The 72,089-nt window shown below is 42.2% G+C and overlaps 3 protein-coding genes and 1 pseudogene across 12 annotated transcripts in view; all 4 read left to right on the top strand.

Moving 5' to 3' along the window:
- si:cabz01007807.1 (uncharacterized) overlaps window positions 1-487 on the top strand; it is a 10,477-nt gene extending 9,990 nt beyond the window's left edge. The window contains exon 37 of the mRNA XM_024137405.2: window positions 1-487. This exon is cut by the window's left edge and continues 932 nt beyond it. The gene's annotated coding sequence lies outside the window, so the exon portion shown is untranslated.
- An 8,613-nt stretch (window positions 488-9,100) lies between these two features.
- On the top strand, window positions 9,101-28,822 carry apold1b (apolipoprotein L domain containing 1b). Of its 10 annotated transcripts, none has more exons than XR_011475508.1 (25): window positions 9,101-9,394; window positions 9,667-9,730; window positions 10,197-10,259; window positions 11,683-11,739; window positions 19,851-19,928; window positions 20,068-20,127; window positions 20,216-20,278; window positions 20,412-20,486; window positions 20,670-20,744; window positions 20,843-20,905; window positions 21,008-21,073; window positions 21,221-21,286; window positions 23,348-23,419; window positions 23,531-23,602; window positions 23,693-23,770; window positions 23,885-23,950; window positions 24,270-24,398; window positions 24,504-24,587; window positions 25,062-25,109; window positions 25,255-25,362; window positions 25,715-25,754; window positions 25,852-25,903; window positions 26,150-26,564; window positions 26,884-27,410; window positions 27,938-28,083. XR_011475508.1 is itself a non-coding variant. In XM_024137406.2 (25 exons), exons 2-25 carry the CDS (start codon window positions 9,668-9,670, stop codon window positions 28,205-28,207), a joined length of 2,361 nt encoding a protein of 786 aa, XP_023993174.1. In that variant the 5' UTR covers window positions 9,101-9,394; window position 9,667; the 3' UTR covers window positions 28,208-28,822. The 10 variants fall into 10 exon arrangements, 9 of the variants coding, with proteins under 9 accessions (XP_023993174.1, XP_023993175.1, XP_023993176.1 ...); XM_024137406.2 differs by having other exon boundaries at window positions 27,213-27,410; window positions 27,938-28,822; XM_024137407.2 differs by having other exon boundaries at window positions 23,534-23,602; window positions 27,213-27,410; window positions 27,938-28,822.
- Window positions 28,823-53,283: 24,461 nt separating this feature from the next.
- Window positions 53,284-58,970, top strand: LOC112070011 (putative ferric-chelate reductase 1). Its single transcript, XM_024137415.1, has 6 exons — window positions 53,284-53,529; window positions 53,954-54,145; window positions 55,330-55,428; window positions 55,778-55,922; window positions 56,163-56,468; window positions 56,813-58,970. Exons 1-6 carry the CDS (start codon window positions 53,290-53,292, stop codon window positions 56,854-56,856), a joined length of 1,026 nt encoding a protein of 341 aa, XP_023993183.1. The 5' UTR covers window positions 53,284-53,289; the 3' UTR covers window positions 56,857-58,970.
- Window positions 58,971-70,184: 11,214 nt separating this feature from the next.
- Window positions 70,185-72,089, top strand: part of LOC112070012 (uncharacterized) — a 5,621-nt pseudogene continuing 3,716 nt past the window's right edge.

Consider the following 72,089-nt stretch of genomic DNA (forward strand, 5'->3'; position numbering starts at 1 on the left):
ATGAAGTTACAAACTCTGATTGCATTCCGCAATTTGGACAACTATGCAGCATATTAAGCTTCTACTTACAAAGAACTTGTATGTATGACTTTACTGGATTGTGAAGTAGTAGGCCTAAGATCTTGGATACGTGTTTATAACTAGCTTAGGCTACACCTTCTACACATTCAGCGCTGTTTTTTAGGCACAGAGAAAATCACCTGACAACTCATGACACTGGATTTAGCGTTTCGCCACTTGTGTGTACACTGATTGGTTGCTTTGTAAAGCATCCTTTCAAGTGACTTCCTTTGTTGTTATTGTTCATGTGATATATAATGTAGCCATGGATCTAATCTAGCTATTCTTTTAAAACAGAGTATATATTTCAACGTTTAATAAATAGGTTATTTATCCTGTAACCAAATGAAATGTGCAATGTTGATAACTAATAGCGTAATGAGGCAGCTATTGGAATTGTGTTAATAAAGATAATTATGCATTTGAACTGGTTGTAAACTTTTCACTTTGAACATTTCAACCTTGATTGTTACTGATGTAAATGTCAGTATTTTATCCTCGTGTCTTTTTCATCAAKTTGGAAATGCCCAACTCAGAGTGTAACTAATGAGAGGGCTCGGTTAATCTCGCCCAGGCGTCCTATCTCCAACCTTTGTTTCAATTTAATCTACTCACGTTAGCATATGCCATTTTAGTGATGGCTGCCATTTTTCTGACTGGGATAATTCCACCTGCGCATAAGCGCTCAGTGCGCACTACACAAACTGCAGTATCGAGCGAACATGCTCCCGGAACTGTGTCTGAGCATGTTGACAGCTAAACAAGCCAACCAGCACTTCCCCTGGCTACCTGGGGTCATGACCTCAGAGCATGAATATAAAATGTTAATATCTTCAGTTGTGAGTGATGGAAAACAAATCTGCCTCTGTGAAAATGTGAATGATTTAATGGATGTTTTGTGCACAAAGTTGATGATTAAAGTGTCTTATTAGGAATTTTCAGATTTGAATTCTCTTTTTGGGGCTGTCAATGGGAATTGTCTTTCTCGGCTGTGATTCAGTTAAACTGCAGTACCGAAGCAATACTGTAGGTGCAGTCGAAAGCGTGCTTCCAGACCGGAACCCTGGCCCTTGGTCAGGTCCCCAAGGTTTCAGTTGGGAAGCAGGCCATCTCATGTACACAGAGGAGACTGACAGTACTGCAGTTTAACTAACGCTGAGGCCAGAAAGACAATTCCCAAAGCTGTCCCCATAGGAAGTCCATTTTTAAAAAGACACTTTCGTTATCACATTTGTGCCAAAAATATCCATTWAATTTTTCCATGAATTGTCTTTGAGGCAGATTATTTTTTTTCTTCACTCACAGCCGAAGTTATTAACGTTTTATATTCATGCTATTACATGGACGAGCTTGTGAGACATGCACACATGGAAGGAAAAACAATAAATCATTCATGCACTCTCGTCCAGGGTCCTCATGAATAGAAGGGATCCAGCTTTTGTCAATTTAACAGATTTGACTTTACTTAGGAGAACTTTCGTAGCAGGTTAGGATAACTTTTTTTAAATTTAACTAGGTAGGCTAGCTGAGAACAAGTTCTCATTTGCAACTACGACCTGGCCAAGATAAAGCATAGCAATTCGACACATACAACAACACAGAGTTACACATGGAATAAACAAAACAMACAGTCAATAATACAGTAGAAAACAAAAAAGTCTATATACAGTGAGTGCAAATGASGTAAGATWAGGGAGTTAAGGCAATAAATAGGCCATGGTGGCGAAGTAATTACAATATAGCAATTAAACACTGGAATGGTAGATGTGCACAAGATGAATGTGCAAGTAGAGATACTGGGGTGCAAAGGAGCAAGATAAATAAATATGGGGATGGGGTAGATAGATGGCTGTTTACAGATGGGCTATGTACAGGTGCAGTGATCTGTGAGCTGCTTTGACAGCTGGTGCTTAAAGCTAGTGAGGGAGATATGAGTCTCCAGCTTCAGTGTTTTTTGCAGTTTGTTCCAGTCATTTGCAGCAGAGAACTGGAAGGAAAGGCAACCAAAGGAGGAATTGGCTTTGGGGGTGACCAGTGAGGTATACCTGCTGGAGCGTGTGCTACAAGTGGGTGCTGCTATGTTGACCAGTGAGCTGAGATAAGGCAGGGCTTTACCTAGCAGAGACTTGTAGATAACCTGTAGCCAGTGGGTTTGGCGACGAGTATGAAGCAAGGGCCAACCAACGAGAGTGTGCAGGTCGCAGTGGTGGGTAGTGTATGGGGCTTTGGTGACAAAACGGATGGCACTGTGATGGACTGCATCCAGTTTGTTGAGTAGAGTGTTGGAGGCTATTTTATAGATGACATCGCCGAAGTCGAGGATCGGGTAGGATGGTCAGTTTTACGAGGGTGTGTTTGGCAGCATGAGTGAAGGATGCTTTGTTGCGATATAGGAAGCCGATTCTAGATTTAATTTTGGATTGGAGATGCTTAATGTGAGTCTGGAAGGAGAGTTTACAGTCTAACCAGACACCTAGGTATTTGTAGTTGTCCACGTATTCTAAGTCAGAGCCGTCCAGAGTAGTGATGCTGGACAGGAGGGCAGGTGCGGGCAGTGATCGGTTGAATAGCATGCATTTAGTTTTACTAGCATTTAAGAGCAGTTGGAGGCCACGGAAGGAGAGTTGTATGGCATTGAAGCTCGTCTGGGGGTTAGTTAACACAGTGTCCAAAGAGGGGCCAGAACTATACAGAATGGTGTCGTCTGTGTAGAGGTGGATCAGAGAATCACCAGCAGCAAGAGCAACATCATTGATGTATACAGAGAATAGAGTCGGCCTGAGAATTGAACCCTGTGGCACCCCCATAGAGACTGCCAGAGGTCCGGACAACAGGCCCTCCGATTTGACACACTGAACTCTATCAGAGAGGTAGTTGGTAAACCAGGCGAGGCAATCATTTAAGAAACCAAGGCTGTCGAGTCTGCCAATAAGAATGTGGTGATTGACAGAGTCGAAAGCCTTGGCCAGGTCGATGAATACGGCTGCACAGTAATGTCTCTTATCGATGGCGGTTATGATATCGTTTAGGACCTTGATCGTGGCTGATGTGCACCCATGACCAGCTCTGAAACCAGATTGCATAGCGGAGAAGGTACGGTGGGATTCGAAATGGTAGGTAATRTGTTTGTTAACATGGCTTTCAAAGACCTTAGAAAGACAGGGTAGGATAGATATAGGTCTGTAGCAGTTTGGGCCTAGAGTGTCACCCCCTTTGAAGAGGGGGATGACCGCGGCAGCTTTCCAATCTTTGGGAATCTCAGACGATACGAAAGAGAGGTTGAACAGGCTAGTAATAGGGGTTGCAACAATTTCGGCAGATCATTTTAGAAAGAGAGGGTCCKGATTGTCTAGCCCGGCTGATTTGTAGGGGTCACGATTTTGCAGCTCTTTCAGAACATCAGCTATCTGGATTTGGGTGAATGAGAAATGGAGGGGGCTTGGGCGGGTTGCTGTGGAGGGTGCCGGGCAGTTCACCGGTGTAGGAGTAGCCAGGTGGAAAGCATGGCCAGCCGTAGAGAAATGTTTATTGAAATTCTCAATTATAGTGGATTTATCGGTGGTAACAGTGTTTCCTAGCCTCAGAGCAGTGGGCAGCTGGGAGGAGGTGCTCTTATTCTCCATGGACTTTACAGTGTCCCAGAACTTTTGGGGGTTTGTACTACAGGATGCACATTTCTGTTTGAAAAAGCTAGCCTTAGCTTTCCTAACTGTCTGTGTATAATTTTTCCTAACTTCCCTGAAAAGTTGCATATCACGTGGGCTATTTGATGCTAATGCAGAACGCCACAGGATGTTTTTGTGCTGGTCATGGGCAGACAGGTCTGGAGAGAACCAAGGACTATATCTATTCCTAGTTCRWCATTTTTTGAATGGAGCATGCTTATTTAAGATGGTGAGGAAGGCACTTTTAAAGAATAACCATTTGATCGCAGACCCATTACGGATGCAGACAATGAGGCGGGGATTGCTGAGATCTTGATTGAAAACAGCAGAAGTGTATTTGGAGGGCAAGTTAGTTAGGATGATATCTATTAGGGTGCCCGTGTTTACTGATTTGGGGTTGTACCTGGTAGGTTCATTGATCATTTGTGTGAGATTGAGGGCATGAAATTCAGATTGTAGGATGGCCGGGGTGTTAATTTATGCAGCAGGTTAGGATAATTAGGTTGTTAGGAAAACGGTTAGGGTTAGCCAGCTAACTTGAACCTAGTGGCTGTGCACATAACTTAACTTAAAAGAGAATAAGTTAGCTAGCTAACAGTTTCCACTCGATACACTGCATAAAGTGAGCAGTGCGGTTAAGATTAGGTTTAAAATCTGGTTTTAAGAAGAGAAATTGTGGAAATAGACAGGGTTTATGACTTTGTGGCTGTGGTAACAAACATTAGTGATGTTTACCTTTGCTAACTAGCTTAACGTTATTGTACCGGTAGACTTGCTACTTGCTATCCAGCCAATGCTAGTAAGGGTTTGTGTGTCATCAGTACAGTAACGTTAAAGTAGCGTTAGCTAGCTAGTTAATAAGGACTGCTACTTGCTATTGTGTCTCTGTGAAAAAGATGGCTAGCTAACCATTTATACACAGACTATTTTCTTATAGGCTACTAGCTAGTCATGTGATGGTGTGTTTGTTTAATAGCTACTTGAATGAAGTGTGTGTGTGCTCTGAGTAGGGACTGTGGAGYTGCAGCACTGCAGTGTGTGTTTGAAGACTTTCTGTGTCTGAGAGGAGTGGAGAGCTGGGAGAGCGCCAGTTGCGGGGAGCATACTGCTGTACGCACACAGCCATTGAGCTATCAACAGCACTCCCTGTGGTATAGCCATCACTAGTAAGACAGGAGGGAGGAGGGGTAGGAAGTCGAGATACAGGTGGTGGAGGAAGTTTGAGATGAGGGAGAGTCTGAGAGTTGGACTTTCTAAGTCTGTGTTCACTGTTTTCTGTTTCTCTTTCCAAATAGCCTACATGTGTATGGAATCTGGAGACACTGGGGGATGTTTGGTGTGGAGAGGACAGTGGACTCAGTGGAGAACATCGCAGCCACTTGGCAGTGAGGGGATTTGATTKATCTCCCCCGGGCGCCTGTGTAGGCGTGTTTTGCCCCGGCTAAAAATGTATTGCATTCTATTTGGAACCGGGCTGCCTCCCGGGTGTGGTGCCTCCAGGGTGTAAGCCAGGCTCCACTCTGGCTGACTGCGAAGTCGGCTCATAACAAAAGTGATGTAGGTTAAGCACATGGAGTAATGACTAGGATTCTTTGTTTTCACATGCAAAAGTGATTGCTTTTGATAAAAACACTTTCTACTTTCCTAATGAAAACTAGTTAGAAAATTCGAACATACAGTATCAGTCAAAAGTTTGGACACACCTACTCATTCAAGGGTTTTTCTCTATTTTTTTACTATTTTCTAAATTGTAGAATAATAGTGAAGACATCAAAACTATGAAATAACACATATGGAATCATGCAGTAACCAAAAAAGTGTTAAACATATCAAAATATATTTTATATTTGAGATTCTTCAAAGGAGCCACCCTTTGCTTTGATGACAGCTTTGCACACTCTTGGAATTCTCTCAGCCAGCTTCATGAGGTAGTCACCTGGAATGCATTTCAATTAACAGGTGTGCCTTAAAAGTACATTTGTGGAATTTCTTTCCTCCTTAATGCATTTGAGCCAATCAGTTGTGGTTGTGACAAGTTAGTGGTGGTATACAGAAGGTAGTCCTATTATGGCAAGAACAGCTTAAATAAGCAAAGAGAAACGACAGTCCATCATTACTTTAAGGCATGAAGGTCAGTCATGCCTTAAAGTAATGATGAAAAAAAGTGATTGCTTTATTTGAAGAATCTCAAATATATATTTTGGGGTTACTACATGACTCCATATGTGTTATTTCATAGTTCTGATGTCTTCACTATTATTCTGCAATAAAGAAAAACCCTTGAATGAGTAGGTGTGTCCAAACTTTTGACTGGTACCATATGCTTTTATTGAAAATAGATGTTGTGTCTTTCTGAATGATGCACCATGCTACCTTATTGACAACATGACCGAGCAGCGCAGATRACTGTTCGATTTGAAAAGCTCCTCCCTCACCGCTTTTGCCCGTTAACGTCAAGGGCCTTAGCCGGGTGCACCGCGGCTCTGGTTAATCGACCTCCCTCAGTGTTGGCACTACTGCTACATTACACTATTAGGAGTGTTCCAATAATTACATGTTTGGGTGTATGTGTGTCAAAGGTGAGGGATGATAAGCCGGGGTTTGAGAAGATGCGTCTGGTGTGTTGAGGATATGCAGATGCACTCCAATTTCCTGGCCAAAAAGGTGACATATTAAGTCTATCCCTACACCTTACCCAATACCCCCTACTCTAACCCTGGCCTAGCCCCTTACTCTCAAACCACTAACCCCTAAGTTTCCAACATGACCTGACTTGTGTGTTTGTGTGTTACACATGGTGTTGCAGGAGGTGTTGAAGGCGGAGTATGCCTCATACCTGCAGCGGCACCCGGATCGCCGCGCCATGATGGCCGACTTCTTGCAGTTCCTGTTGCTGTAAAAACCGAGTGACATTATCATGTCCACCTGCAAGGACCTCACGGGGGTCGCCTCCCGCCGACCCCCGTGGGGCCCATTCAACACCTTTTGACCTTGAGGACACACACTATGGCTGTGTCTCAATAGTCTAATAGCTTCCTCTCACAGGCACTTTAGTGAGGACAGTCACTAGTATGTACAGTGGTGGCCCTCGAGATCTAGAGTACTGATCAAGTATGAACGCTTTTAAGGATGTTTAGTTTTTTATTTTGTGATATAGTTTTTACTGTCTACTGATTTTGTTTTGATTCTGTATTGAAACAAATTCCAATKAACTCTGTTGATATGGCAATCGCAAGGTACACTTATGTCAGTTGGTGTGAATAAATTAAATGTATTATTTAATGTCTTGTATGTCTCCCATGCTTAATATCTGATAATCACTTTATCCTTTGGTGAGAATTACAGTAACCGCTACTTTGCTTTGGCTCTGATGTGATCAACCCATACATTTCTAAGAATAAAGTTATACATGAAATTATGCTTGTCTGACTCAACAAGTAATTCTATTGTTTGTATAACTTCTGCTGCCCAGATTTCCTAGGAATGGGACAGCCTTTGAATAACACAATTATGTGTGTGTATTAATACTCCAGACCATCTTGTACGATAGACTGAGACAGCATTGTCTTTCCATACCAAACTGTCTCTACTAGGTAGAGGAAATATCTCAAACCATTTGAGTGCAAATGAAAAGCAACATTTCATCCATGTATCTACTGATGCACTGGCACTTCAATGCACTTAAGAGGCAGGGTCAACTCAGTTAGTGGGGACAGGTTAGGACGGTGATCACACACCAGATACAGCATCGTTAACTCTTGCTCTATACATTTTCTAAATGCTTTAGTTTAAGGAAATGTATTGTGACCTAAAAACATAATGTAGCTTATACCAAAGTCTGATGAACTGTTGTCTTTTTTTATTTGATGTGATCAGCCTTTAACAACAAAAAAATGTAACAAAATCAAAAACACCTTTGTGTTTTGCTGTAATAAGAGGACTACAGTTCCCGGAGTACACCTGATGTTACCAAGCTACATCTGTACCAAGTCGTGGTTGCTGTTGCGATTGTGTTGCGTTAAATAGCAAATATCATCCAACTGTCTCCCGAGGTGCACATATGGAGCAAGCTAGGGCACAGTCGTCTTGGTCCTGAATAATTTACTTGCAGACAACATTTCTTTCATGTTTCCAGTGGTTGTGCTTTGTGCCTGCAGATTTCCCCTCCCCTCTAAACAAGATCCACAATCCGGTGCTGGAACGCAGGTCCCCACTCCAGCATGCTCTGGACTCAAGCCTCATGTCCACCAGATGCATCAAACTCTTTGCATCCTGGGGAAGTAATTCATTGTCAATGGAGCAGTCTGAAACGTTACGGTGCGTTCTGTGAACCGCATGCATTCAATATTGTCAATTTGTGCGTTGTTTTACCATGCGGTGGTACAAACAGAAGTACACACACAGACTCCACCTAGCTGGCTTTAACTAGTTGAAAAGCAGGCTAGACAACATATGCATCTGGTGGACATCAGGCGTCAGGCTGGGCTCCAGTACTAGTGCGCATGTACTAARGGACTCCTGAAACCGGAACTAGCAAGATGTCAGCCCCCGCCAAACATTTTATGCGACAGAGAGTAGATTATGTTGAAAACAATGGTTGGACATATTGGAGGCAGTTTCTAGTTCTTATTATAACTCAGTGGGACAGGTGCTTCACACAAAGTTGGCTCGATTTAAAACCAAAGTTATGTAATTAAGCACATGTATTATTGAGTAGTATTCTATGTTTTCACATGCAAAAGTGATTGCTTTTCTTTACAAATTCTTCATCTGCCTTCCCAATGAAAACTAGTTTGAAAATTCAAACGTTTATTTTATGGAAGAGATGTTCCTGGATGATGCAACCTTGTTGACAACATGACCGAGCGGTGCAAATTACTGTTTGATTTGAGATGGGCGCTCTTCCCTCCCAGCCTTCGCCCGATGATGTGACGGGCCATATCCCGGTATCTCCCGGGCCAGATTAATCGAACCTCCTCAATAACTCTGACTGCAAAAAAACAATAGTAGTGGGCGGGTCTTCTCAGTTCTTATATCTCAAACTTTTCACAAAGCGCAGAAACAGGGCATTTGGCTTTTAGAGTTGGGTTTCGACTCGAGTGGCTGGTGTATTGCTCCCCTTTGCGATAAAATGTGCTTATCATAAACCGGAACAGAAAGAACAACAAGTCATGTTTGTGTTGAGCTCCCGAGTGGCGCAGCGGTCTAAGGAACTGCATCTCAGTGCAAGAGGTGTCACTACAGTCGCTGGTTTGAATCCAGGCTGAATCACACCTGGCCATGATTGGGAGTCCCATAGGGCATAGGGTGGCGCACAATTGGCCGTCATTGTAAATAAGAATTTGTTCTTAACTGACTTGCCWTGTTAAATAAATAAAACAGTATTTCGCGTCAGTAGGCTAGTTCCCGTCGCTGCAAAACCAGTTTGACAAGTCATAAGGGCAGTGACGGAATTTCAGATAAAATGAGCTTATCATAAACCGGAGCAGAAAGAACAAAGTTGAATGCCATCAAGTTTGTGTTGATCATATTACGCGTCAGTAGGCTAGTTCCCATCGCTGCAAAACCAGTTTGACAAGTCATAAGGGAAGTGACGGAATTTCAGAAGCGTTTTCCTTCTACAGCTCTACTGTAACACTTCAAGTATAACTTATATGTGCCATATAAAGGTAGGCTTTAATGCTTCATATTATCGTACTGCATAATGTTGTGATTGGTGATAACAACCAACGCTATTGTAGTAGGCTAAATATATCCCAGTCGTGTTGTGTATTGACATTGATTAGCCTAGTCAAAGTCAACTGAAGGTAGTTATGTATCTGACCCGGTATCAGTGGTTATAGGGACACATATAACACAAGGGTGCTATACTACCTGATTGTGTGTGTGTCCTATTCGAGTCATGTGTTTCTCATGTGTCACTTTTGTGTATGTAACACAGTATGAATAGTCCGCGAAGGGACAACAAGTCTTCTCCAGTGGTTCCTCCCAGACCCAGCAGTGAGGTAGGACACTGATTGAATACACACACTAGAGCTGGAACGATAAACCGAAAAGTATCGAACATACCGATCACTTATCGCAGTCATTTTGCTGATCTCGATCATTACGGTAAGTAGCCAATACTCGAGAAATTTGAAGTTGGAAAATGAGATGTTTGTCAATATGGTTAATTGGGACAAGGATTTCTACAACCATCAAAATCAGTAGTAGTAGTTTAAGTACTAATTTGTAAAAACTGTTATGCACAGTAATGTTATAAACGTATCATTGTTTTTACCCCCCCCCCCCACCCCTGTCCCATTGAATCCAGTGAGCTCATGTTATGTGTGTATGTGGTTGTGTGAATCCTGATACAAAAAAGTGTCCTATTGAACAGACAATTAGTGTTTCTTTCATCGTTCTTTTTGTTTCTCATTCATGTATTCATTCATTTGGTCCATGATATTGATGTCTTCTGTCTTCACACAGGAGATGAGCAACCCAACCACACACCGCTTGAACAAAGAGAATGATACGAGCAGTAACTCACAGGTAGGTATCAAATCAAATCAAATTGTATTTGTCACATGCGCCGAATACAACAGGTGTAGACCTTATGTAACCGATGTGAAATACTAGCTAGCCATTTCACATCGGTTACACTTACAGTGAAATGCTTACTTACAAGCCCTTAACCAACAATGCAGTTTTAAGAAAATACCTAAAAAAGTAAGCGATAAGAACAAATAATTAAAGAGCAGCAGTAAATAACAAAAGCGGGACTATATACAGGGGGTACCGGTAGAGTCAATGTGCAGGGGCACCGGAGTCGTGGTAATTGAGGTATGTACATGTAGGTAGAGTTATTAAATTGACTATGCATAGATAATAACAGAGTAGCAGCAGCGTAGAGAGGGGGGCGGCAATGCAAATAGTCTGGGTAGCCATTTGATTAGAAGAGACACTTAAAATGCTGTACTGACACACACACACAGCTCTGTCTTACTATACTMGTGAGGACTTTTTGGGGAGCAACAATTGATTCCCATTCAAAATCCTATTTTCCCTAAACCTAACCACTGACCCTTAACCCTAACACTAATTCTAACCCTAAACCTAACCCCTAAGCCTAAAATAGCTGGCTTTTAGCAACGCGGGTGTATTTCCATTCACTAGCAATGCTTTCAATTGTATTGGGTTGCACAAAAACAGTCCACAGGAAGACAGAAGTTAAATACAAAATCCATTTCAACTTACTGTGCCGGTGGGTAGGATATTTGGTCATTATGACAGGGGTAATTTGAGACCAAATATCTTAAGGATCCTATTATTAAACAGAATTTCCAAACGTGGGTGTGTCGTAGACCAACTTCCTCTCGGCTTACCTCATGTGAAAATATAAGTCCTGCACATGCGCCATAAGTGGACAAAAAAAGGAATAACTTGTGTTGGATATATATTTTGACATGAGGTAAGCAGAGAGGAAGTGGGTCTACGACACACCCATGTTTGGAAAGTCTGTTTAATAATACAATCCTTTAGATATCTTGTCTCAAATTCCACTGTCGTAATGACCAACCTTCCTGTCCACTGGCACAGTAAGTTGAAATGGAATTGTATTTAACTTCTGGCTTCCCGCAGACTGTTTTTGTGCAACCCAATACAACTGAAAGCAACACCAGTGTATGTAAATATGCCCACTTTTCTAAGAGCAGCTAATGCATCCCCCATTGTATCGTCTGTGAACACAACACTAACGAAAAGTTTGTGTTGTTTTTACAGACGATACAACGACGCGGTTGACCCAATTGACTGTTAACCATTTATCAAACGATTGTTTTCAGTAGAATAACAATGAGAGTGCGGCTGCTCCCCAAAACCAAGGTTATAAAGGGCTGCAACTGAGCATGCTCTCTCTGCCCATTGTAAGTAGATTTTGTGATGAGTTGTGTTTTTGTTTGTTTGTTCCCAACAGAGGACTGGGATGATGGGAGTCATGCAGAAAGTCAATCCGTTCAAAACCACAACACAGGTTACTACATCAGTAATGTTAAATAGATGACTATTTTCATAGCCTGGTCCCAGATCAGTTAGTTCTGCTCAAATCAAATCACATTTTATTGGTCACATGCACATGTTTAGCAGATGTTATTCCGGGTGTAGCGAAATGCGTGTGTTTCTAGCTGCAACAGTACAGTAATATCTAACAATTCACAACAATACACACAATACACACAAATCTAAAAGTAAAATAATGGAATGAAGAAATATATAAATATTAGGACGAGCAATGTCGGAGTGGCATAGACTAAAATACAGTAGGGTAGAATACAGTATATACATATGAGATGAGTAAAGCGAAAATATGTAAACATTATTAAAGTGACTAGTGTTCCGTTATTAAAGTGGCCAGTGATTTCAAGTCTATGTACAGCACCAGTCAAAAGTTTGGACACACCTACTCATTCAAGGGTTTTTCTTAATTTGTATTATTTTCTACATTGTAGAATAACATCAAAACTATGAAATAACAAATATGGAATCATGTAGTAACCAAAAAAGTGTTAAACATCAAAATATATTTTATATTTGAGATTCTTCAAAGTAGCCACCCTTTGCCTTCATAACAGCTTCAAATAAAATCAAATAAAATCAAATTTTATTAGTCACATACACATGGTTAGCAGATGTTAATGCGAGTGTAGCGAAATGCTTGTGCTTCTAGTTCCGACAATGCAGTAATAACCAACAAGTAATCTAACCTAACAATTCCACAACTACTACCTTACACACACACACAAGTGTAAAGGGATAAAGAATATGTACATAAAGATATATGAATGAGTGGTGGTACAGAACGGCATGGCAGATGGCAGTAGATGGTATAGAGTACGGTATATACATATGAGATGAGTACTGTAGGGTATGTAAACATAAAGTGGCATAGTTTAAAGTGGCTAGTGGTACAGTTATTACATAAAGATGCAAGATGCAGTAGATGATATAGAGTACAGTATATACATATGAGATGGGTAATGTAGGGTATGTAAACATTATATTAAGTGGCATTGTTTAAAGTGGCTAGTGGTACATTTTTACATAATTTCCATCAATTCCCATTTTTAAAGTGGCTGAGTTGAGTCAGTATGTTGGCAGCGCGCCGCTAAATGTTAGTGGTGGCTGTTTAACAGTCTGATGGCCTTGAGATAGAAGCTGTTTTCAGTCTCTCGGTCCCTGCTTTGATGCACCTGTACTGACCTCGCCTTCTGGATGATAGCGGGGTGAACAGGCAGTGGCTTGGGTGGTTGTTGTCCTTGATGATCTTTATGGCCTTCCTGTGACACGGTGGTGTAGGTGTCCTGGAGGGCAGGTAGTTTGCCCCTGGTGATGCGTTCTGCAGACCTCACTACCCTCTGGAGAGCCTTACGGTTGTGGGCGGAACAGTTGCCGTACCAGGCGGTGATACAGCCCGACAGGATGCTCTCGATTGTGCATCTGTAGAAGTTTGTGAGTGCTTTTTGGTGACAAGCCGAATTCTTCAGCCTCCTGAGGTTGAAGAGGCGCTGCTGCGCCTTCTTCACAACGCTGTGCTGTGGGGTGGACCAATTCAGTTTGTCCGTGATGTGTACACCGAGGAACTTAAAACTTTCCACCTTCTCCACTACTGACCCGTCGATGTGGATAGGGGGTGCTCCCTCTGCTGTTTCCTGAAGTCCACAATCATCTCCTTTGTTTGTGACGTTGAGTGTGTGAGGTTGTTTTCCTGACACCACACTCCGAGGGCCCTCACCTCCTCCCTGTAGGCCGTCTCGTCGTTGTTGGTAATCAAGCCTACCACTGTAGTGTCATCCGCAAACTTGATGATTGAGTTGGAGGCGTGCATGGCCACGCAGTCGTGGGTGAACAGGGAGTACAGGAGAGGGCTCAGAACGCACCCTTGTGGGGCCCAGTGTTGAGGATCAGCGGGGTGGAGATGTTGTTACCTACCCTCACCACCTGGGGGCGGCCCGTCAGGAAGTCCAGGACCCAGTTGCACAGGGCGGGGTCGAGACCCAGGGTCTCGAGCTTGATGACGAGTTTGGAGGGTACTATGGTGTTTAAATGCTGAGCTGTAATCGATGAACAGCATTCTCACATGGGTATTCCTCTTGTCCAGATGGGTTAGGGCAGTGTGCAGTGTGGTTGCGATTGCGTCGTCTGTGGACCTATTGGGTCGGTAAGCAAATTGGAGTGGGTCTAGGGTGTCCGGTAGGGTGGAGGTGATATGGTCCTTGACTAGTCTCTCAAAGCACTTCATGATGACGGAAGTGAGTGCTACGGGGCGGTAGTCGTTTAGCTCAGTTACCTTAGCTTTCTTGGGAACAGGAACAATGGTGGCCCTCTTGAAGCATGTGGGAACAGCAGACTGGGATAAGGATTGATTGAATATGTCCGTAAACACACCAGCCAGCTGGTCTGCGCATGCTCTGAGGACGCGGCTGGGAATGCCGTCTGGGCTGCAGCCTTGCGAGGGTTAACGACGTTTAAATGTTTTACTCACCTCGGCTGCAGTGAAGGAGAGCCCGCAGGTTTTGGTAGGGGGCCGTGTCAGTGCACTGTATTGTCCTCAAAGCGGGCAAAAAAGTTGTTTAGCCTGTCTGGAGAAAGACATCCTGGTCCGCGACGGGGGTGGTTTTCTTTTTGTAATCCGTGATTGACTGTAGACCCTGCCACATACCTCTTGTGTCTGAGCTGTTGAATTGCGACTCGATTTTGTCTCCTGTACTGGGACTTAGCCTGTTTGATTACCTTGCGGAGAGAATAGCTACACTGTTTGTATTCGGTCATGCTTCCGGTCACCTTTCCCTGGTTAAAAGCAGTGGTTCGCGCTTTCAGTTTCACGCGAATGCTGCCGTCAATCCACGGTTTCTGGTTTGGGAATGTTTTTATCGTTGCTGTGGGTACGACATCGTCAATGCACTTCCTAATGAACTCGCTCACCGAATCAGCATATTCGTCAATATTGTTGTTGGACGCGATGCGGAACATATTCCAATCCGCGTGATCGAAGCAGTCTTGAAGCGTGGATTCAGATTGGTCGGACCAGCGTTGATCAGACCTGAGCGCGGGAGCTTGTTGTTTGAGTTTTCTGTTTGTAGGCTGGAATCAACAAAATGGAGTCGTGGTCAGCTTTTCCGAAAGGGGGCGGGGGAGGGCCTTATATGCGTCGCGGAAATTAGTATAACAATGATCAAGGGTTTTTCCAGCCCTGGTAGCACAATCGATATGCTGATAGAATTTAGGGAGTTTTGTTTTTAGATAGCCTTGTTAAAATCCCAGCTACGATGAATGCAGCCTCAGGGTGTGTGGTTTCCAGTTTACAAAGAGTCAGATAAAGTTCGTTCAGGGCCATCGATGTGTCTGCTTGGGGGGGAATATATACGGCTGTTGATTATGATTGAAGAGAATTCCTTGGTAGATAATGCGGTCGACATTTGATTGTGAGGAGTTCTAGATCAGGTGAACAGAATGACTTGAGTTCCTGTGTGTTGTTATGATGATCACACCACTTCTCGTTAATCATAAGGCATACCCCCCCGCCACTCTTCTTACCGGAAAGATGTTTGTTTCTGTCGGCGCGATGCATGAAGAAACCAGCTGGCTGCACCGACTCCGTTAGCGTCCCTTGAGTTAGCCATGTTTCCGTGAAGCAGAGCACGTTGCAATCCCTGATGTCTCTCTGGAATGCTACCCGTGCTCGGATTTCATCAACCTTATTGTTCAAGAGACTGGACATTGGCGAGTAGTATGCTAGGGAGTGGAGCGCGATGTGCCCGTCTCCGAAGCCTGACCACGAGACCGCCTCGTTTGCCCCTTTTTCGGCGTCGCACAGGGTCGCCGGCTGGGATCAGATCCATTGTATTGGGTGGAAGGCAAAACACTGGATCCGTTTCGGGAAAGTCATATTCCTGGTAGGAACGATTGATGAGTTGACGTTAATACGTATATTCAGTAGTTCCTCCCGACTGTATGTAATGAAACCTAAGATTACCTGGGGTACCGATGTAAGAAATAACACATAAAAAAACAAAAAACTGCATATTTTCCAAGGAACGCGAAGCGAGGCGGCCATCTCTTTTCGGCGCCGGAAGTATAATCCGGCTTTGCACACTCTTGGCATTCTCTCAACCAGCTTCATGAGGTAGTCACCTGGAATGCATTTCAATTAAAAGGTGTGCATTGTTAAAAATGTTTTTCTGGAATTTCTTCTTTCCTTCTTAATATGTTTGAGCCAATCAGTTGTGTTGTGACAAGGTAGGGTAAAATACTATTTGGTAAAATACCAAGTCCATATTATGGCAAGAACATCTCAAATAAGCAAAGAGAAACGACAGTCCGTCATTACTTTAAGACATGAATGTCAGTCAATCCAGAAAATGTGTACGTTTCTTCAAGTGCAGTCCCAAAAATGATCAAGCGCTATGATGAAACTGGCTCTCATGAGGACCGCCACAGGAAAGGAAGACCCAGAGTTTCCTCTGCTGCAGAGTTAACTGCACCTCAGATTGCAGCCCAAATAAAGGCTTCACAGAGTTCAAGTAACAGACACATCTCAACATCAACTGTTCAGAGGAGACTACGTGAATCAGGCCTTCATGGTCGAATTGCTGCAAAGAAACCAACACTAAAGGACACCAATAATAAGAAGAGACTTGCTTGGGCCAAGAAACACGAGCAATGGACATTAGACTAGTGGAAATCTGTCCTTTGGTCTGATAAATCCACATTTAGATATTTTTGGATCCAACCGCTGTGTCTTTGTGAGATGCAGAGTAGGTGAACAGATGATCTCTGCATGTGTGGTTCCCACTGTGAAGCATGGAGAAAGAGGTGTGATGTGTGGTGGTGCTTTGCTGGTGACTCTCTGTGATTTATTTAGAGTTCAAGGCACACTTGATCAGCATGGCTACCATAGCATTCTGCAGCGATACGTCATCCCATTTGGTTTGCCCTTAGTGGGACTGTCATTTGTTTTTCAACAGGACAATGACCCAAAACACACCTTCAGGTGTGTAAGGGCTATTTGACCAAGGAGAGTGATGAAGTGCTGCATCAGATGACCTGTCCTCCACAATCACTTGACCTCAACCCAATTGAAAGGGTTTGGGATGAGTTCAACCGCAGAGTGAAGGAAAAGCAGCCAACAAGTGCTCAGCATATGTGGMAACTCCTTCAAGACTGTTGGAAAAGCGTCCCTCATGAAGCTGGTTGAGAGAATGCCAAGAGTGTGCAGAGCTGTCATCAAGGCAAAGGGTGGCTACTTTGAAGAATCTAAAATATAAAGTATATTTTGATTTGTTTAACACTTTTCTTGGTTACTACATGATTCCATAGGTGTTATTTTATGGTTTTGATGTCTTCACTATTATTCTACAATGTAGAAAATAGTACAAATAAAGAAAAACCCTTGAATGAGTAGGTTTGTTCACACTTTTGACTGTATCACGTTTCAGGTAAGACCCAAATGCAGACTGTGTTGAAAAAACAATGTTTATTACAGCAACAGGGGCAGGCAAACGACAGGTCAAGGCAGGCAGGGGTCAATAATCCAGAGTAGTGGCACAGGATGGCAGGCAGGCTTAGGTTCAGGTCAGGCAGAGGTCGGTAATCCAGAGTAGGGGCAAAGGCACAGGACGGCTGGCAGGCTCAGGGTCAGGGGTAGGCAGAGTGGTCAGGCAGCCGGGCTCAGAGTCAGGACAGGCAAAGGTCATAACCAGGAGAGCGAGGAAAAAGAGAGACTGGGGAAAAGCAGGAGCTGTGAAAAACCGCTTGTTGACTTGATTAACAAGACAAACTGGCAACAGACAAACAGAGAACACAGGTATAAGTACCCAGGGGATAATGGGGAAGGTGGGCGACACCTGGAGGGGAGTGGAGACGAGCACAAAGACAGGTGAAACAGATCAGATCTTTTCCATTTGAACATCTTGGCCATGTTCTGTTATAATCGCCACCCCTCATAGCCTGGTTCCTCTCTAGGTTTCTTCCTAGGTTCAGGCCTTTCTAGGGAGTTTTTCCTAGCCACCTTGCTTCTACACCTGCATTTCTTGCTGTGTGGGGTTTTAGGATGGGTTTCTGAACAGCACTTTGTGACATCAGCTGATGTAAGAAGGGCTTTATATATACATTTGATTGATTGATTGATCAGGGCGTGACAGACTGGTACTGTATCTAGGGCAGCAGCCTCTAAGGTTCAGGATTACATAACCGGTTGGAAGCCGCCTAGTGATGGTTATTTAACAGTCTGATGGCCTTGAGATAGAAGCTGTTATTCAGTCTCTCAGTCCCAGCTTTGATGCACCTGTACTGACCTCGCCTTCTGGATGATAGTGGGGTGAACAGGCAATGGCTCGGGTGGTTGTTGTCCTTGATCTTTTTGGCCTTCCTGTGACATTGGATGCTGTAGGGGTCCTGGAGGGCAGGTAGTTTGCCCACTGTGATGTGTTGGGCAGACCGCACCACCCTCTGGAGAGCCCWGCGGGTCTTGCAGTTGCCGTACCAGGCGGTGATACAGCCCGACAGGATGCTCTCAATTGTGCATCTGTAAAAGTTTGTGAGGGTTTTAGGCACCAAGACAAATTTCTTCAGCCTCCTGAGGTTGAAGAGGCGCTGTCGCGCCACCTTTACCACACTGTGGGTGGACCATTTCAGATTGTCAGTGATGTGTACACCGAGGAACTTGAAGCTTTCCACCTTCTCAAATGCAGTCCCGTCGAAGTGGATAGGGGCTTGCTCCCTCTGCTGTTTCCTGAAGTCCATGATCATCTCCTTTATTTTGTTGACGTTCAGTGAGAGGTTATTTTCCTGGTACCACACTCCCACGGCCCTCACCTTCTCCCTGTAGGCTGTCTCGTCATTGTTGGTAATCAGGCCTTCTACTGTTGTGTCATCTGTAAACTTGATGATTGAGTTGGAGGTGTGTGTGGCCACGCAGTCATGGGTGATCAGGGAGTACAGGAAGGGGCTGAGCACGCACTCTTGTTGGGCCCCTGTGTTGAGGATCAGTGAAGTGGAGGTGTTGTTTCCTACCTTCGCTACCTGGGGGCGGCCCATCAGGAAGTCCAGAACCCAGTTGCACAGGGCGCGGTTCAGACCCAGGGCCCTGAGCTTAATGATGAGCTTGGAGGGTACTATGGTGTTGAATGCTGAGCTATAGTCAATTAACCGCATTCTTACATGGGTATTCCTCTTGTCCAGATGGGATAGGGCAGTGCGATGGCAATTGCATCATCTGTGGATCTATTGGGGCAGTAAGCAAACTGAAGTGGGTCTAGGGTGTCAGGTAAGATAGAGGTGATATGATCCTTAATTAGCAAATTAGGCACATTTGGGCAGTCTTGATACAACATTTTGAACAGAAATGCAATGGTTTATTGGATCAGTTTTAAACTTTGCACATGCACTGCTGCCATCTATTGGCTAAAATCTAAATTTCACCTGAGCTGGAATAATACATTATGGCCTTTCTCTTGCATTTCAAAGATGATGGTACAAAAAAAAATACAAAAGAACGGTTGTTGTTTTCTTTGTATTATCTTTTACCAGATATTGTGTTATATTCTCCAACATTCCTTTCACATTTCCACAAACTTCAAAGTGTTTCCTTTCAAATGGTACAAAGAATATGCAGGTCCTGAGCTACAGGCAGTTAGATTTGGATGTGTCATTTTAGGTGAAAATTGATAAAAAAGGGGCGGATTCTTAAGAGGTTTTAACTAACCTCTCAAAGCACTTCATGATGACAGAAGTGAGTGCTATAGGCGATAGTCATTTAGTTCAGTTARCTTTGCTTTGCAAACTCCTAAGGTCATTGTCACACCAACTACCGTAGGAGTTGGCGAGGCATACAAATATAATATTTTTCTATTTGGCAAGGCAGGATAAACTGATCTGGGACCAGGGACTGTATTCAAAAAGTGCCTCACAGTAGGAGTTCTGATCTAGGATCAGTTTTGCCTTTCAGATCATAATGAATAAGATAGGGAGAACGTCATCCTAGATCAGCACTCCTTGTCTGAGACGCTTTATAAATACAGGCACAGGCTACTATTTTTAGTGGAAACAAACACCGAAGATCCTCATTGATCCTTCTCTTCCACCCAGGCCTCCTCTACAGCCAGTATAGCTACAGATCCGGTGGCAGAGAAGACTGTGGATGGAAATGTCCCTGAAGCGAAACAGGTAGATTTCAGCTCTGCATACTCTGTATCTAAACTAATCCGACTTGTCAGACTTCTGGTCCTTTTCGTTAATATATATATATTTTTTAAAGATCTGTGTGATATAATTGAGGGAACCATGATGCTTGTATGTGTTGCAGAACCTGGGTATGTTTAAAGGAGTGACACAGAAAGTCAACCCAGTCAGGTCCTCTACACAGGTATTACCCATAATCCAGTTGATCATACTATGTTGTTTAACACTATGTGTTTTTACATTTACTACCCATTTGTGTGTGTGTGTTTTAGGGGAGAAAAGAGGACCCTCCAAAAGACACTGTGGATCAGGAAAAGCTACCAGAAGGCAAACAGGTAAACCTGTCTGTTCATCGTTGAATCTAAAGCATCATTATCCTGATTATAAGACTATGTTAGTGAGTAGAGTAAAATGGTATTGTTGCTGCTGTACTGAAAGGACTTTTTGTGTCACTTGTGCACCTTTCAGGTCTTCCAGAACCCTGGAATGTTCACAGGAATGATGCAAAAAGTCAATCCTTTCAAGTCTACAGCACAGATACAGGTAGTGAAGATGAGTTCACTGGTCACATTGCAGTAGTCTCCTGAAATACATTTGGTCACCCTGTATCATATTGCAAAATAATAGTAATATTTTTGACTGATAATTAGAATGACGTTACTAATGCAAAGCAGTAAATATTCAAGTTCCCTATTTTCTCTCTCCCTTTCTCTCCTCATGTTTGAGGACACTCAGTCGATACACAGTGATCTGTCCTCCAGTGCTGGCAGTCTGGCAGAGAACACCACAACAGAAAGACAAGTACAGCACATGTCAAAATAATGTCCTACCTGTAATCTACCAAGTTACACACAAGGCCTATTGAAGACTATTCTGTACATTTGTTATCTATTTGCAAGGAGGACCCTTCAACAGACACCATAGATCACCAAGTGACAGCGAKGCTACCTGAAGCCAAGCAGGTAAAGATGTTTCTCCATGTTCAGTATAATAATTGAGTTGAAGAACTTTAAGAGCTGATCATCCTGAAAGGGATTTGCATGTCGTGTGGTTTGCTTTTGCAGAACCCTGGGATGTTCAKGGGAATGATGCAGAAAGTCAACCCATTCAAATCTACAGCACCGACCCAGGTACTTATAGTGATGATGATAATGCTGTATCATATTGCAATGAAACATTTTTGGACTGATGCTTTTGGTTATGTAAAATGCCAAGTTGTGCAAAATTCTCTAAACTCCCTGTTTTCCTAATTTCTCAATTTCTCTCCTATTTTTCAGGATACTCAGGCCATACACAGCAATCTGTKTTCCAGTGCTGACAGTCTGGCTTCTACAGGAAGACAGGTACAATACAGCATCTATACAAAATAAAATATAGAGTATATGTATGTCACGTGCTTCATAAACAACAGGTGTTGACTAACAGTGAAATGCTTACTTAGGGGCCCTTCCCAACAATGCAGAGAGATAGAAAATAGAGACATAATAGAAAAGTAAAACACCAAATAATAGATACACAGATACCAGTACCGAGTTAATGTACAGGGGAATGAGATAATTGAGGTAGATATGTACATATAACTAGGAACAAAGTYACAGATAGCAAATAATAGCACCAGCACATGTGATGGGTCAAAAAAGTTTGTATAATACAGTTGAAGTCGGAAGTTTACATACACCTTAGCCAAATACATTTAAACTCAGTTTTTCACAATTTCTGACATTTAATCCAAGTAAAAAATTATTGTCTTAGGTCAGTTAGGATCACCACTTTATTTTAAGAATGTGAAATGTCAGAATAATAGTAGAGATTGATTGATTTAATATTTTTCATCACAGTGGGTTAGAAGTTTACATACACTCAATTAGTATTTGGTAGCGTTGCCTTTAAATTGTTTAACTTGGGTCAAACATTTCGGGTAGCCTTCCACAAGCTTCGCACAATAAGTTGGGTGAATTTTGGCCCATTCCTCCTGACAGAGCTGAGGTAACTGAGTCAGGTTTGTAGGCCTCCTTGCTAGCACACGCTTTTTCAGTTCACCCCAGAAATGTTATATGGGATTGAGGTCAGGGCTTTGTGATGGTCATACCAATACCTTGACTTTGTTGTCCTTAAGCCATTTTGCCACAACTTTGGAAGTATGCTTGGGGTCATTGTCCATTTGGAAGACCCATTTGCGACCAAGCTTTAACTTCCTGACTGTTATCTTGAGATGTTGCTTCAATATATCCACATAATTTCCGTTCCTCATGATGTCATCTATTTTGTGAAGTGCACCAGTCCCTCCTACAGCAAAGCACCCCCACAACATGATGCTATCACCCCCGTGCTTCACGGTTTGGATGGTGTTCTTCGTCTTGCAAGCATCCCTCTTTTTCCTCCAAACATAACGATGGTCATTATGGCCAAACAGTTCTATTTTTGTTTCATCAGACCAGAGGACATTTCTCCAAAAATTATGATCTTTGTCCCCATGTGCAGTTGCAAACTGTAGTCTGGCTTTTTTATGGCGGTTTTGAAGCAGTGGCTTCTTCCTTGATGAGTGGTCTTTCAGGTTATGTCGATATAGGACTCGTTTTACTATGGATATAGATACTTTTGTACKTGTTTCTTCCAGCATCTTCACAAGGTCCTTTGCTGTTGTTCTGGGATTGATTTGCACTTTTCGCACCAAAGTACGTTCATCTCTAGGAGACAGAACACGTCTCCTTCCTGAGCGGTATGACGGCTGCGTGGTCCCATGGTGTTTATACTTGCGAACTATTGTTTGTACAGATGAACGTGGTACCTTCAGGGTGTTTGGAAATTGCTCCGAAGGATGAACCAGACTTGTGGAGGTCTACAAATTTTTTTCTGAGGTCTTGGCTGATTTCTTTTGATTTTCCCATGATGTCAAGCAAAGAGGCACTGAGTTTGAAGGTTGGCCTTGAAATACATCCACAGGTACACCTCCAGTTGACTCAAATGATGTCAATTAGCCTATCAGAAGCTTCTAAAGCCATGACATAATTTTCTGGAATTTTCCAAGCTGTTTAAAGGCACAGTCAACCTAGTGTATGTAAACTTCTGACCAACTGGAATTGTGATACAGTGACTTATTAGTGAAATAATTTGTCTGTAAACAGTTGTTGGGAAAATGACTTGTGTCGTGCACAAAGTAGATGACCTAACCGACTTGCCAAAACAATAGTTTGTTAACAAGACATTTGTGAAGTGGTTGAAAAATCAGTTTTAATGACTCCAACCTTAGTGTATGTTAACTTCCGACTTCAACTGTACCATCTACACCTATCAATGAAATGTCCCCCACTGTAAACTGCACAGGGTACAGGGTTATCAAAACACAAGGCCTTTCCTATTCAAGACTATGTTTTACATTTGGTATCCATTTGTGTGTATTTTAGGTGATAAAGGAAGACCCTCCAACCGACAGTGTGGATCACCATGTCACGGAAAAGCTACCAGAAAGCAAACCGGTAAACCTGTTCATGAGGCATAAATAAGATATACTCATAAAGACTTTTTTTTTTTTTTTTGCTGTCATACAGAAGATTTGTGTGCCATGTGTTCAACCTTGTGTTTTGCAGCAGCAGAATCCTGGAATGTTTATGGGAATGATGCAAAAAGTCAACCCTTTCAGATCTACAACACCYATTCAGGTAGTCATGATGATTATGATCAACCTGTATCATGTTGCAAAGTTATGCTAAATATTCAAATGTACTATTTTCCCTCTGCCTTCTTTTCAGGACAACCAGTCCATACACAGTGATCTTTCCTCCAGTTCTGGCAGTCTGGCTGAGAGTAACAGTTCTGCAGGAAAACAGGTAAACCTGTTCATCCCAGGTGCTGAGGCATACATCTTCTTAGTATAGAAATACAACCGTGCTAGTAGAGGAACATCACCACGAAGTGATTTCTGTGTTCACCTGGTTTTTCAGAACCCCGGGATGTTCAAGGGAATGATGCAGAAAGTCAACCCATTCAAATCTACAGCACCGACCCAGGTAGCCTTACACACCCTTGTCGTAATACAAAGGAAGTTCCGATAGTTTAGACCAGAGTTTCCCAAACCGGTTCTGGAGTAACACCAGCCGGTCCAGTTATTTCATGTATTCCAGAACTAGCACTGCCGATTCAACAAACGAAGGGCTTGATGATTAGGAGATCGTTTGAATCAGCTGTTCTGGAATTCATCAGACGTGGACTGGCTGGGGTTACTCGAGGAGAGGTTTGTGAAACCTGGTAGAATGTCACTATATGCAAAATGGCAAATATTTAAATACTCCCCCTCTCTTCCTCACACTCCCTTCCTCTCCGTTTCAGGAGACTCAGCGTGACAGTGTGGATCACCATGTCACAGAAAAGCTACCAGAGAGTAGCGGACACAGCGACTCATCCTCCAGTTCTGACAGTCTGAGTGACACCAACGTCTTCAGTCCTACGGAGAATCAGGTACAACAACACGTCTATGGTGTCCCACCTGCAAAATAAAATGCAGTTGCATATTTCCCGCACAGGTTTAGCTAAAGTAACAACTTACTCCATCGCTTGTTACAGACCGTGTGGTACACAGACAATGAAGCTACTTCTTCAGTGAAAAGTGGACCTCCACCACCACAAGAAAATAAGAAAAGGACTGGGGCATGTCACTTTTTTATTTAATCATACTATTATACAATCAATCAAATGTATTTTGAAATGAAGCAATAAGGCCAGAGGGATTGTGGTATATGGCCAATATACCTTGGCTAAGGACCGTTCTTATGCTCGACGCAAAACGGAGTGCCTCGATACAGGCTTTAGCCATGGTATATTGGCCATATACCACAAACACCAGAGGTGCCTTATTGCTATTATAAACTGGTTACCAACATAATTAGAGCAGTAAAAATAAATGTTTTGTCATACCTGTGGTATATGGTCTGATATACCATGGCTGTCAGCCAATCAACATTTAGGGCTCAAACCACCCAGTTAATAAAGCCTTTTTTACAACAGCAGTTGTCACAAAGTACTACACTATAATACTATCATCCTATTTAAGTACATCATCTACATAGGGCCTCTTCATAGAGCGTGTGTTCTTATGTTTCTGTCTGTTTGTTTCTCTGGTAGACATTCCAAATCCGAAGGATTCTCCCTGGTGCCCTGTTTGGCTATGAAGTAACCATATTTTCACTCTCTTCCTGTTGGTCTTAGTTATGCCTGTATTTTTTTTACTCTTGGTGTGTTCTTTTCTTAATTTTCAAATGAATAATATTACAATTTAATAATATCTTCACTTATATTCATCTTTACTTTCCTACAGAATACTGATGCTCAGCCCACAGCCCAGGCGGGCCTAGTGGAGGTCCAGACACTGGAGATGGCTGCAGTGCCAGTACCTAGTGAAGGAAACCCACCGGACAGTGTGGATGTATGTATCACATGTACTATGTTGCATTATGATACTTCCGAACTCACTATGACATTCCTTATATTGCATTATAACACTATGACACTGGAGATGGCTGCAGTGCCAGTACCTAGTGAAGGAAACTCACTGGACAGCAAGGATGTATGTACGTATATTACATGCCCTGTGTTGCATTATAACACTTCATAATTTACTATGACACCGGATGGTGATTATTGTACATTTATGCTTTACATCGCAATATAACCTTAAAACATATGACTCACTGTGACACTGGTGTGCATAGAAATATACCTTGTTTGTGTATTCATACTGCATTATGTGTATGTGACTAATAGTATTTTATTCTTAGAATGAGGAAGGTCTTATGGATTGGTGGCAAACAGTAGAGGGTATGTTTGGCACAGAGCACTATTTTTCACCAGCGTATATGTGTGTTCTCCCGTCGCTGTTTCCTGTAACTACAGCTTATATCTCTGCTCCCCCTAGGTTGGGAAACGTGGAAGGAGTCCAACACCTTTGAAGCGGATGAAGGCGAGATGTAAGCATTTCCATGTATTTACCCATTGGTTGTGTCGTTTTAAGAGAAATTGTCAATGTGAGATTTCATACAATGTGTATTAAACGTCTTTAGGGAACCCAACTGAACTGCGTAACACCGAGAAATAATATTTATCGTGTAAGAACAAGCTTATTTCTCCAGGATTCCCAAGGTATTGTTGTTTGAAAAAGGATACAAGTTCTTCTTTTCCATCACTCTCTTTCTCCTCCTTCCTCTCTCTCTCAGGGCAGTGGAGGCGGTGGCGGACCGTGTCTTCATGGCGGCCCGTTTCTTTGTGCGTCTCTTCAACCAGCGCGGTGCCTCTTTACAGCAACGCATCCTGGAGCTCCTATCATTGGCCGACGCCGCCGACAGCTTCCACAAGAAGACTGTGAAGGCCAGCGTGGGGGGCGGAGTCGCCAGCGTTGCTGGGAGCATCACCACTATCACCGGCCTCATCTTGGCGCCGTTCACCATGGGAACGTCGCTCATCGTCACGGCAGTGGGCATCGGCGTTGCGACGGCGGGCGGGGTAGCGTCAGCCTCTGCAAATATTACCGATACGGTGCACTCCAAGACAGACAGGAAGAAGGTGGAGAAGATGATTCAGGATTACCAGGAGGAGATGAAGGATATCAAGGAGTGTCTGGACTTTTTGCAGGTGGGTGAAGGGTGGAGTTGTCCCTAGATCAGGGGTCAGCAACATGCGGCCCACGTGCCAAGACTGGCCCGCGAGTGATTTTTCTTTTGGCCCCCCAAATTTTGTAGTTATCTATCTTTAGAATTTTAGTTTTAAGTTAAAAAAATTCTAAACTGTAAAATCACCAGGAATTCAGCAAAAGTGAGTTTGGTTTAGGAAATCTGTTCCCATGTATTCCCACGAATAAAAACGTGATTGTGTCTCAATGTAATCAAGGTATGACATTATTGTTATTTTCAAATGCAATCTCTTTTTGGGCTTAGCTGTGGTCAATTTGCAGTGTATAAATTATCATAATTATGTTCCGGGCCCCCCGAACATCCACTCTGACAAATCGACCCGCGGCTGAATCTAGTTGCCTATCCCTGCCCTAGATGCTGATCTTAGGTAAGTTTAGCATTTTCACCACTAATGGTGAGGGTTTGAAATTGGAGGAGGGGAAGCTGATCCTAGATCTGCGCCTAGGGGAAACTTCACCCAGCAGGGGTGGAGGGGGGATTTGGGTGTCTTGACCTCTGACTTTATATCATGTTGTTGCTTCTTTTCTTACTCTCCCTTTTATTTCTCCCTTGCGCTTTCTCTTTCTCCATCTCTCTCCATCCACCTCAGGTCGGTATGGAGACCCTGGAGGAGTGGGACTTTGATCAGTACGTGGACAGCATCTCTAAGAAATATCTCAACCAGAATGTCAAACACGTGATGAAGGAGGGTGGCCGGGCCGGCAAGGCATTACTAATCAACACAGAAAGTCTGATCAACACCGTGCAGGTTCTCAACGTGGCAGGCGGAGCGGCCAAGGCAGCCCAGGTACATGATGATGATAATTTATTATTTGTTTGGTACAGATTAGGGGTGTGAACGTTTAAAGGTTCACATATTTAAACRAAATTGGGATACTTGCTTTTCCGCCGCACAAAATTATAATCGCAGTGCAGTTATCACAAGACATTATTTTCTGTGTTATAGCCTGACTAGACGATAGGCTATAAAGGCCTGGGGAWAGTTGTTTAATTGAAATAAAACCAGAGAGGAAGAGGCAAACTGTAGGCTACTTTGGTGGATTTGCGAGGCATGCAAGACAAGACATTGCTAGATACAGATAACCTTGCCGTAAGATACTGACTCTACCGTTACGCTTGTTTACACTGAGCTGCCCCATCATGTTGGCGCTAATTTGCAGCATCCGTCCCTAGATTGGGTGTCAAATAGGGAAAAGGAAAAGACAAGAAAACAAATCACTGATCAAAACAAACAATATAGAATAGATCACAAATGGTTAAATTCTTGATGTTCTCCGTGTGCTGATTTGCTTGTCCTAATTTTTTAAAATGTAGGTGATGAGTGTCACCACAGGAGTAATGTCGGGTCTCTTCCTGGCCCTGGATGTGTTCTTCCTGGCAAAAGACTCCATCGAGCTCAACAAAGGAGCCAAGACGGAGTTTGCTGGGAAGATCAGGGAAGTGTGTAAGGATCTTCAGAATGGACTGTTGGAGCTCAACCGCATCAAAGAGCAACTGCAGAAAACTATGGATGGGATCGAGGTGGTGGAGGAGGAGGAGGTGTACGAGTCTGATCCAGAGAAACTGGCCCAGTTGGAAGAATGAGTGAAGGAAGAGAGGGAGGGAAGGAAGGAAGTTTTCGGTTGTGAAACCCGAAGGCGTTTGACCAAAAATGTTGACCAATTTCTTTTGTTACTTATTCCGTTACATGCAGTAGACCTATAATCTGTGCTATGTTTCAGCCAAAAAGGTGCCTAGAACGTTTTGACATGGCCAAACTTTGCCAAATTGCCACTTTATTTTTCAGTTGAGAATGTAGTGCCTTATTTAATATAACACTGATGGTGTCACTAGTCTTCTTATTTCTATATTTTGCTAATTTTTATGACTGGTTAGTAGGGGAGAGTTGGGTATGTTGACCCATTTTTTACATTCAGCATCCCTATGTCAAGCTAAATATAGTATTCTTTCTAACAAAGATATTTACATATATTTCAGGATGTCATGTATCTCTGGAAATAATCAGAATTCATGTAAACATAACACTTTTGAAAACACAGCTTGTCCAAAAAAAGTAGTCACTTGGTTTTGGGGTAAATTGAGCATAGGGACACATTTGTAACACTTTCTACTTTTTAAAAACACTTTTAACATAGGCTCAGGCCCTGGTTTAACCTCATATCCCAGTGATAATGCCTTGCATTACGCCTGGGAAGAAAACACTTCATTTGTGGCCTAGAGGGGGATGAACCTAACTGAGGAAGGCATTTTTCATCATTTGAGTAATTATGACTAATCATACGGTGTCTTCAAAAAACAATGCTTGTTATGCATAAAACTGACAATGTAATAATAATTTTTATGGGGTATATTGATAGCCAATGGCTCAATTTTCCCCTGGCAACAATTTTGACTAAATTAGCCCACACAAGGATGCACTTTCATGCTACTGTTGGTATAAGACTTCATATTGTAGCTTATAAAGACCCCAAATTATGTATAAAACAATCTACTTTAGTTTAGATACAAGCAGTGGTGTAAAGTACTTAAGTAAAAATACTTTAAAGTCCTACTTAAGTTGTTTTTGGGGGTATCGGTACTTTACTATTCATATTTTTGACAACTTTTACTTCACTACTACACTCCAAAAGAAACGTATGTACTTTTTACTCCATACATTTTACCTGACACCCAAAAGTACTTGTTACATTTTGAATGCTTAGCAGGACAGGTAAATTGTCTAATTCACACTTTTACCAACAGAACATCCCTGGTCATCCCTACTGCCTCTGATCTGGGGGACTCACWAAATACATGCTTCGTTTGTAAATTATGTCTGAGTTGGAGCATGCCCCTGGCTATCCGTAAATAAAATAAAAACTGGAACATGTGGCCATCTGATTTGCTTAATATAAGGAATTTGAAATTATTTATACTTTTACTTTTGATACTTAAGTACATTTTAGCAATTACATTTACTTTTGATACTTAAGTATATTTAAAACCAAATACTTTTAGACTTCTACTCAAGTAGTATTTTACTGGGTGACTTGCTTTTACTTGAGTAATTTTTCTATTATACTCAAGTATGATAATTGGGTAATCTTTCCACAACTACAAGCATGATGAAACCTATAACACAAATGAATTTGACTTTGTGAAAATATGTTTTTTGGACCTAACTTATTTAACACTTTTTCCATGTGGATTCTTACCTCTTCCTAACTCTTCCAGTCAAGAGTTTGGACACCTACTCAATCAAGGGTTTTTCTTTATTTTGACTATTTTCTACATTGCAGAACAATAGTGAATACATAAACTATGAAATAACACATATGGAATCATGTAGTAACCAAAAAAGTGTTAAACAAATCWAAATATATTTGAGATTCTTCAAAGTAGCCACCCTTTGCCTTGATGACAACTTTGCACACTCTTGGCATTCTCTCAACCAGCTTCATGAGGTAGTCACCTGGAATGCATTTCAGTTAACAGGTGTGCCTTGTTAAAAGTTAATTTGTGGAATTTCATTCCTTAATGCTGAGCCAATCAGTTGTGTTGTGTCAAGTTAGGGGTGGTATACAGAAGATAGCCCTATTTGGTAAAAMACCAAGTCCATGTTATGGCAAGAACATCTCAAATAAGCAAAGGAAAACGACAGTCCATCATTACTTTAAGACATGAAGGTCAGTCAATTTGGAAAATTTTGAGAACTTTGAAAGTTTCTTGAAGTGCAGTCGCAAAAACCATCAAGTGCTATGATGAAACTGGCTCTCAGGAAGGAAGACCCAGAGTTACCTATGCTGCAGAGGATAAGTTCATTAGAGTTACCAGCCTCAGAAATTGCATCCCAAATAAATGTTTCACAGAGTTCAAGTAACAGACACATCTCAACATCAACTGTTCAGAGGAGACTACGTGAATCAGGCCTTTCTGGTCGAAACCACTACTCAAGTAGACCAATAATAAGAAGAGACTTGCTTGGGCAAAAAACACGAGCAATGGACATTAGACCAGTGGAAATCTGTCCTTTGGTCTGATGAGTCCAAATGTGAAATTTTTGGTACCAACCGCCGTGTCTTTGTGAGACACAGAGTAGGTGAACGGAGGATCACTGCATCTGTGGTTCCCACCGTGAAGCATGGAGTAGGAGGTGTGATGGTGTGGGGGTGCTTTGCTGGTGACACTGTCAGTGAATTATTTAGAATTCAAGGCACACTTAACTAGCATGGCTACCACAGCATTCTGCAGCGATACGCCATCCCATCTGGTTTGCGCTTAGTGGGACTATKATTTGTTTTTCAACAGGACAATGACCCAAAACACCTCCAGGCTGTGTAAGGGCTATTTGTCCAAGAAGGAGAGGGATGGAGTGCTGCATCAGATGACCTGGCGTCCACAATCACCCAATCTCAACCCAATTGAGATGGTTTGGGATGAGTTGGACTGCAGAGTGAAGGAAAAGCAGCCAACAAGTGCTCAGCATATGTGGGAACTCCTTCAAGACTGTTGGAAAAGCTCTCCAGGTGAAGCTGGTTGAGAGAACGCCAAGAGTGTGCAAAGCTGTCATCAAGGCAAAGGGTGGCTACTTTGAAGAATCTAAAATCTAAAATAGATTTTGTTTTGTTTAACACTTTTTTGATTACTACCTGATTCCATGTGTTATTTTATGGTTTTGATGTCTTCACTATTATTCTACAATGTAAAATAAAGAAAAACCCTTGAATGAGTAGGTGTGTTCAAACTTTTGATGGTACTGTATTTGTCACATGATTTATTTTGTGTATGGTTTCCTAGAAACAAGGGGTGGCAGAGCTAACCCTTTGGAACAACTTACCCCACTTTCCCCTACTGTGAAATATATCGTTTTTTTTTGTTTTAGTTGAATAGTAATTTAGTTGAATAGTAATATATTTTTAMTATTTATTTGTATTGTAATATTGAAGATTAAATGTGATATTTTTTTATTTATACATGTAGTAGGACCAATAGATATGATTGGGACTATGATAAATTAAGTATTTTTCCGAACTAGGTAATAAAGGATTTATCACWTAATTTGATTTTTTGTTTTGTTTCCTGTCAGACCAGAATATTGGGTGATTATTTTAAATTGTGATCCTTCCCAAGMAATATTTACGCTGCAATGTGTTCAGTTGAATTTGCAGAGGATYAAAGGGTGTGTTATCATTTAAAACCACTAGAGGGTCACTTGTAGTTTTGAGTCAAAGGAATCTGAGCAGCAAAGGAACGTACCGACTAACCTACAATATTATGACGATGTMTTTCTCTCTGTCACAGGAAYAGGGCGCTGCCTCTACAGGTATGGGGTTTGATTGAGCTTGATTGATGAAAATGTCAGACTTAGATGTTGCAGATTCAAGATGACATCTACATCAATTTAAAATGAATATACACACAGAGTGTACAATACATTAAACACTTGCGCTTTCCAAGACTGTATGAGTGGTCCCAGGAATCAAACCCACTACCCTGGCGTTACAACTGAGCTACCAAGGACCATTATTATCTTTGTCAACCCTGGAGCAATTAAACATTTAAAAAAAAGATTCAACATATTCTTCGTAAACAACAGGTGTGGACTAACAGTGAAATGATTACTTCCGGGCCCTTCCCCACAATGCAGAGAGAAAGAAAATAGAGAAATAATAGAAAAATATAATATAACAAATAATAATAAAAGTAATAATAGATTCACAATGAGTAACGATAACTTGGCTATATATACAAGGGGTACCAGTACAGAGTCAATGTGCAGGGGTACGAGGTAACTGAGGTAGCTATGTACATACAGTATAACTAGGATTAAAGTGACAGATAGTAAACAGTAGCAGCAGCATATGTGATGAGTCAAAAAGTTTATGCATAAAGTTTCCATGTGAGGCCTCCCAAGTGGCGCAGCGGTCTAAGGCACTGCATCGCTGTGCTATCTGCGTCACTACAGATCCTGGTTTGATCCCAGGCTGTGTCACAGCCAACCAGAAGCCCCATGAGGCGGCGCACAATTGGCCCAGCGTTGTCCTAGTGACTCCTGTGGCGGGCCAGGCGCAATGCACGCTGACTTGGTCACCAGGTGTACGGTGTTTCCTCCGACACATTGGTGTGGCTGGCTTCCAGGTTAAGCGAGCAGTYTGTCAAGAAGCAGTGTGGCTTGGCTGGGTCGTGTTTCGGAGGATGCATGGCTCTTGACCTTCGACCTCTCCTGAGTCCGTACAGGAGTTGCACTCGGCCACTCAGTAGTGGGTGAATAGGGACTACAGGAGGGGATTAAGCACACACCCCTAAAGGAGCCCCCTGTTGAGGGTCAGAGTGGCGGATGTGTTGTTGCCTACCCTCACCACCTGGGGGCGTAATGTCACAAAGTCCACGATCCAGTTGCAGAGGGAGGTGTTCAGTCCCAGGGTCCTTAGCTTAGTGATGAGCTTGGAGGGCACTGTGGTGTTAAACGCTGAGCTGTAGTCAATGYACAGCATTCTCACGTAGGTGTTCCTTTTTTCCAAGTGGGAAAGGGCAGTGTGGAATGCAATAGAGATTGTGTCATATGTGGATCTGTTGGGGCAGTATGCGAATTGCAAAACTGAGTCCCGGAATATATTGCAGTCTGCTAGCSAAACAGTCCTGTAGATTAGCATCCGCTTCATCGGCCCTCTTCCATATTGAGCACGTCACTGGTACTTCCTGTTTGAGTTTTTTGCTTGTCAGCAGGAATCAGAAGGAAAGAGTTATGGTCAGATTTTCTAAATGGCGGGCGAGGGAGAGCATTGTATGTGTCTCTGTGTGTTGAGTAAAGGTGAGCGAGAGTTTTATCACCTCTATTTGCACGGGTGACATGCTGGTAGAAATGAGGTATGATTAGGTACGACAGATTTCAGTTTTCCAGAATGAAAATCACCTGCCACTTGGAGCGCCACCTCTGGATGAGAATGTTCTTGTTTGCTTATGGCCCTATACAACTCATTGAGTGCTGTCTTAGTGCCAGCATCAGTTTGTGGTGGTAAATAGACAGCTACGAAAAATCTAAATGTAAACTATTGGTAAATAGTATGGTCTACAGCTTATCATGAGGTATTCTAACTCAGGCGAGCAGAACCTTGAGACTTCCTGAAAGGAAAACTCTACCCCAAAACTATATTTTYGTATTTGTTTCATTAGTCCATTGTTGACATAGTCCCCAAAATGTTTCCTTGTTAGCAATCAAGTTTTCAAGATATGTAACTTTCAATATACAAAATTATTTCTGTATTTTGAAAGGTACATATCTTTAAAACTTGATAGCTGAAAAGAAAAAAAAGTMTGGGACTATGTCAACAATGGACAAATTAAACAAATACCCAAAGGTAGTTTTGGGGTGGAATTTTCTTTTAATATTAGAGATTGTGTGCCAGCTGCTGTTAACAAAGAGACCACCACCCCCTTGAGCATACCTGACAATGCCGTTCTGTCCTGCCTATGCATTGAAAAACCAGCTGGATGTTTATTATCCTTGTCCTTGTTAAAAGCTAAGTTTCCGAGAAATATAGGATATTTTCGGTCATAGATACCGATGGAGGAAACATTATGTGCCAAGAAAGATAAAGACCGACTGCCTTTGAAAAGCAACAAATCCCTTTGAAAACAGACTCTGGGGCATCGATATCAGTCATAAACAATTGTTATAGTTTCAAAATTGACTACAAAGTGTAAATAGGATKATTTTGGTCATAAAGTCAGTCTCATGTAAAATGGAGTTTGGAACATCCGTGCGTCACACCGAGTAGTTGAAAGTTGCGTTTTATTTGATGATGTTCATTTGTCCACAAAGATGGGGTGAATAGCTGCGGTGTTTGCTCTCTATTCAATAGCACAGAAAGTGACTCAGACCTGCCCAGCAGCTCCGTCGGTTTTCACAAGACAGCACTTCACAATTGAAAAAAAAAACACAACTGTTAATTGCCGTGTTCAGTGGCTCTTTAATAAGATCAGCTTCAGTGTCTCATTGGATAAAAACATCATTAACCAAACGCTGAGTTGGTCAGTAAACGCACCTCCAAGACTGAAATCTAATTTTTCTAATGAGCAACAGAAAAACACACCTGCCCATTGGCATGTTCAGTGGCTCTTTAAGATCCGTGAAAAACAATAATAAACATTTGCAGAATTCCCACAAATTTGAAAGTGGTTACATTTCTCCAGTCCCGTCCCTCAGCTTTTCCCGGGCAGGTAGATCACTTTGTTATTGTTTCTACCGCTGATTGCCGCTTTAGGGTTGCCCTATTGCCTGGGGCAAGTGAACTGAGCAATAGTGCAAGTTGAGCCTGCTCTGCCATTGGGCCGGTGATTTTTTTATGAAAACAACCCATCTGCAAAGCATTTAAGTAACCTAACACTGATCTTTCTGGTTCCTACCATTGTTTAAGGGAAAGTTTCAAGTTTGTGGAAAGGGTTCTAAAAAGGGTTCTCCTATGGGGACGGCCGAAGAACTCTTTTAGGTTTTAGATAGCAGCTTTTTTTCTAAGAGTGTATGTGTAGGTGAAAGGCAGGCAATATGTGGCACTTCTGCYTATAAATAGTTCATTTCCATTTTTGGGCAAGTGATCACAATCTTCGGGCAACCAAACAATACTCCTGACTTCAAATGCCGTTTAAGACTGTAATGTCAACATAAAAATGTAATCAGCAAACTTACTTTGGGAACTTCCTGAGCTGGGGTGTGGACATGAAGCTAGGGTTAGGGTTTAGGGTTAGGTTTGAGGCTATAGGGTCAGGGTTGAACTGGCACGTGGACATGAGGCTAGGGTTAGGGTTTAGGGTTAGGGTTGAGGCTATAGGGTTTAGGGTTGAACTGGCAAACGTGGACATGGAAGCTAGGGTTAGGGTTTAGGGTTAGGGTTGAGGCTATAGGGTCAGGGTTGAACTGGGATGTGGACATGAAGCTAGGGTAAGGGCAATGGTTAGGGTTAGGGTTGAGTCGGCTTGTGGATAATAAGCAAAGTTAGGGTTAGGTTTAGGGACTTAGTAATAGACGGGTTATCATGAAAACGATGAACGCGATTCAATGGAGCAAAAGTCCCATGTGCGTTATTGTCATTCTGAATGGCCAAATAGCTAGCAGCTATGGCAAAAAGCTACCTGGGGAATCGTAGGTGGACCATTTCAGCTAGTTTTATCTTGTTCTTGATACCATGTCTTGTGTTGAGGTGTTTTGACTGATGTCAACTCTGTCTGTTTTGTCCCGTAGCACGTGTCTACAACCAACCCATCTATAAACCTCAGCATACATTTTCTATAGAATCAGAACACATAGAATGGCAGTACATTTCTTTTAAAGAAAGAAAGCTTGGTGCACAGGCATACCCATGCATAGATCTCCGGTATAGGCTAATACATAGGCTATATGGAAGTCAGACAGACAGGCATACATAGTAATTAAATGGTTGTAGGACTACATGGAATGATCAGAAAGACACAAACAAACACAAACGGTCCCCTAGTCAACAAGCGTACAGTCAACAGAATCTCAGACTGATTACCATTGTCAATGACACGTTTGAGGCAAAACGTTTTGCTTTTACGAGAAACCATGGCCTTGGGCGAGGTCCAATGGCAGCAGGGCACCTGTCTTGATGAAACGAAACTGATAGTTAGAGGAAGAGATGGGTGGATAGAATGACAGGTATGCTTTTGTAATAGTTATCATATTACAGTAAAATAAAGTATTCTGGGGTGATAGTTGAGTGCAACGTGAGGATGGTGAGATGAAATACTGTATAGGTGAGTCGGGGACAGGTCCTGGTGAATAGAGTTCATAACTGACTGAAAAAGAGTAAAAGAAAGACAAAGTGATTTACTCCCCATAGCCAGAAAGCTACACATTAATTGGCACTCTTTAAATTATCTTCATTAAATTCTTCAGAATTTCTTGGACAATCTGTATATAAGTCCCTATATGTTCTAAAGTATGAGGTCTAAAGTACCCCTGTTTTTCTGTACCTCAGAACACCCACATAATCTCAAACATAAACTACTATGAGCCATGATGACTGTACCCATACTGTACCCCACTCCAAACAGCTAGACAGGATTGATATACATCAGGCTGCCATTCTGTTTGAACAAAACAATGAAGAGACAACACATTCCTCTTCTGTGACACTAACCATGTTTCTATCCACAGTTTTTATGTGAGTAAAGTCAGTACAGCTGTAATGGAAACAGGTAGTTACGGTACAATTCTATAAATGCTGACAGATCATTMGTTCGTTCGACATGGTGCGACCTTTTTGTGTCGGTCAAATTAATGAGGCGAGAAATGGTGGTGGAAACGCCTTTCTGCGCAAATATTGATATAATAACCATCATATCGAAGTAAAGTTGGAGTCACGCGATGTTATGGTGCGTGGACCTGACATTATGACTCGGGAAACCGTGCAGTTTACTAGGCTACAGATTAAATACAGTTGAAGTCGGAAGTTTACGTACACCTTAGCCAAACACATTTAAACAACATTTTTCACAATTCCTGACATTTAATCCAAGTAAAAATTCCCATGTTTTAGGTCAGTTAGGATCACCACTGTATTTTAAGAATGTGAATCGTCAGAATAATAGTAGAGAGTGATTTATTTCAGCTTTTATRTATTCCATCACATTCCCAGTGGGTCAGAAGTTTACATACACTCAGTTAGTATTTGGTAGCATTGCATTTAAATAGTTTAACTTGGGTCAAACYTTTCAGGTAGCCTTCCACAAGCTTCCCACAATAAGTTGGGTGAATTTTGGCCCATTCCTCCTGACAGAGCTAGAGCTGGTGTAACTGAGTCAGGTTTGTAGGCCTCCTTGCTCGCACACACTTTTTCAGTTGTGCCCACACATTTTCTATAGGTTTGAGGTTAGGGCTTTGTGATGGCCACTCCTATAGCTTGACTTTGTTGTCCTTAAGCCATTTTGCCACAACTTTGGAAGTATGCTTGGGGTCATTGTCCATTTGGAAGACCCATTTGCGACCAAGCTTTTAACTTCCTGACTGATGTCTTGAGATGTTGCTTCAATATATCCACATAATTTTTGTTCCTCATGATGCCATCTATTTTGTGAAGTGCACTAGTCCCTCCTGCAGCAAAGCACCCCCACAACATTGATGCTGCCACCCCCGTGCTTCACAGTTGGGATGGTGTTCTTCGTCTTGCAAGCATCCCCCTTTTTCCTCCAAGCATAAAGATGGTCATTATGGCTAAACAGTTCTATTTTTTTCATCAGACCTGAGGACATTTTCCAAAAAAGAACGATCTTTGTCCCCATGTGCAGTTGCAAACCGTTAGTCTGGCTTTTTATGGCGGTTTTGGAGCAGTGGCTTCTTCCTTGCCGAGCCGCCTTTCAGGTTATGTCGATATGGAACTCGTTTACTATGGATATAGATACTTTTGTACCTGTTCCTCCAGCATCTTCACAAGGTCTTTTGTTATTGTTCTGGGATTGATTTGCACTTTTCGCACCAAAGTACATTCGTTCTCTAGGAAGACAGAACGCGTCTCCTACCTGAGCGGTATGACGGCTGCGTGTCCCATGGTGTTTTTACTTGCGTACTATTGTTCGTACAGATGAACGTGGTACCTTCAGGCGTTTGGAAATTGCTCCCAAGGATGAACCAGACTTGTGGAGGTCTACAATTTTTTTCTGAGGTCTTGGCTGATTTTTTTGGATTTTCCCATGATGTCAAGCAAAGAGACACTGAGTTTGAAGGTAGGCCTTGAAATACATCCACAGGTACACCTTCCAATTGACTCAAATGATGTCAATTAGCCTATCAGAAGCTTCTAAAGCAATGACATAATTTTCTGGAATTTTCCAAGCTGTTTAAAGGCACAGTCAACTTAGTGTATGTAAACCTTCTAATTTCTTAATTTTGTGGCTAGAGTCAAATACTTTCTATAGAACAAACTTCACATCAGAATAGGCAACCGAAATGAATAATTAATGTATGAGTGTTGTAATTAAACATAGAGGAGGGAGTAAAATGTAGGCAAAGCAATAACATTTCAGAACATCTTCTAGTCGAAGAAAGACATGGGACAGATGATGAATTTTGGCAAAGAGAATTCATTAATAGACTAATACACATTGAAACAAATAGCCAAACCCGAAAAACTGCAGACATTACTAGTGCCTCCCTCGGCGATCAACCGCATAAAAAATGTAATGAACGCAGCCTAACGTGATCAGAAATCTCAACTAGCAAGCAAGTCGCAGCAATGAAGAATTGAGTGTGTGTGCGTTCACACGAAGGGGGAGGGGATTCTGGCAGGGGGGATCTTTTCGGCACAACACCGTCAAAAAAGGACCGGTCATTAAATTAATGGGTGAGACTACAATTTGTGTATAAAATTGAGTTCAGGCACATGCCTATTCATAGATGGACACACTTCCTCTCCCAGACCCCCCCATGCATGTTGTGTTTGAGTGCACACACACACACACACACACACACACACACACACACACACACACACAACGACACACACAACACACACACACACACACACACACACCACACACACACACACCAACTACACACAACACACACACACACACACACCACACACACACACACAACACACACACACACACACAACACCCACACACACAAAACACCTCACTCCCCTTCTTGGCTTCCATGGCATCTCCCACGGAAACCTTTCCCCAATAGAATCTTTCCCCCACGGGAACCACACCTGTTGGCATTCTCACAAACAATCGCAACATTGTGTCAATAATATAAGAACTTTTCTTGCAGCTCTGGTATATAAAGTTTTTTTGAGGCCTTGCTCACAATTCATTCTGTGCCAGCACAATGACCAAACGATAWACTTTATGTGAGGCCCTTGATCATCTTTGATCATGACACTGGTGAGGAGGAGCGAGTCCTTGTTACACTTTGACACAAAGTAGTCTGTGATAAATAGCACAATTTGTTTCATCTGAGTATTTGTTATTGTCAAAATAATCCATACWTWKTGCTTTTTTTACTCAAAAACAAGTTGTATGAGCTCAGGTCAATGAGGCCTACAGGCCATAAATAGCAAATAGAAGTTCAAAACTTGTAARGTTCACAAGAACTTAAGTTGATAAAAAGATCTAACACAACATTAGGTGATAATATATGTATTATTATGGATTTATAATCAGCTATAATGGGGCGGTCATTTTGGACCGGGAACACAAAATTAATTAACAAGAAACTAACACAACAGGYGGATTAAAGGCACAATCAATTTTTGGACTCATAAATGGAATATATTTACCAATTGATTCATGAAGAATATAACTTATAAATGCCTCATGAGCTTAGTTCAACTGTTGTGCCCCATCAGAACCCAACATATAAGCTTATTTTACTCCAATGTTTCTAAACAAAGAAAATAGAAACAAACACCARATAGCTTCAAAACACGGTTCAAGCTATAATMTTGATATCATGGATGGTCAGACCTTGCATCCATAGCTCTGTTTATGAATTTGAGAGTGGTTACATTTCTCCAGCCCCATCCCTCTGCTTTTTACGGAACCAGGGGCGGGAGTGGGSTTTGTTATTGTTTCTACTGCTGATTGCGCTTTAAATTCTTCASAATGCCTTGGGCAACCTGTTTTTAACAGTGCTCTTAAGTCTCCTGTTTTTCTGTCCATCAGAATTTTCACTAGTTTAACCACTTATTGGCTGAAATACTCACAATCTCAAACACCAATTTAGGACTGTCTAGGAAAGCTACTCTATATTAGTTATTTTGGATAAGAATGACACTGTACCCACTCAAAGCAGATAGACAGGTTTGAACAACCTCATGCTGTCATTCTGTTTGCTGACATCTGAAAGGAAAACACACTCCTCCTTAGTCACACGGATGTGGGGAAATGGTCTGTTTTCTCAAAAGAGATGGACAGTAAATATGATTTGACTTTACATACTGTATACAAGCTAAAGTTGTGTGTTGTCAGAGAGTGTGTGTGTGTGTGTGCATGTGTTAAGTGCGTGCGGAGTTGATTTTACCCTTGCAATTAAGATCATGAGACTTGAGGTGTGTGTGTGTGTGTGTGTGTGTGAAATCTGTCATGCCCTGCATCGTAAATATGTATGCCACTTTTACTGCTACTGTATAAATGTTCCACTTTGTTCAAGTCCATTGTGGCCCTAAATTAATTCTTCCTTCCCAACTTCCATCGCTGGTAAATAATTGGAGTACGTGAGAGCACGGCTCCCACCATATTGATTTTACAAACCCAAGCCTTTCAGGTTGGTATTTTAACTAGGCTTGGGGTTCCTATTGTATGGACTGCTTTTGTGCAGTGGTTCCCTCCCTATTTGACCTTACCTTCCCATGTAGGGCTCCTTACCTCATAGACATTACATCACAGCTCTGTCATACCATCACGCTATGTCAGTCATACTATCACACACAGTCATACCATCACGTCTAATATACAGTTGAAGTCGGAGGTTTACGTACACCTTATCCAAACACATTTAAACTCAGTTTTTCACAATTCCTGACATTTAATCCTAGTAAAAATTTGCTGTCTTAGGTCAGTTAGGATCKCCACTTTATTTTAAGAATGTGAAATGTCAGAATAATAGTAGAGAGAATGATTTATTTCAGCTTTTATTTCTTTCATCACATTCCCTGTGGGTCAGAAGTTTACATACACTCAATTAGCATTTGGTAGCATTGCCTTTAAATTATTTAACTTGGGTCAAATGTTTCGGGTAGCCATCCACAAGCTTCCCACAATAAGTTGGGTGAATTTTGGCCATTCCTCCTGACATAGCTGGTGTAACTGAGTCAGGTTTGTAGGCCTCCTTGCTAGCACACACTATTTCAGTTCTGACCACAAATMTTCTATACGACTAAGGTCAGAGCTTTGTTATGGCCACTTCTGTCATGCCCTGGCCATAGAGAGGCTTTTATTCTCTATTTTGGTTAGGCCAGGGTGTGACTAGGGTGGGCATTCTCGTTTCTTTATTTCTATGTTTTCTGTTTCTATGTTTTGGCCGGGTATGGTTCTCAATCAGGGACAGCTGTCTATCATTGTCTCTGATTGGGAAACATACTTAGGCAGCTTGTTTTTCCACCTTAGTTGTGGGTAGTTGACTTTGTTAGTGGCCTGTATAGCCCTAGTAAGCTTCACATTCGTTTTTGTTGTTTCTTGTTTTGTTGGCGACATTTATAACATTAAAAGAAAATGTACGCTTACCACGCTGCACCTTGGTCCGGTCATTTCCCTGACGACGTTCGTGACAACTTCAATACCTTTACTTTGTTGTGCTTAAGCCATTTTGCCACAACTTTGGAAGTATGCTTGGGGTCATTGTCCATTTGGAAGACCTATTTGCAACCAAGCTGACTGATGTCTTGAGATGCTGGTTCAATATATCCACATAATATTCCTGCCTCATGATGCCATCTATTTTGTGAAGTGCACCAGTCCCTCCTGCAGCAGGGCACCCTGACAACATACATGATGCTGCACACCCGTGCTTCACGTTGGGATGTGTTTCTTTCAGCTTGCAAGCGTCCCACTTTTTCCTCCAAACATAACGAAGGTCATTATGGCCACAGTTCTATTTTTGTTTCATCTGACCAAGAGGACATTTCTCCAAAAAGTACGATCTTTGTCCCAATGTGCAGTTGCAAACCTTAGTCTGGATTTTTTATGGCGGTTTCGGAGCAGTGGCTTTCCTTCCTTGCTGAACGGCCTTTTCAGGTTATGTTGATATAGACTCGTTTTACTGTGGATATAGATACTTTTGTACCTGTTTTCCTCCAGCATCTTCACAAGGTCCTTTTGCTGTTTCTGGATTGATTTGCACTTTTCGCACCAAAGTACGTTCATCTCTAGGAGACAGAACGCGTCTCCTACCTGAGCGGTATGAACGGCTGCGTGGTCCATGGTGTTTATCTTGCGTATATTTTTGTACAGATGAACGTGGTACCTTCAGGCGTTTGGAAATTGCTCCCAAGGATGAACCAGACTTGTGGAGGTCTACAATTTATTATCTGAGGTCTTGGCTGATTTCTTTTGATTCTCCCATGATGTCAAGCAAAGAGGCACTGAGTTTGAAGGTTGGCTGAAATACATCCACAGGTACACCCTCAATTGGACTCAAATGATGTCAATTAGCCTATCAGAAGCTTCTAAATCCATGACATCATTTTCTGGAATTTCCAGCTTTTAAAGGCACAGTCAACTTAGTGTATGTAAACTTCTGACCCACTGGAATTGTGACAGTGAATTATAAGTTAAATAATCTGTCTGTAAACAATTGTTGGAAAAATGACTTGTGTCATGCACAAAGTAGATGCCCTAATCGACRTGCCAAAACTARAMTTTGTTAACAAGACATTTGTGGAGTGGTTGAAAAACMAGTTTTAATGACTCCAACCTAACTGTATGTAAACTTCCGACATCAACTGTACTTGGTCAGAGCATGCCATGGTATGGAAGTGYAAGTGGGCATGCGATGTTGTTGGTGTTTGCCTGCATATACACACAACACATTAGGATCACCTTCTTAATATTGAGTTGCACCCCCTATTTGCCCTCAGACTCTACAAGGTTTTCAAAAGTATTSAACATGTTGACTCCAATGCTGCCCACAGATGTGTCAAGTTGGCTGGATGTCCTTTAGGTGGCGGACCATTCTTGATACACAAAGGAAACTGTTGAGAMYGAAAAACCCAGCCTTGCAGTTCTTGACACACTCAAACCGGTGTGCCTGGCACCTACTACCATACCCCGCTTAAAGGCACTTAAATCTATAGTCTTGCCCATTCACCCTCTGAATAGCACACTTAAACAATCAATGTCTAAATTGTCTCAAGGCTTAAAAATCCTTCTTTAACCTGTCTCCTCTCCTTCATCTACAATGATTGAAGTGGATTTAACAAGCGACATCAATAAGGAATCATAGCTTTAACCTGGATTGACCTGGTCAGTCTACGTCATGGAAAGAGCAGGTGTTCATAATGTTTTGTCCACTCAGTGTTTGTGCGTGGTCTCTGTTAAGTGTGTGTACACTATGATAATGTGTATGTATGTATCAGTGAGTTTGTACACATAACACAATTTATGGTGCAACAGCAGATTAAAAGTCCAAATTTTTGTGTGCACATTAGTTTGTTTGTAAGCATGTACGTGCTGTATCACATGTGAGTGTACGCGACTACTGTTCAGTACGTGGATGTCACAATAGCAGATTAAAAGTCACCACAGTACCATATTGCAATGCCAGCTGAAATAGAACTGGAATTGTACAGTATGGGTGTGGAAGGATTTCTTAACGCTACTTACAGTGAATTACTGACACTTGCTGTGATTGCCTCTGTTGTCTGTAACAGTGTCCTTCCGTTCTTAATAGCGTTGAAATAACTTAACTTTCTTTATATTACAACACTTGCASAACTACTCACTTTCACTCACATCAGATTGTCAAGTGAGTGAATCACCTGTTTATAGGAAATGACAAATGAGAGACACAATGCATATCTTAGGTAGGTAATGCACGCTACTGATGTGACATTCCAGTTCACTTCAGATAAGCTGTTGATATGATCTTATGATACGTTTTGGAGAACGAAGTGATGTTGAGCAATGAGTCATGTTTGATGATGTAATAACATAAGAAACCATATCATAAAAATAAAAAAAAGTTTAATTCAAGTTCTCTAAACTTATAGTATGCCCTCTCTGTCTGTCTGGTCTGTGGAAACTAATGTCTCTGTCTATTGTTAGCAACAAGGACACCTTGAACCACTCAATTTACCATGTCTATTCTTCTACTCTGATGACAGTTCAATACAGTAACTATAGCTTAATTAGGGAGTTGTGAGGAAGATCTACCAAATAACACAACAGTGAAGTTCAGACAATGCAGCTAGGAGATGGACTGGGCATTTTCCAGTGGATGGACCAGTTAGTGTGTGTGTTTGTGTGTGTGTGTGTGCGTGTGTCTCACATGACATTTGTCTTGTCAAACACACAAAGTGACGCCAGAATGGTTGGGCAATATAATCCACGGCAGTGTCAACAACTAATACGAAATGCAGTGCATTTGGAAAGTATTCAGACCCTTTGACTTTTTCCACATTTTCTTATATTACGGTCTTATTCTGAAATGGGATTAAGATGTTTTTCCCCCTCATCAACCCCATAATGACAAAGCAAAAACAGGCTTTTAGACATTTTTGAAAATGTATAAAAAATATCAATAAAAAATACATCACATTTACATAAGTAAATTCAGACTCTTTACTCAGTACTTTTTTGAAGCATGTTTGGCAGCGATTACAGCATCAAGTCTTCTTGGGTATGACGCCACAAGCTTGGCACACATGTATTTGAGGAGTTTCTCCCTTTCTTCTTTGCAGATCCTCTCAAGCTCTGTCAGGTTGAATGGGGAGRGTTGCTGCACAGCTATTTTCATGTTTCACTAGAGATGTTCAATCCGGGCTCTGGCTGGGCCACTCAAGGATATTCACTTGTCCCGAAGCCACTCCTGCGTTATCTTGGCTGTTTGCTTCAAATCAAATCAAAGTTTATTTGTCACGTGCGCAGAATACAACAGGTGTAGTAGACCTTACAGTGAAATGCTTACTTACAGGCTCTAACCAATAGTGCAAAAAAGGTATTTGGTTGGTTGGCCTAATTGAGTTAGTATGTACATCAATGTATAGTTAAAGTGACTATGCATATATGATAAACAGAGAGTAGCAGCAGTGTAAAAAGAGGGGTTGGGGGGGCACACAATGCAAATAGTCTGGGTAGCCTTTTGATTACCTGTTCAGGAGTCTTATGGCTTGGGGGTAAAAACTGTTGAGAAGCCTTTTTGTCCTAGACTTGGCACTCCGGTACCGCTTGCCATAAGGTAGTAGAGAGAACAGTCTATGACTGGGGTGGCTGGGGTCTTTGACAATTTTTAGGGCCTTCCTCTGACACCGCCTGGTGTAGAGGTCCTGGATGGCAGGCATCTTAGCCCCAGTGATGTACTGGGCCGAATGCACTACCCTCTGTAGTGCCTTGCGGTCAGAGACCGAGCAATTGCKGTACCAGGCAGTGATACAACCAGTCAGGATGCTCTCGATGTTGCAGATTCCTGGGGATGGTAGGGTACTATCGTACGTTCTATAAMAATTTTTCAGTGGTAGTAGCTCCCCTTACATCTCTACTTAGTCCTAAAGTACCATTTAAGTGGTACCAGGACTGTAACTATGCTTTTGAGTCCGCCAAAGCGCTACTTTGTAGTGCCCAGTACTTGCCGCCCCAACTTTGACAAACGTTTTAAGTTGGAGGTAGTGGGGGTGGGTGCGGTTCTCTTGCAGGAAGTTGAAGAGGGAGTGGATCGGCCCGTCCGTTTCTTCTCCTGTAAGTTCAACTCGTGTCAATCAAGTTACTCCACCATTGAACAAGAGACGCTGGCTTTATTGCTAGCCTTACAGTTRTTTTTAGGTATATCTGGGCTCCAGTGCCTTGCCTGTACTGGTCTTCACGGACCATAATCCTTTGGTGTTTTTGAAGCAAATGTACAATCAGAACCAGCGCCTTATGCGCAGGGCCTCTCTTTAACTTTAACTTTCTTTGCTTTGGTTCCGTCCAGCCCCTTTTCCCCACATTTACCGTGTTAAGGAAATAAATTCCCTGTAAACGGTAATATTCTCTGCCTCTGTCATCCTWACCCGCACCTACAATCACATGCCTCTTTRACTCCACGGGGAGTTGAGTGTAGCAGGGTGTTGCGTTCCCTTCTCCAAGAGGCGTACGTAACACAGGGCACAAGGTGAGACCCAGATGCAGACACAGGAGGCAGATGGTTGGAGTCTTGATTATTATGTCAATGTTTATTGATCCAAAAAGGGGTAGGCAAGAGAACGGTCGTGGACAGTCAAAAGGYCAAAACCAGATCAGAGTCCAGGAGGTACAGAGTGGCAGGCAGGCTCGAGGTCAGGGTGTGACAGGGGCGTCCTACCTGGGCGCATACCTGGCTGACCGGGGTGTCGGTGGTGAAAACCGGCAATGAGGGTCGGGTCCAGGATGTCTTTAGCAGGGGCCCAGCACGTCTCCTCCGGGCCATAASCCACCCAGTCAACCAGGTACTGGAAACCCCTACCCTGTGGTCGAACCCTCAAGGGGCATCTCACRGTATATTCTGGCTGGTCATCGATGACCCGGGGGGAGGGATGGGCCTAGAAAAACAAGACAAAGGACTGTGAGACACGGGTTTAATCCTAGACACATGGAAGGTAGGGTGAATACGGAGGGTACTGGGTAACACAAGATGGACAGCAGTGGAACTAAGGACTCCAGAGATGGGAAAAGGACCAGTGAAACAGGGGATCAGTTTGCGGGACTCCKCCCGAAGGGGCAGGTCCTGAGTGTAAAGCCWTGCCCAATGACAGTGTTGCCATCAGACGGAGGGAGCCCAGTGACAAAGTCCAGAGAGATATGGGACCAGGGACGATGAGGGACAGGTAGTGGCTGAAGGAGGCCAGAAGGAGCTTGCCGTGAAGTCTTGTTCTGAGCACAAGATGTGCACTCGGTGGCGAAGGCAGAGACGTCAGGAACCATTGTGGGCCACCAGAAACGTTGTCGGATGAAGGCTAGGGTACGACGGGAACCTGGATAACAGGTAAGCCTTGAGGAATGAGCCCATTCCAGGACCTGGGATTGGACTGAGTTAGGAACAAATAATCGGTTAGCCAGGCCCCCTTCAGGTTCAGGCTGGGAACATTGGGCCTTGCGACCCAAGGTTTCAATACCCCAATCCACTGAAGCAGCAAGGCATGAGGTAGGGAGAATGGTTTTGGAGAACGATGGTGTGGTAGAGGAACTGTATATGCGGAAGAGGGTGTCCGGCTTCACATTTTTTAACCCTGTGCGGTAGTAAATGGTGAAGTTGAATCTGGTGAACAATAAAGCCCACCGGGCCTGCCTGGAGTTAAGGCGCTTGGCTGTACGGTGATACTCCAAATTTGTAAGGTCGGTCCAGACCACAAAGGGCTGTTCTGCTCCTTCCAGCCAATTCATCCACTCCTCCAGCATCAACTTGACAGCCAGGAGTTCTCTGCTGCCAACGTCATAGTTACTCTCTGCCGGACTGAGATGATGAGACAGGAAGGCACAAAGATGGAGCTTCTGGTCCTGTGCAGATCGCTGGGACAGGATGGCCCCCACTCCAACATCAGAAGCATCAACCTCTACCACAAATTGATGGGATAGATCCGGATGGACGAGGATGGGTGCTGTGGTATACCGATGTTTCAGGTCCACGAAGGCTTTGTCAACCGCTGGAGACCATGTGAACAGTACTTTGGGAGAGGTGAGTGCCGAGTGGGGGGCRGKCAGAGTGCTGTAGCCCCGAATGAAACGGCGGTAGAAATTAGCGACCCCCAGGAAARGTTGCAACTGCACCCTGGACATAGGCTGAGGCCACTCCACCACCGCTTTAAATTTTTCCTGATCCATTTGGACATTTCCATCAGCGATGACATATCCCAGAAAGGAGGTTGTTGAGCGGTGAAACTCACATTTCTCGGCCTTCACAAACAATTGGTTCTCCAGGAGACACTGGAGGACTTGTCTGACATGAAGAACGTGTTCTTMGGCAGACCGGGATAAAAACAGGATGTCGTCCAGGTAAACGAACACAAAACGGTTTAGCATGTCCCGAAGCACATCGTTTTCCAGAGCTTGAAAAATAGCCGGGGCGTTGGCGAGTCCAAACGGCATGACCTGGTACTCATAATGTCCACTGGCTATATTAAAGGCTGTCTTCCACTCATCTCCTTCGCGTATCCGAACCAGGTGGTAGGCATTCCGAAGTTCCAGTTTGGGAAAAATGGTGGCTCCCTGGAGAGGTTCGAAGGTCGAGGAGAGGAGTGGTAGGGGATAACGGTTTTTGATTGTTATATCATTAAGACCCCGGTAGTCAATGCACGGACTCAGGGTCTTGTCCTTCTTCTCCAAAAAGAAAAAACCTGCGCCGGCAGGAGATGCAGATGGACGGATGCCTCCAGTAGCCAGAGACCATCGCCTTGGTCTCCGGGCCAGATAGAGAATATAGATGACCACGAGGTGGTGTGGTGCCTGGGAAGAGATCAATGGCACAATCATAAGGACGGTGCAGAGGAAGAGAAGTAGCCTGTGCCTTACTGAAAACCTCCAGGAGGTCATGGTACTCAGTGGGGACGGCAGAGACACCCGTGGCTTTGCTCACGCCCTGAGGGGAACGTCTCAAGGACGGCTGTGCCGTTTAAGGCAATGAGAATGACTGAAAGGACTCCAACCCTGGATGGAGCCCGTGGTCCAGTCAATAACCGTATTGTGTTTCTGGAGCCAAGAAAACCACAGGAACATGGGGTGAATCGATGAGGAYGAGCTGTATAGTCTCACTATGGTTTCCTGGTACCCGTATATGTATGGGCACAGTGCTATGGGTGACTCTTCCAATAGAACTGCCATCCAGTGCCCTTGCATCCATAGGGACAGAGAGAGGTTGAGTGGGAATACCCAATTCAGAAACCATGGTAGCATCCATAAAACTTTCATCAGCCCCAGAGTCAATGAGCACTCGGAGAGACTAAGATTAGAAAGCACAAACAAAGGTGTGCGGGTGATGGGAATTAGGGAACTCCCAGTCTGGCTAACCAGAGTACTTGTACCGACCAYAGACAGGGGTTTCCTAATAGGGCAGTTAGCTATATAATGTCCTGCCTAAACACAGTACAGACAACAGTTAGAACTCAACCTTCGTGAGCGTTCCCTAACCGATAACCGAGCTCTTCCCAGTTGCATTGGCTCAGGAGTATCCAACTCACCCGTCGTAGATGATTCACGAGGGGGCTGGGGTGGCTTCGGATCCTCTCTGAAAAACTGCCTTCGGGAAACTTCCGGATTCCTTCGAAGGTGAGCAAGCCCTAGCGAATGAACGAGTGTGCCCGAGGCCAGACCRTTTCTCACTCCAGCGTTCCCTTAGACATCCATCAACTCTAATATTGAGAGCGATGAGGGAGTCGAGGTCCACCGGTAATTCCCGAGCAGCTAGCTCATCTTTAACCACCTCAGATAGTCCGTGAAGAAAGGTATCGAAAAGAGACTCTGGGTTCCAGGCACTCTCGGCGGCCAACGTACAAAAATCAACCACGTAGTCTGCCACACTACGGAAGTTTTGACATAATTCAAGAAGCTTACCGGGCCGCCTCTCTTCCGGATACCGGAGAATCGAATACCTTCCTCACCTCTGCCATGAATTCCTCCAGATGACAACAAAGGGTGGATTGTTGCTCCCAAACAACCGTGGCCCAGGAGAGCGCCCTTCCTGACATTAGCATAATAATATACACTATCTTCGATCGGTCCGAAGGGAATGAAGATGGCTGTAGCTCAAAAATGAGAGAGCACTGAGAAAGAAAACCCCAAAAGATACCAGGATTCCCAGAATATCTCTCCYGAGGAGGTAAGCGTTGTTCTCGGGGAACCGGGGTAGGCTGTACCAACTCACCACTAAAAGGAAAAAATGTACCGGGAGATTAGGGTTTCTCAGGGATGGCAGACAGCCTATGAGTTAACTCCTTAATTAGCTCCATGGTAGCCTTAAACCCTTGGTCGTGGCGTTCCGTCAGGGAACAAAGCCCTTCCAACAGGTCCTGTAGTAGCTCCTCATGCCTCCCAATAGTGGTTCCCTGCAGGGAGACAGCGTGGCGGAGCTAATCCAAGTCTGCTGGGTCTGTCATGGCCAGTTCGTTCTATCAGGGCACAAGGTGAGACCCAGATGCAGATGGTTGGAGTCTTAGATGTTTATTGATCCAAAAATGGGTAGGCAAGAGAATGGCCGTGGACAGGCAAAAGGTCAAAACCAGTTCAGAGTCCAGGAGGTACAGAGTGMCAGGCAGGCTCGAGGTCAAGGCAGGCAGAATGGTCAGAGTCCAGAAACAGGCAAGGGTCAAAACCGGGAGGACTAGCAAAAAGAGAATAGAGGAGGCAGGAGCACGGGAAAAACACGCTGGTTGACTTGGACATACAAGACGAACTGTCACAGAGAGACAGGAAACTCAGGCATAAATGATCTGGGGAAAACAAGCAACACCTGGAGGGGGTGGAGACAATCACAAGGACAGGGGAAACAGATCAGGGTGTGACAGGGTTCTTGGTCACCTCCCTGACCAAGGCCCTTCTCCCCCGATTGCTCAGTTTGGCTTGGCGACCAGCTCTAGGAAGAGTCTTTGGGGTTCTAAACTTCTTCCATTTAAGAATGATTGAGGCCACTGTGTTCTTGGGGACCTTCAATGCTGCAGAAKTGTTTTGGTATCCTTCCCCAGATCTAGTTTTAATACATTTGCAAAAATTCTAAAAWRCTGTTTCRGCTTTGCCATTATGGGGTATTGTGTGTAGATTGCTTAGAAAAAACATCTTATTTAATCAATTTTAGATTAAGACTGTAACGTAACAAAATGTGGAAAAAGTCAAGGGGTCTGAATACTTTCCAAAGGCACTGTATATTTGAAACAAGTAGGATATTTTATAATTCACAATATTGCACTTTATCTGGCTTGTTAATATATGTCATTTAGCAGACACTTTTATCCTAAGCGTGCATACATTTTATGTATGGGTGGTCCCATACATAATCTTGTGTCATCTTCAGACAAATTAAATGAATTAWTTTGGGCCATTGAAACTAAAGCCAGCGTATATTTRTTTCCTTCACAAAAACTGGTGTCTAACCCTTTGGCCACTTGACACAATCAAGACTGTACTCAAAAGACTGCCCRCCACTGTGTGAGATTGAATGCTCAATCAAACTGAGCCAGATCTGAATGACACAGTTATTTACCTGGAATTAATCATAGAATCAGTAAAAATACAATTTTCAAAAGGCACTCGCACATCTGAGCAATCTCTTTGCAGGTGAATGGCAACAGTTGAACAAGATTAAGGAAAAAGGAAACATTTTAATARAATTAAACTGTTATTTGGAGTTAGCGGTGGATTATATTTAGGCCTAGATTGTATCTATTGTATCTAACTTCATGATATTATTATTTTTTCTTTTTCTTTGCAATATAGTTCCCAAGCATATTTAATACGCAAGGGGATAGAAGAAATCGGATCCATGAACAGGGTYCAGTGACTCGACACAATCTATTGTCTGAGTATCAGGCGTATGTCCAACAATTGTTTCCARTCCGTACACCCTCCCCGAAAGGCAGCACCTGAGGAGAGAAGCAGGTTTCTCCATCCTTTGTCCCTCCTCCCCTCGCGAATGCTGTTWAAATAGCGGGTGATTGAGAGTATSTTCTTCRCGACCACYCCTCTGTTTTAACAGTATAGCTGGATTTACAGTAGCTGTGAGCACAACTTGTTCAAGGTGTGGTGCGACGCTTTTTACCTCACGGAATCTTGCAAGTCTCAAAATCACAGGTAAAGTTTTCAGCACTTTTATCTAATCATGTGGATGTTTTAAAACAASAACTCATTCTTTGTTTTAAAATCAAATTCTATTACGTTTCTTGATTTATTTGGAGKTGGTTAGTTTTATAAACACTATCAGATTATAATTTATGAACCTTTTCTCCCTGGAATAGCCTACGGACGTTTTTCGTAGTTTTTTTGTCACATTATTTAATTTAATTAGTGGATCTAGGCTACTAATTAATAATGTAAAAACAATAACAGTCTAGTCTTAATTCAACAGGCTTACCCATTCACTATGCAGTGTTTTGTTGTTGTCGAATTCACCACCCATGATATTAACAATTAATTACCATTTACCACAATACTGGCAGGCCTATGTTTATTCACTGGCATTTTCTTTTCTTTTTATTTAACCCTTATTTTAACCGTTAAGTTGACTGAGAACACATTCTCATTTACAGCAATGACCTGGGGTATAGTTTACGGGCGGGGGGGGGTGGTGCAATGAGCCTATTGAGCGCTGGATGATTAGGTTCCATGAATGCAAGATAGGACAATTTGCCACTGCTTTCTAAACCCCTACTCTTACGATAAGGCCATGGGATCTTTACTGACCAATGTATGTTAATGTATTTATTCAAACTGGTATGACTTTTATGTTTCCATAATACATCTCAAAGCTTTTGAAATAGGTTTAGTATCATGATCAACATGATGGTGCAATGCATCTGACTGTTGATGATTACACTTGTAAATGTTTAATTGTAGCTGTCCTTTGTATTCATTATTGTTATTGTTATTATTATTATTTACAAATCCTAATCGCCTGGATCTCTGTTACTGTATCAGGAATGGACAATAGCAGCAGACTAATGATCGCAGTCATCATGGTAATGACGTGCATGGCAATGGGAGCCGAGGCACAGAATCTCTTCAATGCCTCTGAACGCTACTATGGCACCCAAAGCACCACAATGGCACCCATTGCCACAATGGCCCACCCAATGCCACAATGGCACCCAATGCCACAATGGCACCCAACGCCCAAATGGCACCCCAACGCCACAATGGCACCCAACGCCACAATTGGCACCCCAACGCCACAATGGACCAACCACAATGGCACCGCCCACAACAGCACCCAACGCCACACAATGGCATCCAACGCCACAATGGCACCCAACGCCACAATGGGGGCAACCCAACGCTTACAATGGCACCCCAACGCCACAATGGCACCCAACGCCACAATGGCACCCAACGCCACAATGGCACCCAACGCCACAATGGCACCCAACGCCACAATGGCACCCAACGCTACAATGGCACCCAACGCCACAATGGCACCCAGCGCCACAACAGCACCCAACGCCACAATGGCATCCAACGTCACAATGGCACCCAGCGCCACAACAGCACCCAACGCCACAATGACACCCAAACCGACAATGACACCCGTCCCAGCTCTCACGGTGAGTTGCCTAGGCTACATGTCTCACAGTCTCAGACTCCAAAAAAAAAAAAATCTCTCACACGTTCTGTTTTTCCTCTCAACTATCACTATTTCCCTTTCTAATCTTATCTCTTTTTTTCCTCAACAATAAACCTCACAGACTGACATGGAAACAGGAAGTAGATCAAGCAATAGAGTGCCTGTTTGGGAGTTTCAATTACACTATCTCACATAGTATTCATGTAGGGCTTTTTGAAAGCCCAAAAAACACATTTTACAACAATGAGGCAAACAATGGAGTAAAACAAGCTTTATTCTTGATATTCGTCAAGAATCAATATCATTGATTTAAAAGTCCAAAAATGTGTCTACCAATTGCATATTGACCCTTTAAAATGAATGACAAACACAACAGCAACTAATGAGGGACTCTTCCTACACAGCAAAGCATCTCAAGGACGAATTGTGGAAAGACTCAGTTCTGTGCTGCTGAGCCATCAGACTGTGACCCGGCCATGGCTGGTTCATGTTTCTTCGTCTCCACGCAGCAGTCCTCAGGACAGACCTTCTCCCTCCAGCTACGAGGAGAGTCCAGAGGCTACATCGCTGTAGGCTTTTCCAAAAACACCACACAGGTACGGAAAACTGCCCTGAAATTAGTATACATTGTACAATACCCAGGAAAAGTGCGATGGGATTTGTGATTGAAYGAAAGTAATTTTAACCTCTAAAAGTCTACTAAGCTAACATATGACATTGTTTTAAGATGGTCATACCATGCCTCATTTAGTTATTTCATTTGAAATGTTATGACCCCTGTAGGCAAAWAAAAAAAAAGGCAAAACAGTCAAAAAWTAAATCATAAGGTTTCTATCTTGGAGATATAAGAAAGCTAATGAAATATTTGTGTTTTTTGGACACGTTTAACCCCTTTTCTTTGTTGGCACAAAACTACTTCCATACTTCCATTCGTTTCTTTTTTACAGGTACCAGTTACCTTCAGATGAGACCCATGACACTTGTAGAGCAAAACGGAGAATACCATTGTTGTTTGTGAGAATCTTCCCTTTCCATAGTGGGGTTATATTAGTTTGTAGCCCAAACGGTTTCGGACGCCATAGACATAAAGTGGCACATCGGTCGGTACCAACTTCAGACGAGTCCCGTGGGGGTCGTAGAGCAAAACCGAGAACAACATCGTGTTCGTGAGASTCTCATCTTTCRATAGAGTGGCCGTGTTAGTTTGCACGCTGCAGATGTTTTCGTGAATTGACCGATTTTTGGGATGTCTCATGGTCTGACAACGTTGTACTGTAGCTCGGCAACCTTCCACCGCAGATGTGGAAGGCCGACATAGGCGGATGTGGAAGGCCCGACATAGGCAGATGGGGGAAGGCCGACATAGGCGGATGTGGAAGGCCCGACATAGGCGGATGTGGAAGGCCGACATAGGCAGATGTGGAAGGCCGACATAGGCGGATGTGGAAGGCCGACATAGGCGGATGTGGAAGGCCGACATAGGCGGATGTGGAAGGCCGACATAGGCAGTTGTGGAAGGCCGACATAGGCAGATGTGGAAGGCCGACACAGGCGGATGCGTTGGATAGAGAAGAAGCCCATGCAAAAACGGACAGATTTTGATGCAGATTTTTTATTCTGTTACTTAGATTGACACACAGGTCAATAGACTCTTAATTGACTTCAGGAAATTCTGGATTTTGTAAATTTGGGATGTTGAGATTGATCTTTAATTAATGACTTAAAAAAGATATGATTTATTTCTAGTTATTTGAATTCATCCTCTCGCTCTCCTCTGTAGGGCGTTAATGACACCACCTACGTGTGTGCCAACAACAACGGCACTATGAAGTTCTTCACCACTCTCCTCCTAAATAAAGTTCTGACTGTCACTGGCACGGTGAGTTGAACCAATCAGAAACAATTGTTTCACTTCTGCCTTCCTGGAACGCCTTTCAGGAGCGAGGTTTGATTTCAGGCAAATTCCAGCAGTTAACTGATATTCACCCAATGAAGTTGTGAGTTGAACAAGATTTAGAGCCAAGAGTAAGAGTAATTCAMGAACTTGAATTCAAACATTTTCTGAGTGGTCATATAAGTTCAATTTGATCCCAATGCTGCATATACACMTGGGTGCCATTTGGGACAAGGCCATGGAGAATAACAATGTACCTGACTAATTCTAGGCCTACTGACATTTGGCTAATGTCCATTTTGACTAATAACGTTGGGACTCTTGTGTTGTGTAGCTGCCTGTGGACTCTGTGAACGGCTCAGTCAACGGTCAGATCATCCAGTGCACCTTCTCTGCTACTCTCCCCGAAGCTACCAGGAGCACCAGGAGCGCTGACACCAGCTTCGTCCTCTCCATTTCCAACGGGACCTTAATTAACGGTGAGGCACTCATCCAAACACGCTCCAGGGTGAAGCTTCTTCTAGATACAGACGTAAAATCAGCTTCCTCTTCCCCAATCCCAACCTTAACGGTTAGTCGGGGGAAATGGTCAACTGACCCCAGATCAGCGTATACGGGAAACTTCACCCTATACCTCCAAACACCCTGTGGACATTGTATCCCCTCTTTCTGGTCCATCTCTAACTCTCTCTGTCGCTCATCTTTTTCTCCTCCCCCAGAAACCCTGGGTACTCCTAAGGTTGTCCTGGTCAGCAATGTAGCCGTGAACCTGGCCAACCCCAACAGTACTGTGATCAACTCTTTGAACGCCATCCCCACTACTGCTACTTCCTCCACTACTGCTACTCCCACCACTACTGCTAATTCCTCCACTACTACTACTTCCAACACTACTGCTAATTCCTCTACTACTACTAATTCCTCCACTACTACTAATTCCTCCACTAATGCTACTTCCACCATTACTGCTATTTCCATCACCGCCTCCAGCCACGCCATGGGCCTGCAGCACACCCTGTCTCAAGGTAACAACCCCATTGGAAACAGCTACTGCTAACACCGAATAATAATAACTGATAACATGATTGATTAAATGTTAGTATTTCAATATTTGTAAAAAAAAAATGTCTAACCGTTTCTAAGGATTAAAAGCACTACAAGTCATGAGCACTTTTATAATTTATAAAACATGTATATAATTTATCATTAAATTATTTATATTCATTGATAAAGCATTTCTAAACATGTATGACCATTTATAACAGTATATTCAATGGAAGTTATTATAAAGTGTTACCGTAGTACCTTATCTCATAAAATCCCATATAATCTGGAGTAGACAACCAATCTTCCTCCCTCTCCTTCACAGCTCTGCTGATCCTGCTTGGTGTGCTAGGTATGATGATGCTGTAATGATGATCTGAAGGTGACACTCCATGAACTCAGAAATCCTGCATCCATACCTTTACTGCCACTGCCACTGGCCAGGCTGCACTACTTTRGCTAGGTTGGGAACACCGTGTGGTGCCTTTTCGGACGCACTGGTACCGGGTTAAAAGACCATGTCAGATCTGAAGTTATATGCTTATAAATGCATGTTCTTCAACATACATAGTGAAACACTTTCTAGTTGGGGGTAGTAAGACAATAGCGTACAGAATGGATCCGGTGATTCAAGGCCCAATGCTAACAGTTTCACTATTTCAACCTRATATTCATCCTCTCCAGCACCACCCCTAACATCAACACCTGTCTTCTTCAATTTTGTTGATCACGAAACGTCGAACCCGCCGCTTTCACATATATTGATGTCTCYGGAGGTTGGTGGCACCTTAATTGGGGAAGACGGGCTCATGGTAACGGCTGGAGCGGCATCTGCGGAATGGTATCAAATACATGGTTTCCAGGTGTTTGATGTTGGTTCGGGTGGTGCGTCAGATGATGAATATGAGGTTGGAGTTTCCCTATGTATACCCCACCCCCATGTCATCCCCTATACATTTAGAATCTTTGTTTTATTTTGTCTTTGCTGATGTAGTTTTATGTTGGTGTGAGTGTGTGTTTAAATATTTGTCTTGAGTGTTGGCACACATTCTCATAGATGACACCACAAATTGGCAGAAATGTGTGTGTGTGTTTGTGTGCGTGCGAGCGAGCGAGCTTGTGTGTCTGTCCAATAAGGAAGCCACTGGAAGMTGAACTGTTCTTCCTGATTACCCTTTTAAATGAAACATGTTTTAATGTGCAATTATGGAAATATTTTTTTTAACAATATTTTTTTAAACAACAACGTTTTTAACAATGCATGTTTTACCTTTCARGGGTATATTTGCTTAATCAGTTGACACTCACACTGACAACTTGTAATGTACTGTACACTCAAAAGCTGACACAGAATCACTCAGGGTTAGTTCGGATTGCATACTGTTGTATGAGTCATGTCTTTTGCAGGGTGTTTCATCAGACAGTTGGTAAAGGTGGCCTTGTTTGGAACCAAAAGCATAACATTTAAAAAGCATAAACGACAAGCTTACAACAAAATATATAAATACACATAGAGACTGTAGCACTTTCAACACAATATATGAAAAGTACTTTACAAATAATGTTATTATAGTATCATGAATGAATGAATCAATGAAGAGCTGCCTACAGGTAAGTGCCAAAATAAAGGAAACACCAACATAAAGTGTCTTAATAGGTCGTTAGGTCACCACAAGCCASAACAGCTTCAATTCAACTTTGCATAGTCTCTACAAATTTCTGGAGCTCTATTGGAGGGATGCGACACCATTCTTCCATGAGAAATTCCATCAGTTGGTGTTTTGTTGYTGTTAGTGGAAATCGTCCCTCCAGATGATCCTATAAGTGTTCAATTGAGTTGAGATCTCGTGACTGAAATGGTCATGGCATATGGTTGACATCGTTTTCATGCTCATCAAACCATTCAGCGACCACTCGTGCCCTGTTGATGGGCCATTGTCACCCCATTGGGGCATAGCCATGTTTGCCAAAATAATGGCCTGCCCAGCGTTTTTATACATGACCCTAAGCATGATGGGACGTTAACTGCCTAATTATCTCAGGAACGACACCTGTGTGGAAGCACCTGCTTTCCATACACTTTGTATTCCTCATTTACTCAAGCATTTCCATTATTTCGGCAGTTAAATATACATCTCTATTCAAGAACAAAATACCCCAAAAGGTCATTTTTACACCTCTTCAATTCATTGGCTCAACATTGGAGYCAACCAAAACCCAACACTGTTTTATGTCAGGTACTTGACTTAACGTATTCCTTTCAGCTCCTAGTAGAGCAAGGACCTCAAACATGAGATAAAGAGCATGTGTAAAACATCCTTATAAATCATATTTTCAGAACACAAAAACATGTATTACAGTTTTAACATTAGCATTGAGAAGTATACTCTGGTATTGGAATGGTATATTATTGGTATAGTTTATGATGTTTGTTTTGTYTTATATGTGCATTCCAACAAATAAAAGCAATTCTTCAAAAAATACTATTTGACAGGAGAAAAGATACACATACATTTGAATAAACAGCCCAGACTACTGTATAGAAACCCCCCCACTAATTGCTCACTATACAGAGAATATGAAGCTGGTTCAATGTTTACCTTGGCTGTAGAGCGCTCCTTTGGTAGCACACCAGGTTTCAGGTTGGTAGAAGAGGTTTGAGCAGATCAACAGTATCAACAGGCCTGGAAAAACTAACACACAAGTTTTAAAAAATCGAGTGATTTTCCAACATGACTGTTCTACACTGTCACCTGCTGGTTGACTCAAGTAATAATCAACGMGCTCAACGGCATTAGAGCAGTGGTTCCCACATTTTTTGTAGTCCAAACATTCAACCTCCAGCTGCATACCTCCTCTAGCACCAGGGTCAGCGCACTCTCAAATGTTGTTTTTTGCCATCATTGGAAGCCTGCCACATACACACACACACACACACACTATACAATACATTTATTAAACATAAGAATGAGTGTGAGTTTTTGTCACAACCCGGCTCGTGGGAAGTGTTATAATAATCAATAATTTGTCTCTTTATTTAACCATCTTACATATAAAACCTTATTTGTTAATCAAAAATTGTGAATAACTCACCACAGGTTAATGACAAGGGTGTCCTTGAAAGGATGCACATAACTCTGCAATGTTGGGTTGTATTGGAGAGAGTCTCAGTCTTAAATAATTTTCCACACACAGTCTGTGTCTGTATTTAGTTTTCATGCTAGTGAGGGCCGAGAATCCACTCTCAAATAGGTAAGTGGTTGCAAAGGGCATCAGTGTCTTAACAGCACAATTTGACAAGGCCGAATACTCTGAGCGCAGCCCAATCCAGAAATCTGTCAGTGGCTTCTGATTAAATTACATTTTCACAGAACCACTTGTTGCAATTTCGATGAGGCTCTCTTGTTCAGATATTGGTAAGTGGACTGGAGGCAGGGCATAAAAGGGATAATGAATCCAGTTGTTTGTGTCAACCGTTTCGGGAAAGTACCTGCGTAATTGCGCACCCAGCTCACTCAGGTGCATCGCTATATCACATTTGACATTGTCCGTAAGCTTGAGTTCATTTGCACACAAAAAAATCATACAATGATGCAAAGACCTGTGTGGTGTCCTTGTTAACACAGACAGAGAAGAGCTCTAACTTCTTAATCATAGCCTACATTTTTCCCCGCACATTTAATATAGTTGCATAGAGTCCCTGTAATCCTAGATTCAGATCATTTAGGCGAGAAAAAACATCACCCAGATAGGCCAGTCATGTGAAAAACTCATCATGCAAGCGGTCAGACAAGTGAAATTATGGTCAGTAAAGAAAACTTTAAGCTCGACTCTCAATTTWAAAAAACMTGTCAATACTTTGCCCCTTGATAACCAGCGCACGTCTGTATGTTGCAAAAGCMTTACATGGTCYCTGCCCATATCATTGCATAGTGCAGAAAATACACGAGAGTTCAGGGGCCTTGCTTTAACAAAGTTAACCGTTTTCACTGTAGTGTCCAAAACGTCTTTCAAGCTGWCAGGCATCACCTTGGCAGCAAGAGCCTCTCGGGGGATGCTGCAGTGTACCCAAGTGGCGTCGGGAGCAACTGCTTGCACACGAGTCACCACTCCACTATGTCTCCCTGTCATGGCTTTTGCGCCATCAGCACAGATACCAACATGAGCAGCAGCTACATTTGGCTACATACGGACTGTTAGTGGAATTCCCGCAAGAGAGTAACYGTTAATGTGATTGGATGTACATTTTTMGACTAGATGACCTGTATTTGACATTGTGTTGTTATTTCGCTGAACASTAGATGGTTTAATTGTATTTTTGGCAGCAAAACGAGGCTACTCAGGCGAGAAAAAACCTCACGCCATTGGAAAATATAAATGGACTGTTTGAAAATGTGAAGAGAAAAAAAAGTTTAAAAAAAAAGATAAAAAAAAGTGCATTTATTAAATGTCAATCACATTTTTATTTGGCATATCCCCGACAGCATTGTGCGTGTACCCCAGTTTGGGAATACCTGCTGCAGAGGACCACAGTCAACAATGACCACAGTGCATGATAAATGACAAAATGTTTACTTTACTCACCGCGAATCAATGGCTTCACAGGGCTTGAGGGAAGTTGAATTGAGAAATCTGTCTAAAGTGTGGTGGAGGTAAAGACAAATTCACCAGCAGGAGAAGAATAAGGCAAAATGTTAAAAATAAATTAAAAAACAATCCTTCAAAACACATCCTCGTTCCTGTTTGTGTGTTTCTGTGTGTGTATGTGTYTGCTCGTGCATGTGTGTGTGTGTGTATGTGTGTGCGCGAGCATGCTAGTATACGTGCAACAATTGGTGTCAGCATAGTCAAAACATTTACATTTCAAATACGGTTTTCTGAAACTTACCATCATCCTCAACGGACCCCCGGGAAAAAAAAGAAAATTTAAGGCCAATGTCTGGACCTCAGGGTCAAGTTGTTAAGTAAAAGTAGAGACAAGGGCAATTGSATTATTTTTATATGAGGATCATAGGCAATTTAATTGATCATCACCTCCATCTGAAATAAATAATCAAAGTATTAAATAATGGAAGTTTACACAGGACGGTATACACCTGAGTAGGATGAATCCACTGTACCAATTTTGGTTATACCACTTATGTCACGGCCGTCGTTGAAGGATGTGAACCAAGGTGCAGCGTTGTGTGCGTACATATTCCTTTTTATTTGAATGACGCCGACAAAAACAATAAACAATACAAAAATYACCGTGAAGCTTAAGGGCTATAGTGCCACAAACAAAGACAACTACCTACAACGAAAGGAGGGAAAAAGGGCTACCTAAGTATGGTTCCCAATCAGAGACAACGATAGACAGCTGTCCCTGATTGAGAACCATACCCGGCCAAAACATAGAAACACAAAATCACAGAAAACAAAACATAGAATGCCCACCCCAAATCACACCCTGACCAAACCAAATAGAGACATAAAAAGGCTCTCTAAGGTCAGGGCGTGACAACTTACTGGTGTTTTGTTGATCAATTCCATTGTTGTTCCATTGTACAAGGCGACTTTTTAAAAACAATGTCTCATTTTCATACAACACAATCATTGACTCATTGGCAAYAAAAAGGATTAATACAAAGGTGAGATTCATAAGATATTAGGATTTTCTTTTTTTACAATTTTAACATCAGCATGTTAATCTGTTTGTTATGAATTAATTAAGTATGTTTGAATAATTGGTGATGAATTGAGAGGTTCTGGTAATGTCTAAGCATCTGGTTCGTAAAAATGTCCAAGTGGGTTGCGATACACAAGGTCACTGGTTTGAATCCCACCCTAACCTTAACCAATTGGAATTACTTGCCCAAACGTAAACAATATCTAAACTTACTTGCCTAAACTTTACCACTTCATTGCATTAGTTTCTGCCCTCGAGGCAAAGCCGCCCTTAGAACAAGATGAAAGAAAACACAATCTGCTGGATACTTTGCATTACCGTGCTTTGATTCGTTTTGTATTTCCCTGACGATCCCCAGGTATTCCCCAAGTCTCTCTGGGGTTCCATTAATTAATCTCCACTATGTAAGGCGGGCTGGTTGTGACAGAGATGAAAGTGCAGTTCCTGGGGTCGTTCCTATGATTGCAGTCCTCAGGTGCTTTCTTTGTCTCAAACTCTGTGGTTAAAAAAACAAACAAAAAAAAGTCCCTTTTTAACTTTTTTCTTACATACTTTTGGGCCTTGACTCCTAGCTGTGCGGCTTGACCAGGAGCATATCAGAACTCTTATAGGCCAACAGGAATTTTTCCCTGGGCATGGCTAACGATGTGTGCTGAAAGTCAGGAAGCAAGTTCAGGGAGTGAGTGTTTTAATAAATAAACGCAACATAATGCAAAACAAGAAACACAAACACACAGACATGAAACTGAAACACAAACAATAACGCCTGGGGAAGGAACCAAAGGGAGTGACATATATAGGGAAGGTAATCAGGGAAGTGGAGTCCAGGTGAGTCTGATGATGCGCAGGTGCGCTTAACGATGGTGACAGGTGTGCGCCATAATGAGCAGCCTGGTGACCTAGAGCCGGAGAGGGAGCACACTTGACAATGTCACATGGTCAGGATGTAATCAGTGCCCTACTTTATGGTCTCACTGTGAAAAGAATATTCAGGGAGTTAATAAATCATAGATAAATAGTTATTTTGACATAACATCAATTGAATTAATTAAATGTACAATAACCCAAATAAGTATGTATGTGTACACACAACTACAAGGGAAATACTAAATGTTGTTTAAGTTACTAAAGTCGCTGAAAAGTTGCCATGTGACTTTAGAGGTTTGTGGGTAATTCAAAGTTCTAGATGTAATGTTACCGTATGCAATGTTGTAGAGATGTCTGTAGCAGTGGCGATTTTAGCATGTAAATCTTGGTGGGGCAAAACAAAAAAAATGTGGGATGCATGCTAGCAAAGCCACTACACAACACAACACTAAACAATACATGAATTACACTATAACGTTGACAAACGGTGCCCATAAACTGTTAGGGCCTACATAAAGCCAACAGCAGAGTCCCAACACCTTACCACTGCTACACCTGGCTATCAGCGGAGCCTTGTCTGGCAGCAAAACAGTTCATTCAGCCTCATTTACAGCCTTTAAAAAAAACATAGCTGATATGGCTGACTTGCTTAAAGAAATGTGGTCTCTACTGACAATTGAGATGTACAAACTATGGCATAAGACAAGCGGATAAGAGGCAATCCGCAATTTTGATTAAGACATTAATGAGACAGCGATGACGGACGTAGTCAATATAACTATTTGTTCAGCACTTTTGAAATGTACAGTGACATAATTCAGAACATGGGCCGCTACTTTGGATGTCTACTCCCTGTACAACAAGTCAAAACCGTAGGATAAATAAAGGGGGCATATAAACAGACAATGAAAGCTCTTATAATATTCAATGATGACATTTCTCTAAAACAGGTTATAGGCAACATGTGCACCACCAAGTTAGAACAGTAGGCGAAATTAAGAGGTGAAAATAGACCACATTTTTAGGGTGAGGCACAATGAACGCCGTTTGGGTCTTTGCGTGTCAAAAAAGATACACGTCATATAACACTATTTGACCCGTTAAATAAGCTTTTCATTTGACAGGTCAAATAACACAATTCTATTATAGAATGTTGTGTGTGTTGAATTTGCACGTGCAAGCCAAGCTCCACCACTACTATCAGTAGCACTGTCAAACCTGTACAAAAAAAGTTGGCAAAAAAGCACAGACCGGGTCACAAACGATGTGTTTACAATACCGCATTGGTGAAAATAGACCAAATTGTTAGGGTGAGGCCATAGGCGGAAATCCCAGGGGGGACGGGGGGGACACGACCCCCCCATCTTGGGAAAAATATGATTTGTCCCCCCCAATATATCACTGTAAACATAACTATGTAATTTCAATAATATTAATAATACGCAATGAAAGCACCTGTGCTGATTATAGACACTTAATAGCGCGTTTTTAAGTTTCAAAAGATTGCGACCCCCCCCGCCCTTTGCCTCTCAATGGTTTGATCCACTGCCAGTTCTTTAGCTGGCAAAGTAATAGAGGGTTCGTATCTACTGTCCGAAAGGGATATGTACGTAACTGACGTGAGGTTAATCCAGTCAGTCCATTTAGCATGTCTCATATGCAATGTTAATTTGATTTATTTTTTATGTTGGCAGGGTTCACACACTAGCTGAATTTGCAGAGCTAGCGCGCAACTAAAGCAAATATTAACTATCAAGCTAGCTAGTACCTATTCCATTTTATGTGGCGTCGTCAAGAGTGGAATCTTTGCTATCGTCAATTTATTCAAGATCAGCATGCAGTGCGCGTAGTGCTTGACGTCCCTGGTGATAAGTTAGCGAAAACTGAAGTCCAACTGAACAGACGAAACTACACTCTCTCTATCTATTGTCTTAAATATATATAATGGTCTCGTTGCAAAAGATAAATTGTCGCTTGTGGGACTTTTATTGTTTTTTATTTCAACCTTTATTTAACCAGTGTAGCAAAGTGATAGCAACACACAGAAACGGAATTGGTGCTCGCTTTGCTTTACAAATTCAGCTATTGTGGAAGCCAGCAAATTGAAACAAACTATTAAAATACAAAGGTTGCAGCATTGTGTTGTTAAATGTGTGGTGTGTGCAGCTAGGCGCCAGCCCAGGTAGAAAAATGGCAGAAAAAAAGTAGAAACGGACATCAAGTATTGTCAGTACACAAACCGCATAAGTAAGAACTTCTAAGCTCTAATCTCAAAGACTAGTTGATAAAATGTTCATTAAGAAAGAAGTGAAATGCTAATATGGAAATGTTTCACAATGATGTCATTAGGCAGAGCAGGCACAGATGGCACAGCAGACAGCAGAGCTGGGGACAGATAGTGCAGGGACAGATTGGCAGGGACAGGAGTCTCAGGTAAGTTTGTTGAGTCTTTTTGGCAACATTATGAAAGGTCTCAATTTTTTGACTTGTAAAATAGGTGGACATAATTGGAAAATGCCATGGATCACCCACTCAACTTAAACTGGTGACTAAACTAAGATTTGTTTACGGCAATGGTATGTGCTGTGTGATTACATTGTGTGATTGTTTTGGGTACCGGTAGTTAGGAGTACGGCAAACACCTTATTTATTTTTCTAGGAGACAGACTGTGAGTCAGTTAGGGTGGTGAAAGGGAAAGAGCCAGGGAGAGAGACTTCAGAGGACAGTGTCACAGCCCGGCAGGACCAAGTGTCACCTTGTTGCCAGCAGCACCAGTATAGGGGACAGTGGCACAGCATTGTCCAGTTACACACAGTGATGGCACAAAACCATATCAGCCACCCCACAATTAATAGACCGCAACAACTCTTGCCAACAGAGTGTTGACGTTTCAAGAGAGATGGTTTCGCGATTTCCCCTGGCTACATTATAATCCATCAATAAAAGGAGTGTTGTGTTTCACTGTAGCCAAGGGTTTCAAGACAGCCATCTTTGGCCAAAGAGCAGATGCTGCCTTCATTAGTGCAGGATTTAGGAACTGGAGAAAACCATTGAAAAATTCACAGCACATCAAAACTGCCAAAACCACCGCCACTTTTTAATTGTAACAGCACACCAGCTAAATCCAATCAGTGTCCAGTTATCCAGCGCGTGGGGTAAACAGCAGGATGACGCAAGCATTGCTTGATGAATAATTGTTTAGTTCGGTGCCGGCATGAGTAAGTAACAGGGACAAGCCTTTAGAGGCCACACGGATGACAGTGGGAATTTATACCAGATTTTGAAACTTAGGGCAGAAGTGGTAAACAGAGCGTACCACAATGTACACAGGCCCCAAAGCACAGAATGAAATTCTGAACATCATGGCCAATAGTCATTCGAGCATTGCAGCTGAGATTAGGTCTCTTCCGATTGTACATTTTTCATTAATTGTTGATGGTACTCAAAGATGTCCTTCTGGTGCTGAACAGGAGATATGTTCTGTGTCGTATGTTGACCATGACCATGCCTCACAAGGAGTTTATTTGGCATACAGGGTGTCGGAGACAACAGGCGAGGGCATTGCGAAAGTGGCAACTGATGTTGTTGTGAGGAAACCCGCAAACATATGCTCGGTTCTTTTGTTCAGTAGTGTGTATAGCGAGTGGTTCTCAACCTTTTTGGGGTACTGGAACCCTGCATATTTTGAGGCAAGGCAGCAAGGTTTTGAGCGGTCCTAAGGGACCTCCACCCCCTCTATATTATATGTAAACTTACTGGAAACCTTGTGGTACTGATTACATTCATTACACTTTTTATTTCACGGACCCCTTGCAATTAGTCCATGACCCCTGTTTGAGAACCCCTGGTGTAATTGATATTTGTTCTTTTGTTTAGTAGTTTCAGTACACTTACAAATTTATTATTATTTCATGTTATTTTATTTAAAATTGCATACTTTGTGCGACATACTTGTCCTATGCTGTGTTTGAAGAGTTGAGACACTGACTGAAGGATATTTTTTTTGATTTTTGGGTTTTTCATTGAAGTAGTTATTTTGCTTTTAGAACTGTATTTTATTTTAAGCTTTTTGTTCTTGCAAAGATATTGTATTAGACTCAGGCCAGGTGCACATATTTAATGCTATATAAAATGTATCAGAAAAAGTCAAATTAAAAGGTCAATTCAATACGGAGACCAACTTTGTGATGTGTTCTCATATGGAGATTCGTTTAGATGTGATCAACCCATGTTCATTGTATTTTATGAAAACTACACCAATACAGTGTACAGTACCATTGTCACCTACTGACTCTTTCTTGATATTGCTGGTTGTAAGTCGAATACGTGCATACATACTGGACTGGTAAGGAGCACTGCTATAACTATTATTAGTAGTAGAATTATAATGATTTAAACATTTGAACAAGTTGGGAACCCTTCAGTTAAACTACTGTACCTATCAATTATCCAGTTGTAGGAATTATGGTTCTCAATATACATTTAACATATAACAACGTATGCTATGTGTTACAGCACTACTTTTGGTGTCCCCCTCAGGAATTGCTCTTGAGAAAATTTAATGTAATTGTCCCTCCTAAGGTTGATATCAGATTTTCGCCCCTGGGTGAGGCACATGGGCTACTAACAGCTTACTACACAACATACAAGTAGTATTACTTTCTTAGCTACAGTATACATATCTCCCTGCATATTACATAATTTATGCAGCAGCATACAAGACATATTTGGACGCAGCAGTCCTTTGTGGGCAAATTTTGTCATCAAGTCTGGCATTCTCTGGATTTAGGTGGGAATTCGGGAAAAAAAACACACAGCCCATCCATTGAATAGCAGGCTAACGTTAGTGGTTGCTTTGCAATGCTGTGCTGTAGCCACTGATTCCTTCCAAACGACTCTTGTTGAATTTGCGATTTCCAACTTGTTGTGTAATCTTTATGTCCAATGGCGATGGGCCCCGATACGTTTTATCAATCTTTTCTTCATTATTTCTCTTCATATGACAAGGATTAAAAAGGATTTGCCAGTAGATTGTCGACTTTGATTCATGATGACTGCTAGCTAAGACTTTGAAAGTAAGATGTTGACTGTGTATAATGTGATTTGACGTCATTTTGTCTGTAGCCAATGACCTTGAGCTTTCTTGGAAGGGCACTGTAATATAACTCTATGGACTGACATTTTGGATGTCTACCTTTACTAAGCACTTAAACTGGCGATGAGTGCCAGAATACTGAGCCAATCACGGCGCAATGCTCATATTTTCTGCTGGCTCACCCCACCACCACGAAAGCACTGAGCTAAACTGAAACACCTGCATTTTAGCTGCCTTACTCAAGAAACAAAAAAGAGACCCTGTGTGTATGCAGCTTTATTAGTGAATGAAATATATATTTTTTTTTTATATTGTTTGCAAACTGATATGTGACATGTATTAATGCCAAAATAACATGCAAAACAGGCAAGCCCACCCATTTAAAAAAATATATAATATAATATTGACGGGTCGCCACTGGTCTGTAGAAAGAAAAGTAGGTAACACTTTTATTTGAAGGTACAAATATAGTACACTCATTTGTAGTTTAGAAGTGAGCATAAGTATCTTATAAGGTCTTTATTACGTCTCATTAGCGATATATTAGGCCTTAGTTATAAGTAKTGCATTACTGGCCAATCCTTAATAACCCCTTCACCATTTTCATATTTAATAAAGAGCAAGTTACACAAGAAACAAACTCTTAGCAAGCTGTCTCAAGGAGGGGACTAATAAGGGCGTAGTACCTCAATATGTGTTTCCTAGGTTACATTTCAGAATAGGGAACACARATTGAGGTACTGTTATTATACAGCTTACTAAGAGTCTATTTTTTGTGTAACTTGCTCTTTTTTAAAGGTCCAACGCAGCTGTTTTTATCTCAATATCAAATCATTTCTGGTAACAATGAATTACCTTACTGTGATTGTTTTCAATTAAAATGGTCAAAATAAACGACAATTGCTTCTTCGCAAAGGGCAATAGCTCAAGCAAGACATTTGCTAGGACTATCTGCGAGTGGTCTGAGTGGGAAGGGGKTTTTTTTGTTGCTGTTATTGACAGAGAGGTTTCGAACTCTCTTTGTTATTGGTCTATTTTAACAAATGTATCACATGGTGATGTCACCATGGAAGACCTAAACTCCATTCCAGCAAAACAGGCMGACAGAAAAGTAGTTGAGTGTCATCCTCATAGGACCCAAGGTCTGTCTTGAAAAATGTATTTGTTGTCAATGGGTTAATTCATTGCAGTGGCTCCAGTTGCATGTTGCTTCCAGAATAAACTAGTAGTAACATCTCCAACACACTGCTCTCGGGCACTTAACCTGGTTGAATAGAGCTTCAACCAATAACCAACCAATAAACAACCAATAAACAACCTGAGAGTGTTCGTAGGAGACTGTAGAGTCGACAACAGTACCTCCACATGGCAGTGTAGTGTGTGATACAGCTGTGATATGACTTTATGTGCCGCCTTTTACAGACGGTCCTAAGATTGGTGAGAGCTATCATGCTTGTCGTATTTTTAGGAAGCTAAAAGCGAGATAGGGGAGACTGGAGGTAAGCAGCAGTCCATCTAAGAAACATTATTGGAATATAAATGATCATGTTATTTCAGTTACCAAGGTTGAAGAAACAAATGAGCCTAGTGTCATGTTCTTTCACATACAAGCCTCCAGTTTGACCAGCCAGTCGCTCTCTTAGAACCATTAGCTCAAAGCTAGGTTGATATTACGTGTGATGCAAATATTGTTATYGTATGTGAAATGTAAACAAGACCATGATATTTTCCCCCACATAATCACTCAGAGGTAGAGTTGGATAGCCCACCTTTGAATTCCTATTAATCTTTAACCAAAGACAATTCCCAAAGCAATACTACTCTACCACACCTGCCAGCTAGTAAGCAGAGCCAAGCAGCTAGCAAACTGTTTTACTGAAAGACAAGATTGAAAAAAATAGCAAACTGATGCATGTACAGTATGTTAAACTGTTTTCTCAAATCTGTTGACTTTTTAATATGAATTTGTAAATTATTTTTAGCAGTGTGCCAAAAAGGAAAACAGAATTATTTCACCCTGTTCAACTGATAATACGCATGTTGACGACAGTATACAGCTCGTGTCGACACTTGAACTTGTGAATGCTTTCACTTCAGCCTCAAGGCATTTATGAGTTCTTGTAAATCACATGATCTGAATGCTTWAGTTTAGCCCAAACTTCTCTATAGTCCCTCCCAGCTGACACAATGGTTGATAGTTGATCCAGCATTGCTGAACATGTAATGCGGATATGGGTGTGGTTGGGTTAGTTTGATCATGCCACGGAAGCAGAGGAGCCCTGCATATAAGACTGGAACTCCTGTTCAAATCATAGATTAGGTAAACCAACAGCACAACCAGCAGACAGATAAGCAAAGGTAAGCCTGTGTAAATAACATATACACCTTACTGGTATGTTTGTATTACCGCAAACGCAAATGTGTTTATACACTGAGTGTACAAATTTTAGGAACACCTGTTCTTTCCATGACAGACTGACCAGGTGAATCCAGGTGAAAGCTATGATCCCTTACTGATGTCACTTCTTTAAACCACTTCAGTCAGTGTAGATGAAGGGAAAGAGACAGCTTAAAGAAGGATTTTTAAGCCTTGAGACAATTGAGACATGGATTGTGTATGTGTGCCATTCAGGGGGTGAATGGGAAAGACCAAAGATTTACAGTAAGTGCCTTTGAACGGGGTATGGTAGTAGGTGCCAGGTGCATCGGTTTGAGTGTGTCAAGAACTGCAACGCTGCTGGGTTTTTCACACTCAACAGCTTCCCCTGTGTATCAAGAATGGTCCACCACCCAAAGGACATCCAGTCATCTTGACACAACTGTGGGAAGCATTGGAGGCAACATAGGCCAGCATCCCTGTGGATCACTTTCAACACCTTGTAGAGTCCATGCCCAGACACATTCAGGCTGTTCTGAGGGCAAAAGGGGGTGCAACTCAATATTAGGAAGGTGTTCCTAATGTTTTATACACTTAGTGTAAATTGCAATTTATTTTATTGATTTTCAAATAGTATTGCATTGCTAATTGACATGAGTGAGACACAGATTCCAGTGAAATCTAAAGATGGGGAAAACACAGAGTGTCCTTGAGAAGAAAGGATACACTACCCAGAAGGAGGTAGAGAATGGTGTCATAGCTACTGACAAACAAGGTGACCAGTTCGTCATTAAAYAGATCAAATTGWATGAGGTAAMTGAGAAKTATTTGTTATTTCTGAATRMATTACATCTTAGAYTTTTTTGGAATGATCACAGAGGGATAMMATACATAATTGGTTTTCAATTATAGGCAACTCTGCAGATGCAACAATAATGACTGATAATGACAGGTATTCATAAAGATAAACTAAATAATTAACATGCCTATATCTTTCAATAAGTCACGTATAATTTGTTTTGACAGACATCTGTCCTGAACTCCAGTGCTGGAGAAATTGTCTCAGAGGTTGAAAGCCTCAGACAMATTAGTCACCCCCACATTGTAAGCTACAAAAACTCATTTCTAGGTAACTACATCATTATCYTTGTCGTTATATTTTGTATTTCAATGTATTTCATTTGTTTCAGAGACAWTGTATTGGAATTACAAGGTAATACAGTATCAGCAACTTCAACAAGTGAACTACTACAGTATTAATATGTTTCGCGAGTATTCACACATTCTCAAGTAGTATTCACACAAACCACTAATACATTTTCACAGAGGATAACTGCTACTATATAGTGACAGACCATTGTGCGAAGGGAAATCTGTCACAGAAGATTCAAGAGCAGATGACTAACCCTACAGAAAAGTACTATGAGAAGGTAACTGAAGTAATGACTAGAAAATTCCACACCACAKCTGTTTTTATTTTAGGCTAAAMATACATTACTTTGATACCTTCACAGATTATGGACTGGTTTGTCGAGATCTGCATGGCCCTGAAGCATGTACATGACCAGGGCCTTCTTCACAGAGAACTGAGACC

The sequence above is a fragment of the Salvelinus sp. IW2-2015 genome, unplaced genomic scaffold, assembly GCF_002910315.2.
Source record: "Salvelinus sp. IW2-2015 unplaced genomic scaffold, ASM291031v2 Un_scaffold1199, whole genome shotgun sequence".
NCBI lineage: Eukaryota > Metazoa > Chordata > Actinopteri > Salmoniformes > Salmonidae > Salvelinus > Salvelinus sp. IW2-2015.

Bases quoted from the DNA above. Each gene is read 5' to 3' on its own strand.
- LOC112070011 (XM_024137415.1), top strand. From the start codon at position 53,290: ATGGCACCCAACGCCACAATGGCACCCAACGCCACAATGGCACCCAAC. The intron at 53,530-53,953 runs GTGAGTTGCCTA...CTTCCTACACAG, and splicing joins CACCCGTCCCAGCTCTCACG to CAAAGCATCTCAAGGACGAA. The intron at 55,923-56,162 runs GTGAGGCACTCA...CTCCTCCCCCAG, and splicing joins CAACGGGACCTTAATTAACG to AAACCCTGGGTACTCCTAAG.